General features: G+C 37.3%; 7 protein-coding genes across 9 annotated transcripts; 2 read left to right on the forward strand and 5 right to left on the reverse strand.

Moving 5' to 3' along the window:
• The first annotated feature begins 1,382 nt into the window (after nt 1-1,382).
• LOC137740025 (uncharacterized) lies at nt 1,383-7,164 on the forward strand. Of its 2 annotated transcripts, XM_068479812.1 has the most exons (13): nt 1,383-1,549; nt 1,873-2,032; nt 2,134-2,236; nt 2,911-3,000; nt 3,526-3,639; nt 3,992-4,177; nt 4,542-4,676; nt 4,812-5,317; nt 5,632-5,731; nt 5,833-5,892; nt 6,030-6,122; nt 6,220-6,339; nt 6,445-7,164. In XM_068479812.1, the coding sequence occupies exons 2-13, from the start codon at nt 1,953-1,955 to the stop codon at nt 6,760-6,762; spliced, it is 1,905 nt and encodes a 634-aa protein (XP_068335913.1). In that variant the 5' UTR covers nt 1,383-1,549; nt 1,873-1,952; the 3' UTR covers nt 6,763-7,164. The 2 variants fall into 2 exon arrangements, with proteins under 2 accessions (XP_068335913.1, XP_068335912.1); XM_068479811.1 differs by lacking the exon at nt 1,383-1,549 and having other exon boundaries at nt 1,768-2,032.
• A 4,957-nt stretch (nt 7,165-12,121) lies between these two features.
• On the reverse strand, nt 12,122-14,997 carry LOC137741070 (coniferyl alcohol acyltransferase-like). Its single transcript, XM_068480875.1, has 2 exons — nt 14,558-14,997; nt 12,122-13,125 (listed from the first exon to the last, which is right to left on the reverse strand). Exons 1-2 carry the CDS (start codon nt 14,963-14,965, stop codon nt 12,157-12,159), a joined length of 1,377 nt encoding a protein of 458 aa, XP_068336976.1. The 5' UTR covers nt 14,966-14,997; the 3' UTR covers nt 12,122-12,156.
• Nucleotides 14,998-25,098: 10,101 nt separating this feature from the next.
• On the forward strand, nt 25,099-26,243 carry LOC137740536 (uncharacterized). Its single transcript, XM_068480380.1, has 2 exons — nt 25,099-25,572; nt 26,088-26,243. Exons 1-2 carry the CDS (start codon nt 25,099-25,101, stop codon nt 26,241-26,243), a joined length of 630 nt encoding a protein of 209 aa, XP_068336481.1.
• On the reverse strand, nt 26,179-27,543 carry LOC137741143 (uncharacterized). The gene is made up of 3 exons (XM_068480946.1): nt 26,979-27,543; nt 26,636-26,680; nt 26,179-26,426 (listed from the first exon to the last, which is right to left on the reverse strand). The coding sequence occupies exons 1-3, from the start codon at nt 27,440-27,442 to the stop codon at nt 26,369-26,371; spliced, it is 567 nt and encodes a 188-aa protein (XP_068337047.1). The 5' UTR covers nt 27,443-27,543; the 3' UTR covers nt 26,179-26,368.
• A 568-nt stretch (nt 27,544-28,111) lies between these two features.
• On the reverse strand, nt 28,112-32,532 carry LOC137739009 (protein HIGH CHLOROPHYLL FLUORESCENCE PHENOTYPE 173, chloroplastic). The gene is made up of 13 exons (XM_068478483.1): nt 31,752-32,532; nt 31,314-31,526; nt 30,948-31,152; nt 30,785-30,860; nt 30,521-30,656; nt 30,329-30,433; nt 30,087-30,170; nt 29,155-29,244; nt 28,993-29,058; nt 28,849-28,905; nt 28,616-28,693; nt 28,491-28,538; nt 28,112-28,384 (listed from the first exon to the last, which is right to left on the reverse strand). Exons 1-13 carry the CDS (start codon nt 32,367-32,369, stop codon nt 28,313-28,315), a joined length of 1,848 nt encoding a protein of 615 aa, XP_068334584.1. The 5' UTR covers nt 32,370-32,532; the 3' UTR covers nt 28,112-28,312.
• Nucleotides 32,533-33,171: 639 nt separating this feature from the next.
• On the reverse strand, nt 33,172-43,989 carry LOC137738683 (histone acetyltransferase HAC1). Of its 2 annotated transcripts, none has more exons than XM_068478160.1 (17): nt 43,560-43,989; nt 42,575-42,795; nt 42,077-42,185; nt 41,469-41,763; nt 40,904-41,386; nt 38,894-40,749; nt 38,510-38,806; nt 38,140-38,418; nt 36,716-36,844; nt 36,410-36,610; nt 36,159-36,301; nt 35,752-36,064; nt 35,331-35,470; nt 34,855-34,933; nt 34,354-34,746; nt 34,022-34,239; nt 33,172-33,895 (listed from the first exon to the last, which is right to left on the reverse strand). In XM_068478160.1, the coding sequence occupies exons 2-17, from the start codon at nt 42,769-42,771 to the stop codon at nt 33,781-33,783; spliced, it is 5,247 nt and encodes a 1,748-aa protein (XP_068334261.1). In that variant the 5' UTR covers nt 42,772-42,795; nt 43,560-43,989; the 3' UTR covers nt 33,172-33,780. The 2 variants fall into 2 exon arrangements, with proteins under 2 accessions (XP_068334261.1, XP_068334260.1); XM_068478159.1 differs by having other exon boundaries at nt 42,575-42,886.
• A 9,112-nt stretch (nt 43,990-53,101) lies between these two features.
• On the reverse strand, nt 53,102-57,472 carry LOC137739872 (uncharacterized). Its single transcript, XM_068479602.1, has 11 exons — nt 56,909-57,472; nt 56,721-56,823; nt 56,294-56,417; nt 55,866-55,931; nt 55,576-55,614; nt 55,377-55,457; nt 55,206-55,253; nt 55,051-55,101; nt 54,877-54,945; nt 54,100-54,345; nt 53,102-53,897 (listed from the first exon to the last, which is right to left on the reverse strand). The coding sequence occupies exons 1-11, from the start codon at nt 57,198-57,200 to the stop codon at nt 53,664-53,666; spliced, it is 1,353 nt and encodes a 450-aa protein (XP_068335703.1). The 5' UTR covers nt 57,201-57,472; the 3' UTR covers nt 53,102-53,663.
• Between the last annotated feature and the right edge of the window lie 12,873 nt (nt 57,473-70,345).

A 70,345-nucleotide genomic window follows, 5' to 3' on the forward strand; every position in this document is an offset into this window, starting at 1 on the left:
GCCTTTCCTTTATTATATTCTTGGTGCCGTGAAAACTGTGACTCTGAGTCTGTTACTGCAATAAGTATCAAATAAATGCTTGTACTTCACACATCTCCAGATACATGGAGGATGCGATTTCACTCAACACAAACAGCCCACGTACCCATATAACATAATCAGCATGGTTTTCTGGCAACTGGGTTTCTCCTCGTAATTTCAAATTTCAAAAGCACTTATGAGAAAAGCAATTTTTCGCAAGATCAAATTTAAACACAGTATCAATCTTTGGCCTCACTAAGCACAGTGCATAAGCAGACAGAAGAACAAGAACAAACAAGAGACAAGAAGCCCATTTCCCCATTTATTTAATTGAAGTATTGTCACCGTTTAGTCAAAGGGTAGGTACTATTTTAATGTTTTGCTGTTTGGAAGTATTGTTCTGTGTTCTCCAAACATTTTGTTTTTATACTTGCACAAAATCCTTGTTACTTATCAAGTCTTAATCTGCCCAGCCGCATCTTTGTCACTTTTGAGGTGGACAAAGATTTGAATTTCAGGAGGGAGAATTGGTTAAAGTTCGAGAGAGAGAGAGAGAGAACAAGGAGAAGAATTTTGAGTTGAAAGTTGGGGTCTTTTCAGCAGCAGGAAGTTTGGGTCAATTGTTGACATCTTGCTCTAGCTAATATGTATGCATCTTTCTGCTTTTCTACTTATTTGTTGAGCTAACAAGTAACAACCAACAACCCCCTTTAATTTCTGGTTCTATTTTTTGGTTTTTGATTTCAATTTTGCACCTGCATGTTCTTGTTTTGTTGTGCTTATAATCTTTCTGAGCACTCAGAAAAGTAGGGATCTTTTAATTTTTTATGGGTCGGATTGTGATCAGTGTGAAAAATTGAAAGGAAGGGTCTTTTGGGCAAATGGGGGACCACTGAGATCCGTCCTCTGGAATTGTATCTTCCGTTACTTGTTTCTTTGAGTAATTTAGTTCATCATGTCGCTTAGATTGGAAGCTTTTTCAGTGCAAATAAAACCCCTTTGCCTTCTTTTGACCTGCACTTTTGAATCTCAGTCGGATTATTGTTTAAGTGAAGTCTCATTGAGGTTCTTGCGGATGTCACACTGAAATTTATTCTCCCATTAGAGGGCATCTATCAAAAATAAGTTTTTTTGTTTACTTTTATGGAAAGGAATGTAATATGGGGCAAAAAGCAACCATTTTCTCTCTCCAAAGGACCATTGGAAGACTTTGAGAGGGTAGGTTTGATGATTGCTGTCCTATTAACTCACAATGTAACTACTTTTGACTCCCACTACCACGAGGGTTTAGGAAGTGCCCCCACTTTTGTTCTTTAGCAATTTTGTGTTTTTGCATTTGGTGTCCTACCTCCTTGTGTGCAAAAAACCCTTTACTCTAATGATCGAACCGAATCATTCTGCCTTTTGCTTTTTGTAGAATATCATATCCTCATGATTTTCCAAATTTACTGCTTTTTTTGGAAGCCCTGAATTTCGTGGGATGTGAACTGTAAATTTGTAATTGATTGCTGTAATGGAAGTGCACAAGGTGGTTTGCCAGATTTCCCTTTTTATTATTACAATGATTTGAGGTTGTCGTGTCTTAATTCGAAACCGAATTTCGGGTTAACGATTCTGGTCATGATAATGTTTGTATGGTTGTGTTGAAAATGACTGGTAGCTGTGGCATTCATGAGTTTATTTGTCCCCATATGGCTCACAGGTGCACAGTACCATGTGTTTCTAGTTATACATCTCACTTAGGCTTGGTTCTGAGATATACTCAGATTTTCTTCCCGAAAACATCCTACAACTGTTCATTGAACATTGGAAAAAAAGACAGGTGTTTTACATTTGAAGTGGGATTTGCAGGATGTTGTGATGCTTGTTTGTATGTGTGGGAAGGCATAGCTTCTAGTACCGGAAGCCGAGCTGTTTTGGGTGATCGCTGGATGTGTGTTTATGCGGTGAAAGCCAAACTCCATGATCGCAAGATGTGTGACTCACCGTTTCTGCAAACTGCCTTGAGCCAGTGAGTGTGCATTCATGTTCTTTGATATTTCATTGTGGAGTGGATATTATAAGATATTTCATTGATAATGATTTCTTGTTTTGTTCGATTGCAAATTACAGAAACGTTTCACTTTGTAAGTATTCGCATTCTGGCATCACTAGTAATTCGGAAATTCAGTCGTATGCTGCAAAACAACTTCAGAGTGAGAGCTCATTTTCACAGGTAAGAGCTTGTGGGCATAAACTTGATTTGTGTTTCGGCAAATTCAGGCCTTCTCGAAAACGAATTTGTGCTGTTAGATTAGATTCCCCCTCCTTCTTCCATTCTCTCCTTCTGCTCCATGGTCGATGTCAGTTGCTTCATAATCATGGTCGAAATCTGTGAATTAAAAGTTAAAAATTATGTTAGTAACGAAAGTACATTGGAACCATTCTGACAGTCAAGATTTAGACTAGGAGATGTTTGATTATGCAAGGAAAATAAATTGAGTCTCTTATTTTCATTTTCGAAGCGAGTTTAATTACAAATTCCTTCAGATTTTATTGTTTTTCCTGGTCCGCTATATCTTATGATGTTAGGTACAAAGTTCATTATTTCCTACATGACAGTTCCCATTCTTTAAGATTGATAACGGTCTCGGGTTAGCTTTGTAATATTTCAAATCCTGACTTTTAGGATTTTGGTATAATCGCAATCTTTACAATTTAGGAATTCATTCGGGTCAAAGATCAGTCTAGGTGTTCGTTGTTTGGAATTCTGGTTAATGTGGTTCAAATTAATAACTACATAGCATTTTATTGGACATTATTTGTTATCGAGATTACTGTCTGTTGCTTATGTGGTTTTAAGTCACACTTCCTACTGATGCTAATTTTGATAATTTGTTTAACGTTTAGGTGACCAGTCTCGATGAAGGTATTGGAAGATTTGGGTCGTGCACTAAAAGCAGTGATACTTCCCCTTACAGATTCCAGCTTGAACAGGATGTAAGTTTCCTTCCTACCTGAAAGCAACAAGCAACTATTTGCGTCTGTAATACTATTCGTATGCATCTTCTCTTAGTCCAAAAGTTCTGGGCTGATTTTGGAGTGGTGGGGATTCGCCACTTAAAGTTATATATTATACCAATAAATTTGCTTTTCACTTTCTATATGACTTGTGACTTGGCAGCCAATTGTATAACATTATCAACCAGAGAGCATGCTGTAAATTTGCTCGTCATTTCATGGATGCTACGTCATCCCTTCTCAATGTCTGTTTTGGTCTCAAGGGATTTTTAATTTTACTGCAGTAGATAGCATCTGTTCAAATCTTGCTAAATTCCTAGTTTGGGTTAAGCTAGATAACATGTTATAGTTCCAGTAAATTTCTGAACGCATTACACCCGGGACATGCTAGGCGGCATCGCATTGTTCGATTCTCTTCCAACAGTGTCATATGTTTGCTTATTTAAGGATATCTTTGTTATAGTCACAAATTATAATTAACCTATGGAAGTGCTTCTACTATAGGTACAACAGTTGCAACTGCAGCTGCGAGAAGAACTAGAGCTACATGCTATTCTGCAAAATGCAATTGAGAAAAACACTGTTAAATTTTCCAGTGCGTCGTGCCTCCCTAACTATGTATGTTTCCTTTATCCTACATACTATAGATTTGTCTGCTGCCTAGTCATGGCTCTGAAACGTTATATAAGGTCCCCAAGTTTGTCCCAAAAGCAGTGTATTGGAAAGAGGCAACATCAAACTCATATTCCATACAATGGCACAGATTTTGAGCATGTATGATTTTACACCAAATCTTTGAAAGATTTTAATCCATTAAGTTGAACCTTGTGTTTGTTTTACCTTGAGTTTGAACACTTTCCTTAACTATTCTTTTCCATATTCCATCCCTGCTACCATATTGACGGATCATCCAGGTTTCAGATTGGGATTTTAGGTAGTGAACTAGTCTTCTTCTGTCCCATTTGAACAGGCTCAAGAGCTGCTAAGCAATATTTCTGCACTGGAGGTTACAGTGTCAAAACTCGAACAGGAGTTGGTTGCTTTGCAATTCCAACTTAGTCAAGAAAGAAATGAACGAAGGCTTGCAGAATATCGTCTGAGACATCCATCTCCTCAGTCAACGTCTCCTCACTCCTCTGACATTGTGAAACTACCGGTATGTTGTCTGTTATCATTCTTCCATGCCTTCGTTTTCTTTTGATGTCTTCTAAATTGTTCTAGTATTTTTTTAGTGTCTTGAAAGAAGTAGAGTGAAAACTGAAAATGTTGCTGATGTCAATGCATTGAAAGAGTTTTTATTTTATAGATTTTGTTCTAAATGATATCAAATAGTAAAAGGTAGAGTTATTTTAAGCATCAGAAATTTTTTTTCATCTATAAAATATTTCTGGGTGATCGAAGACCCGTTAGCAGCTCTTTGTTTCAGGCAGCTGATAACCAGCAGTAAGACGTGATGTCATAACATATCGTCTTTACCAAATTCCTTGTAGTGTATTTTAACTTATTTTAACTTCAACCAGATTTCATCTTCTTTGAGGACTTCAGAGCAGTCCAATCGTAAAATACATCATTCCTCTGAAGACGACTCATGTGAAGAGCCGAAGGATCAACAATCAGAACCTAGTGGCAAAACATCTTTACAGTCGGTAACTGAGGTATCTGTTAGTTTTTCATGCTTGGATATTGCTCTCTTTCTCTCTCTCTCTCTCGATAGATTATGTTTTGAGTAATGTTCAGCAAGTTTAAGTGGTAACCCATGGGATAAGTCTTTTTGTGATTCTTATTATCAGAATGTGGTGGACTCCATTGCAAATTGCCATGATATGAAAATGTCGAGGAAGATGGATTCTGAATCTTTTCAACCTGCTGAGCTCAGGAGGCTTCCTAAGGGGATGCGCCCCAAGGGCCTCTGGGATCATCCAAATCAACTGTCAGAGGAGATGGTGAGATGCATGAAAAATATATTCATATCTTTGGCTGATTCAGCTACAACGTCAAAATCTTCAGTGCAAGAGAGCCAATGCTCGTCTATGTCACCACGCGGACATCTTTCCAATTCCTCTTGGTGGTCATCATCTGAACGGTCGGTGATTTCATCATGGGTGCAGAGCCCACAGGTTGACATACATAGTAACTCTGAAGTATTAGCCTCAGAGAATGCCTGTGATCCCTACAAAGTTCGAGGAAAACTGAGTTGGGCGGAGATTGGGAACTATGGATTAGCGACTGAAGTTTCTTGGATGTCAGTTGGGAAGAAGCAATTAGAATATGCTGCAGGTGCGTTGAGGAGATTCAGGTAATACTTTTGTTTTGAATTCTTCTTGTCTTGTTTAGGCAAACATTAATTGATGTTATGCATCAAGAAATTATAGTGTGGAAAAACATGAAATATACTTCAAATGGTCCTGAATTGAAAAATACTTCCAGGAAATTTGCTGGTTCTACCTTTAACTCATCATGCCTTTTACTTTATTGTTTCCCTTCGATTGGGTCAAGTCTTAATGAGGAAACTTTATGAATTCTTAACTTTATCTTGGAATGGCTCAAATTGTTGTTTGAATATAAAGCTAATCAGAAAGGTTTATGCTTTTCTTTCCAAACTTGTAACAGAGTACTTGTGGAGCAATTGGCGAAAGTAAACCCTATCCATTTGAGTTACAATGAGAAGCTTGCTTTCTGGATTAACTTGTACAATGCACTGATCATGCATGTAAGTTTCCTTCATTTACCGTGTATTATATGTCGCATTGGTGAACTTTGCAAAGCATGCATATAGAAGTTATGGAGTTTAATATCTCTTACTGTGAACAGGCTTACTTGGCTTATGGAGTCCCTAGAAGTGACTTGAAGCTCTTCTCTTTGATGCAAAAGGTCTGATTTCTCTGATAATTCTCTCTATAATATGCATTTCTAACGACATTGGAAAAACAATGCCAATTTGGCGATGCCACTGGATTTGCTACTCAACAAAGAATTATTATGTATTGATTGGTGTTGTACTTTCGCAGGCGGCTTACACAGTTGGCGAACATTCTTTCAGTGCAGCTGCTATTGAGTATGTAATTCTGAAGATGAAACCGCCACTCCATAGACCACAAATTGTATGAACTTTGCCTAATGTTTGCTATCAATTAATTTTAACTCTAGTCCTTTAATATACTTCATTCCCTGACTGACAATTGTAGTGAAAAATATCAGGCTTTGCTTCTTGCCCTTCACAAACTGAAGGTCTCAGATGAGCAACGGAAGTCTGCAATTGATACATATGAACCACTTGCAACCTTTGCTTTAAGCTGTGGAATGTACTCTTCACCAGCGGTAATCCCTACAGTTCTTCTATGTGCTCAAGGACAGCTTAATTTTTATTTCCTTTTAGAAGTTGAGCTATATTTTCATGTTTTGACATGAAGTACATAAATGCAGGTAAGAACCTACACTGCTAAAAATGTGAGGGAAGAGCTTCAGGAAGCCCAGCGTGATTTCATTCGAGCTTCAGTTGGGGTGAGCAGCAAGGGGAGGTTGTTGGTGCCAAAAATGCTGCACTGCTTTGCCAAGGGCCTTGTGGATGATTCAAATTTGGCTGTGTGGATATCACATTACCTTCCAACCCACCAAGCTGCCTTTGTTGAACAATGCATGTCACAGAGGCGACAGAGTCTTCTTGGTTCGCGCAACTGTGGGATTCTGCCATTCGACTCACGCTTCCGGTACCTCTTCCTGCCTGACAAAATTCCTTTATGAATGATACCTGGTTTATACTACACTGCCAAATACCTCAGATTAGTCTCTGACATCGAGCTAAAGTTAGCTTGCCCTAAATAACGTGGTGATACAAAAGATCGGACTCGTTGACAATGCAAGTGTAAGCATGCGTGAAGAAAAACCATTCGGTGGCAGTTAGGGTCTTTCACCTCGTAGACCTCATACCCCTCACGGGGTGTTCTACATGTTCATGGATAAGTTAACAGGAGTTGAGACAGAGTGCTTGAAGGTGACTGATATGTATTTGCTTGTATTCTAGAATCGTAAAATAAGAGTTGGCAATAATCGCGGCTGTAAGATTGTTCATTGCTTAAGTTAAACGTAATACGTCTGGTAACTTCACAAATTAATTACTCAGGTCGCACAAGGGCAGGTTAATTACTGTCTAAATGATCGTATTTTTATTTGTCGAAATAACGTGGTTCGTTTGCATAGGAAAAACCAATTAAGGGCGACGTTGTCACCGAGTTGATAAGTTGCATCAGTCATGGTTCTAGTAGTTAACCGGAGTGCTGATGAGTTGAGTAAAATGTAGTCTTCATTTTTTAGACCAAACTGAAGTAGTGAAGTTGGTCTAAGCCTTCGATAAAAACTATGATACATTATCAAGGAACGTGGAAAACTTGTTTAATTCCTAACAAATAAAATAGTAGAAAACCATACACAAACTACGTGAAATTGGGTAAGGGTAAGATGGTCCACTTGTGTTTGTGAACAAACCAGCATAATTTATTTATTTATTTATTTGAAATTATTATTCTATAGTCATAGTGTAGTTGTTCCATCACCACCATAATTTTTAAGACCATATTATTAAGTGAAAGTTTCTTCTATTTGGCATCACACAACCATTAGCAAATCATGATGAGCATGCATGGAATAGTACCAGTGAAAGCTACTTAATTTCTTCTCCAAATATTCTAATCAAAATGTAAGTTTCGTTTAGTTATTACGTTCAATCATCACTAGCTAGTTATTCACTTAATTCAGTAATACTAACTTTTTTATTAGTACTCACAAAGAATAATGCACCAGTTTCAGTTAAACTGTGAAGTATATAAATATATATAGTGAACGGTCAGGAGTTGTTAACCATATTACGGTACTGTTTATTTTAACGAAAAACCACATTTCTACACTAAAAAGTCAATCTTGTTACTATTCACTTTACCCTTTATTTTGTCGTTATCATTAAAACTCAAAGTTTTCAAGCATTTTTCATTAGTTTTCTTTATTATATATGTTTATTTCACCCTTCTGTGTTGGCCTCCCTCAACCACATTAGCAACCAAACCCTCAATCACCACCTTACAAAACTTTAGGGTTTTTTTATTTTTATTTTTTTTATTTTATTTTTTTATTTACCCTAGCTGGAAATGTTGCTTCATCTTCCGAGACAAATTGGGAGAGATGGTGTTGTAAGTGTAGGGTTTTTTGGGTGATTTAGTTTCTAATGTCACAAATGTCATACCAACTGTGATAGGTGAACTACTTCAGTAGCCCCTCCACAAAGTCCCATTTATCTTATTTGGTTTTAGTACTTAAATTAATTAAACTCGATCGGTACTTATTTCTTGAATGATTTCTTAATGATAAGGTAAAGGTTGAACTACTTTATGTCATTCAAATCCCATAAATTAATCAATAAGAAAAAGGGGGTACGTTGATATGATGCTATTCTAATAACCTTTCTTGAGTGCATGAATAATATACCCTAAGTTATACCAACGTACAGCTTCGGGCACCTTCATGTAGCTCAGATTCCTCTTTCAATCAATCCATATAGGTTGTGATGGCCAAACTAAAACCTATAAAATGAAATAAAAATCACTTTTCCAAGATTTTCGTATCCTTAACTTTCTTGATAAACCATATATTTAGACACGCATGCATGATATTATCTGTTAAGTGTGTTTATGACAACTTCGCTCGTCATACCGCCCTGACTACTGAACGATAACATGAACAAAACTATGTACATAATAAGGTGATGCCGTGATGGTATTGGTATAAAAGTGTGTGTCGGCAAGTTTTGCCTTGAAAGTGATAGGATAAGTAGTCTAAGTCATAACCATTTATCTCATTTGCTGCTAATTCGTACGTACAAACTCTCCATGCAGTTGCTAAAAACTAGTAAGACGTACGAAAGTGGCTCACCCGATCCCTCCCAACAGATTTCTTCACTAGCTTATTCTGTGTACAAGCTGGTTTCTCTTTAGATTTTCTGTCTAGTTACCCCTCTATATTTTTTCCCCAATAAAGCAATCTTGTGCTTGTAGTCAAAGAAAAAAAAAAAAAATCATATTAACTTTGAGAGAAATTATGACAAAGATCACTTGGAACCAAAAAAACATAGTTGTATAATTTATAGTCTGGCAACATACCTGATTGACTTTTGCATGAAGCAGTGTGGTACGAATTAGTATCACAATATAAACATTTATTTGACAAATATGTACGTTCAAACTAAGATTTATTTATTTATTTTTAATACAGTGATTTATTTACACTAAGAATAAAAAAATAAATTGGTATCATGTCATCGATTAATAGAACCTACAACATCTCATTTACAAGTAAAAAAAAAAATGGGAGACTTTGGATGCAGTCCCTAACTATCAATATTCTTTTACTGAAGCATTGTTGGTTTTCAATTTTTGATTGAAGTCCTTGAAATTAATGTAATAAATTATTTCTATGTATGTTACTATATTTTTTAAATTAAAAATTGAAATTTATAGTTGTTTATATTAATGAAATTTTAAATAAAAATCCATAATTTGTGGGGTTAAAAATATTAAAATATAAAATTATACTATCGTGTGTATGTGTATGTATGTATGTATATGTATATATATATACACACACATATATAAACATGGGTACATTCATCAAAATCAACAAAAAAAAATTGTACCAAAACATGGGTACATTCTTCAAAACCACACAAAAAAAGTAATAGATATTAGGCTTAATAACATTAGTAAATTTCTTCGATTAAACTTGATATAGATACATTCTCAAATCAAAAGAAAAGAATGTGCCCATATAAGTTTAAAAATGGATTAGAAAAAAATTGAATAGGTTTTATATATAAAAAAAAAGGGTACATTTTACATAGAACAAATTGGTATATTTAAGAATGGGTACATTTTATTTCACGCCCCGATCCCGACATACGGCCAGGATCGATACGTGACGTCAACAAGTATCTATATATATCTAACATACCTCATCTCCTGAATATGTACCAAGCGCAACTCAAGATTCAGATTGCATAGAAATCTTTGTAAACTTTATGGCTGCATCTAACCTCCTCGTTAGATTGCCTACATACCCTAAAAAGGGATCAAGTCATTCATAGTTTACTATTCACTACAATTGTCATATATCACAATCCGTTTAAACTGTAAGGCCTAACATTTTCTCATTCAATCGTTAGAACTTGACAAGCATGAAATTCCTAGACTTAGGGCTACAAAACAAACCCACATGAAAATCATGATTTCCCTTCCATCCATCATATAAGTCATTATGTCTCAACATGATACCGCAATTCACAACATATATCATATCAAAGAACCAACGAAGCACAATACCGTTCTCTACTAATTTGACCAAAATAATAACAATCATATCCATATCTTCTAAATTCATACTTTATGAAATCATAATCGAATCGTAAAAAATCCCGAAGGAGTCACCCAGACATCCACCAGCTTATACAACGGATAATTACTTATACAAAACAACAACAAAGCCTTTTCTCATTAAGTGGGGTCGGCTATATGAATCCTAGAACGACGGATAATTGCTTATACTCTTCTATAATTTAGAAGTAATATTTTTACCTTGATTAAATAGAGGGGATCTTTAATGTAGGTAGACAAATTAATTAACAATTTGATGGAAAATTGGACTGCAAAGAGAAGTGGAATGAGATTAATATCAACCATAGATGACTAATATTGATATTAACCATACATATCTGTTTGGACCCAAAATTACACCATCGGCTCAAATAATCAAGGCCATTGGATGATTAGAGATTTTTCTTAACATTAGTATTGTTTTTTTTATCATAGTAATTATCTTGAAAATATGTACAGAGTTGTGATACGCGTAAAGCTCTATGCATAAGAGGTTATGTGAAATGCCGTGCAGCATTAGAGTCATATCTTACATGCAAAACCACATGGAACAATACCACAAGGATGCAATTAATATTGGATGATCAGCATGTGGATATGCCTTTTGGATTAGTCAAAATGAGGTGATTTGATGGGATCAGGGTGGTTTTGCAGATAATGCAAAACTATCAACCATGGTATTTTAATTATCATGCATGCATGGTTACACTTGGACCAATATAGTGGAGAAAGAGAGGTTTCGGTTGGAATATGATGCATTCATTTGGTTAGCCACGTATGTGGGAAGATATATTTAATCTTTTCAAGGAAAATTAAGAGATAGCCTTTATCATATCTTGGAGATATTGGACGGCTAAGGTGATGGGACACAAGTTTGAGTTAAGTGATGTTCTACAAAGTTAGAGCGACAATTGGACTCTACAAAGCTATCAAGCCGTGCCAAGCAAAAGATAGCTACTATAAATACAGAGTCGTAGACAACATTTGGGGGCCCCTCCAATTCAACACACAAATTGCCCTGCGTAAACCTCTCAAACATCTTGAGATTTTTATTTTCTTTTTTCGCTAACACACCTTTAGTTTGGATAAACAGCACTGCGAAGGCAACCGGTGACATCTTCAGTTTGGATAAACAGCACTGTTGTTGTAGAATCAGCCGTTCCCGGAGCACCTTTAGTTTGGATAAACAGCACTGCGTCAAGGCCGACTGGTTATCTATCCAAGTCTCGGTCAAGAAGGATTTTCGAATCCTTATTGGTAGAGGTTATATCATTAACCATCTCGGAGAAGTGAGGTGTTACAGGTTACTACATTCGGCACATTGAAAGCCGAATTTGATATTGAACTTCATAGAACTAGCAGCCTTGTATTTAGGCTCGAGAACCCGAAGGCCGAGACGTGTTTCTTCCTTGACCGCAGTTGCAAGATCTAGAAGTCAGTAACGCGTTCAACGCAGCATCAACAAATTTTACTCCTCGGCTGAGCTTGGCCGACGAGTTGGCACGCCCCGCATCAACCGAAGGACATAGTTAACTCATTAGTTACTCGGCCTGCGCGCCACTTAGGCTTAGTAGTTTTTAGGGTCAACAACATCCAAGCAAACCAAAAGTCTCTTGCATGATTTTGATAAAAAGAAGATACAATATATTGCAGCAAGAGCTAGATTACTGGTAAGGAATAATGAAATAGCCAGGCAACACTACTTGATTATATCTAAATTTACCTAATTAAGATAATCAAAAGTCAAGGGCCTTAACACATGAGCAGCCTCTTTCTCCATCAACTCCACCTGCCCCTTCATCATGTGCATGTACACAATCCAGTCACCATTAGCAACTGGACTTGGCATTGGCATGACATACCCAGCACTGCCTCCCCACGGGAAATGGTACGACCCGAAAACAGGCGAGCCCCACCCGAAATCCACCTTGGAGCTGGGGAACCGTTGGCCGGACGACACAAGAAATGCTGGCCCCTCATTGCTCCCACTGTCGTATATTTTGGTCAAGCATGGCACTGGTCTATGAGCCTCAACCCAATCTATCAACCCCAAAAAATGTTCCTTGGTCACAGCACATTCCAAAAAATCATGGACTTCCTCAGCTACCCAACTCAGTGGCTTCTCTGTTAGGTCTTCAATATTTTCCCCACCAAATGGAATAGACAGCACATTTCCAAAGTATGCAGCCATTAGAGTTGCATGGTCGTTTTGGTAATTTCCCTCACTTAATCTTGTCCGTCCATCAACAACAATGCCCATTTTACATAATTTTTGGGCACGATCATTACTAGTGTCACATTTTGCTACCATTTTCCACAAGAATGCACAGAAGGACTCGAGCTTGGTCCTTTTGTAGCCATTGGAGGTAGCTAGGGCTTGGAGATTTTCAAGCTGCTCGGATGTGATATAGTATATGCGGCTGATGAGATGGTCATGATCATCAGTAGTACGGCCTTTACTGGGAGGCGGCAACGCCGTGATGGGCATGTACATGTCGTTTAGGGAGGGGTCGATGTGACCAGGACGACGAGGGTTAAGCAAGGAACGACGAAAAGTTGGTTGGATGGTGAGGGATTTGGACTGAGCCATCTCAGCCCATGAGACCAGAAACATGTTGGTTGAGTAGGCATCTGCTATGCGATGATCAAATGTGCATGCCACCACCACACCACCACAGTTGAGCTCAGTTACCTGTAATTTAACAATAATGCTATTCTTACCATCTTATTATACCACATTTAGTATACCACATGATGTGGAAGCTTAGGTGTCAACCTAGGTGGAATTTCTATTTATTTTATTTTTGCTTAAACCCTACCCGTTCAACTTCCCTGTTAGATACGTTTCATCTCTCCACCTGATTTGAGTCCAACAGATGATAATTCCAATGAAAATTCAAGCCAAAACCTTCGACATCGGGATATAACATGGAATGAAATTTTCATTCCTATAGAGGATTAGGAAAAGATTTTGGTGCTAACCAAAGGTCCATGAAGAAAGAGTAAAAGAGGTTGTCTTCCAAATCTTCTTCCATTCGGAAAATCCTCAACAGTAGAACAGAAAGGAAAATATCGTATCCAATCCTTTTCAGATTTTTGTTCAATGTTACTGGAATTAAAAACCTATGAAATCCAATGTTTGGCTAGAAGGCATAAACCATTAAAATTGCAAACTTGATTTGGTGGCAGAGCAAAACAATCACTGGGAGCACCATTAGGATATTCGGTCAATTGGCAGTGATTAAGGGGGTCGAGCACCATCAATCATCAGGTGAAGGAAGGTGAAATTGGAGAGCGAAGAGGGAGGAGGCCCCATCGGTGAGGCTTGAAAACGGGAGCAAGTAGGTTTCATTATTATTTTTTAATTATTTTATTAATAAAAATCATTGAGTAAAATCGTAAATATCCACCTTAGTTGACATGGGATTTTTTTAACTGATGTGGATGTCCATCTCAATTGCCACATAAGATGATATAAAATTATGGTATATTTAGATGGTAAGAATAACATTACTCGCAATTTAATTTGTTTCCACAATGTTAGGAATTTCTTTTTTAAATAAAATAAAATATAATTATTTTTAACTGAAAATTGTTTATTTTTTGGGTTTTTTTTTGGGGGGGGGGGGGGAGCGCGGGGTGGGTGTTCAATTCTCGGAGTATTTTATAACCCAAAGCACCATAGAGTTTTTTATGGTAAGTATATAGAAAAAGAAGTCGTAGTATTCACACACATTTTTTATTTTTCATACACTTTTGTTAATTTTTGTCTATTGGTATTCTTCAATTCATTCGATTCAATGGCCGAAAACTGAAAGAGGTGTGTGAGAGGTAAAAATAGGTGTGTTGATTGCACCATTCTTAAAAAAATTGTCCTTCTCGCATGGTGTTGGAAATATTTTGTCAAAGCGAATCATCCGTGGTTAGGAAAAAATAAAAATTTGGTGAGTTAAAAACTTGGTGAGTGCATTGTAGATCAAGTGACAGGTACTGTTCCTTTAAAATATGTTACGTGTTAGAAGTTCATATTCATAATTACATTCCATAATACATGCACATTTCAACTACACAGTAGAAACGTTCGAAACATGTAACAGGAAATGACATGATAGTTAGGTACAAACCTGGACAGCCAAGACGCCATGCTTCTTCTTGGGCACCAGCTTGCCCTCAATGCTATGATCAGGGTCATAAAAGTTGAGCTCCTTAAGCTCAATATCTGCAAACGCTTCGGTGAAATCAACGCCACGGTTGTTGCATAGAATCTCAGGCTCCCCGTCAGAGTTAGGTACCACCTCACCGGAGAAGGCGTAGAAAGTCACAAGAGCTTGAGCCATGGCCTTCTTCAGAACCCCAACCATGGACCCAAAGCTCATGCTTTGCTTATTTTTGTAGCAAAAGAAAACTCCCACGTCCAAAGGTGGCAAAAGCAAGTCAAGGTTGGAGAGTGGTAGCCAATACTCTTGCAGTGGCAAGGCACCTGCCACCACTTCTTGGTTGCTCGTCGTCACCTTGAACTCTCCTCTCTCCATGTTTTTAAGTGATTATTTAACTGCTATATGGTTAATTTAGTTTTTGTGAGCAAAAGAGTAGAAGAGAAGGACTGAATTTATAAGGAGGAATTGGAGAGTGAAGTGACGTTATAGCCAATAGGATCTTAAGGGGACGTTTGGAAGGGGGAAAAGGAAGAGCTAGCTAGCTAGGTAGCCAAGCCGACAACCCTCCACATTTTTTCTTACTTTTCTTAAGGGTAGTATAAAGAGAAAAAAACCCCTGAAATACGTAAAATATTTTGGAGTAATGTATGTGGCGTAAATGGTTCAAGTCTCAGATATGAGTCAACATCTACTACTAGAAAATATCATTTTACCGACAAAAATCGATGGTAAGATCTATAATCCTACGTAACTCATTCTGGAAGATCCGCACTTCGGATTTCGGATCCGTAACTTCTAAAGATCCACATTATGCTTCTAGAATAACATACTAAAATCTTACCACAATCCGACGGTCGGATCTCCGCCACTCACAAATTCATGTGGCAGTCAATTAGCCGATTAACTATGAAACTACATTAAAACATTAAATTTCACTAAACGGATGTCAAAAATGGTTTCAGAACGTCGAATTATCCTAAGTTAGATCCTGGGTCAAAACCCGAAAAGAATCAACAAAAATCAACGGTCAATGCAAGGAATATTCTGAATATTCCTCTTCTTCAACCTCTCCGGTCGCCGAATTTTGCAGATTTTGCAGATTTTCTGGCAATCTTTAGAACTCCATATCTTACTCATTTCTCAACCAAATTCAACCCATAATATACCAAAATGAAGTTAGAGAAGTTTAGAACAATATTATATCTGCTTGGAGTCCAAAAGGTGGCCGAAAAATGGTGTGAAAGACGGCTGTCGCAGAAAAAAAACTGGGTTCTCGCCAGAATTTCTGGTCAACCTTTAAAGATCCATAACTTTGTCAATGCTCAACGAAATTGAGTGATTCAAAAACGAAAATCATAGTTTGGAACGAGACGAACAGATTGGCACCTTTTTCAACGGCTAAATAGCCGTATTTTGGCCAGAAAATAGTCTGGAAGGTCACGGGTTCGCCGAAAACTGGGCAAACCTTAAATTGTTATAACTTTCTCATTTTTCAACCAAATCACACGATCCAAACATGAAAATTTATATAATCAATCACAGGAATCGATTTATACCTGTTTTAAGTTCAAAAGATGGCTGAAAATTGTCTGAATCATGCCCAGAAGTCTCGGCCCAAAACCTTGTTCTTCGAACTCGTGTTTCGGGTTCGTTTTCAATGAAACAAAAATCACAACGGAGTTTATGGTGGTGAGGACATGCAGATAATGGTGGTTTTGGTGTTCAACAAGCCAAAATTTTGGTGGTGGTGGTGGTTTGTTCCACGGGAAGAAAGGGAGAGCCGAGAAAGAGTGAGAGAACTTTCTAGAGAAAGAGAACGGGAGGGAAAAGGAAGGAGGGAGAGAGTTCCAGAATTTTTGGGTGCCCACGTGGCACTCACCCAATAGTTAGACAAAAATATCACATGTCTAATTAATTATCAACTTACCAAAATATCTTAAACGTTCAAAACCTCATAAAATCTTTGTTATAATTCCGAATCACATTCTGCTTGTACCCACGCGTTCGTAGCGATGAGTACTACAAGGATACGCTAAGAAAATAGATCTTACATGACATGACAAGGTGGTCAAACAAAGTCAACGCATTTGCCTCAAAGGGTATTTTCATAAATTCACTTATTAAAATTATAAAGACAGTAAAATTGGGAACGGACCGTTACATTTTACATCACATGTTTAACACTTTTATTTTGTTTTAAATTTAAAATAAATTCATAAGATTTTTAAAAAATATTTTGTAAAGTACTATGGAGTTGTAATTATTTAATCATTCATCTCATTCTATAAAAATTTGCATGTGTCATCAGAGCATTGCAGTGACCTGCCATAGAACCCAAGAGCTTTGAGCTCTAACTCTCAATCTCAGGTGTGATGGAAATGAATGTTATGTTGAGTTTAAACTTGAATCCGTGTGTTTTTAGCCCTGTTATCCTCTGCAAATGCATGCATGTCTTCCTCGACGACAAACTCTGGCGACCTCTGTGGCTTTCCCCGACCAAACCACGGTGAGTTAGCCATCAAGAAAGGAACCATTCTCTTCTTCTCGTTGAGAAGTATGATTTTTGTTTTTGAATCACTCGATTTCGTTTGAATATGGAAGAAGTTATGAACGTCTAAAGTTTACCCAGTTTCGGGCGACCTCCAAGGCTTTCGAGCCATTTTTCGAACAAATAAAAGTGAGTTAGCCATCTAGCAGGTACCATTCTCTTCGCCTCGTTGAGAAGTACAATTTTCATTTTTGAATCACTCAATTTCGTTGAGTTTTGACAAAGTTATGGAAGTTTAAAGTTTGTCCAGTTTTCCGGCTAGTTACCCAATTTCCAACGGACCAGTTGCATTTCAGGCCATTTTCCGGCCATCTTCGGCCACTTTTTGAACTCCAAATATGTACAATCTTGTTCTACATTCTCCTAGCTTCGTTTTGATATATTATGGGCAAAATTTGGTTAAGAAATGAACCCGTTATGACCATTTGAAGTCCCAGCCATCCCTTTCCAAATTCCGGTGGTTTACATTCAGAAATAGTGTGCATTATTACATTGTAGTTCCATAAATGATGTGAGTTATTTTGGTTCACTTTTATAAATAGTGTGGGTTATTTTGTTGTAGTTCAGGAAATAGTGGTTCACTTCATAAATAGTATTGGTTATTTTGTTGTAGTTGAATAAATAATATTTGTTTTTGGCCAAATTTTTTTTGTGGTCCCGTGGTGACACACCACTTTCAATGTTATCCTTGTGATGAAAAGGTTGTTAATTAAACTCCCTGGTGAGCCCTGTTAGCAATTGAGGTCCAAATCCAAACTTCCATTAGTCTTTCGTTAAAAACACTCATGTGACTCTCACATGGATTGGTCAAATACATCATTTCAATCCAAATTATATCTTATTCCATAGACATCTAGTATGACTTAGGTATACGCTTGTTCTTTCTGGGTGAGTTATGACATACACTTGTTTTTCTTGTGAGTTAAAAAGTTGGCATCTGATTCCAGTGCACAAAGCAAATTGAAACAAGTGAAAATGAGAGATAATTTACAAGAATAACTTAAAGAATTAAAGACAATAGGTGAACGACATTTCAGTTATGCATTCAGACGAGTGAAAGGCATTGCAGAATTAAAGAATTGAAGACAATGGGTGAAAGGCAATGCAGAAAATTCAATTTTCACGTCTGCCCTCTGCAATATGAACTTCAAGAGCATAAGAAACTTAAATAATTAAAATTCAAAGAAGATTAAGAAAAAAAATTGAAAGGTTGTGTACTAGCCAACTATAGCGTGCATCAAACCACACTACTAATTAAAGACAAAATTGAAGGGCATATATGCATTCGGACTGGTACAAATTGATACAAGAATGAAAATTCAACTAAGACTAAGACTCTAACTCATGATCAAAGACGTGTTGGCATTGAAAAAAAAAAACAATGGTTTATTAGAAGTATTATGATTTCCAAAAGAAATTAAATCATACCTAAGAAATTATACACGGCTTCACTTTCACCTCTTCTCCTAGCCATTGACGTGGTTTTACAGGTTTAGTTTCACTCTTGATATTCAAGCTTTTTTCTATGAAATCTAATTTCTGTTAAACCCTAACTCATATTAGATGTCCATGGAATATGATGTAATTTGAATTGAAATGGCGAATTTGACCCTCCATTGATACTCATGTGAGTTTATTTAACGGAAGACTAATGAAAGTTTAGATTTGGACCTCAATTACTAATAAGGCTCACCACGAGGGTTTAATTAAAAGCTTTTTCATCACAAGGGGCACATTGAAAATGTCGTGTCACAAGGACCATGAAAAAAAATTGGCCTTTGTTTTTCTCTCTTCCATAAACATTATGGGTTATTTTGGTTCGGTTTCATAAATATTTTTTATATTGATTACATAGTATTCTACCATCATTGTTAATCACACTCCATATTATCATTAATCATAATTTGCTCACATAAATTGTTAAGGACTTGTAGCGTAAGTGGTTTGATTCTCAACATTCCCTCTATGTAAACCTCTTGCATTTGTTATACAAAAGTAAAATATGGTTGCTTCTTTTAAAATTGAATGAATGAGTTTAAAATAAAGGAAAAGAAGAAACAACAAAATTGGACATTGCTGATGACAAAAAAGTTATGGATCTATTGAATTTACAATTAGAACATATTGTTTCAAGAAAATAAAACAATAATAATAATTAAGCATCTTGATCTTAATCAACAAGCACATTGTGATAATAATTGATCATATTGTAAGGCCTAGTTTGGTACTGAGGTGATTCTGAAAAAAGGTAGGAGCTGTTATTGTGTTTGGTAAACATTCAGCTTCAGCTTTTTTTCATAGTTTTGGATGAAAAAAAAGTCAAAAACAAAAAGCTGCAAAACCCAGCTTTGAAAAATCGGTTTTTTTCACATCTGTTTTATATAAAAGTTTACCAAACACTATAATACTGCTTTTTTTTTCAAAAGCACTTTTACAAAAAAAGTTTACCAAACACTCTGCTGCTTTATTTCACAGTTGTTTATTTTTACAGCACAGCAGAAGTAGTTTTTTTCATAACACAGCAATACCAAACCAACCCTAAGTAGGGTCAACATAATCAAGAAATGACTTTACAGGGACCCTCGTTCCATTCAGCTCTACGTTCATTGTCTTTCCAAGGCAACGTTTTCGCATCGACCTGATTTCAATCCGGCTGAAAGTACTCCCGGTGCTGTTGAATTCGCAACTGCATCATAGTGGGTTGTAGCACCTCTAATCTACTGACACAGTCGATAAATTAGCTTTCATGGAGACAATGTATTATTTTATGAGGATAAACAAAATGTATGAAAGTATTACATGATAAAAAGTGCCACTGGGAAACGAAGGCCCTGAGTTTTGGTGACGGAACTTAATAAAAAATGCATACATTTCTAACCTCGTCCAAAAGTCCAAAAACAAAACTTAATAACAAAATAATTAACCAACTATAGATGACGTTATTCTTTATTATGAATTTATAAATGGAGAATGCATCAATATAATGGGAAGCCTAAGCCTGAGCCTTCGGTATCTACAAAAATATGCGGCAATGTCCAAATCTTGGTAATCCGTGAAATTTCAAGATTGTGCTTTAGTCTCCTTCATCCTCCTTTTATGCTTGTAAACTTTACGATTGTGTTCAAGAGGTCTAAGGTAATCAATTAAATGGTTAAGATGATATGATGGGAGTATAGACGAACCTAATTCGGAGTGCGTGAGGTTACATCTTGGGTTGTTGAGCACTTTGACCATTAGCCCCATCAAATTCACCAATCTTTTGTGCCTAACCTTCGCAACCATAGCCGCCTGCGCCTACTTCCAGAAACAATACAAACAACTCCATCAGCTCAGAAACTCACAATTTCCCCTAATTATAAAATCAAGAATTGAAACGAAAAGAAAGGGGAAAAAAAAAAGAAAAAAAAAGAAGAATGTGGAGTGTATAAGATTTGAGAAATGTGGAGTGTATAGGGTGTATATAGAAAATGTAAGGTGTATATTGAGAATGTGGGGTGTGAGGGTATTATGAGAAAGTATACGTTAAGATAATTTTTAATTGAAAAAGCAAATATGAAGTGTATTAAGTAGGTAGAGTTTATTCAAGAATTTATGGAGTGTTAATATAATAAGCTAAAATATTTTGTTTACGCCGGATATAAGACTTTATTTTCCAACATATAAAATCTCATCTCTACATTAATACGCGTACGTGTGTCATATCTATGTAAAAGCAGCTCTAGCGGGAGCTGGAGCCCAATGGACCAGCGACTTTGATGACCCAAAAGCCCCAACTTCTTGCTCCAGCCCATGCGGACGATTGGGCAGGGGGGCCCAAGTGAGAGGCTTGGCTCGAATTGGTGGCCGAAGGGCCAGGTGATGCCACGCTGACATCAACCATGATTTAATTCATTTCGTGTTAGGCGTGTGCATAACACGCGCTTGTGGGGGCACATCCCCGATAATTTTCAGGCGCTGGGGCCAACGGTGCAGAAGGCAGAAAAGTTACCGTTGGTGGCCACGTGGCACGTTCTCGTCCATTGGATTTCAACGGTTACTTTTTCTGGACCGTTGGATTTCCAACTGTCAAAAAAAATTTGAAACTTTCCGCAATATCAACCGTTGGATTTGAGATCAACAGTCTACATTATTCACCTTTAAAAATTATGAAATGTTACCGTTGTGCCACATGGCACAATCTGGAGGGTTGGATTTCAAATTTTTTTAATCCAACGGCAAAAATTAATTAAGTTAATAAAAAAATGTTAACAATTAAAAAAAAAATCAGAAAAAAAATTTAAAAAAAAAATTGATTTTACTTTTCTATAAATACCTTCTCATTAAATTCTACATTACACCACAATTTCATATTTTCTCATATACTTTCAACCACATTCCAATCTTTCTCTCAAAGTTTCAATCCAATTGGTTTCCAAAAAAATGACTAATGATGCAGGTATGAATTGGATGCTTATTGAAGATGTTACGTTGTGTTCTAGCTAGGTTGAAGTTACTCATGATTCGATTACGGGTAATGAAATGCAGTTGCAAGAAATGTGGAGTCTTATTCATACCAATTATCTTGAGAAAATTGGTGGGAAAAGAACCAAAGAATCGATGTCCAGTCGTTGGAGAATACTCAGCCAATCGTTTAGTCTTTGGAGAGACGCCTTGGCACAAGCTAGCACTAATCTTCGAAGTGGGGAAAATTCAGCGAATCAAGTAACAATATATTATTTGTTTGTTTGTACTATACCCAAATTTACATTAGCTCTTCAATTATAATTATTTCTTCTCCCGCATTGTATAGACACTTCAAGCACAAGCTTGGTTTAATGATAAAACCAAAAACAAAAACAAATCATTCACCCGATGGGAATGTTGGAATATTGTCAAAGATTGTCCTAAATTCAAAGTTATGCATGTCGGTCCAAAAGTTGTCCTAAATAATTCACCCGGTGGGAATGTCGTATGTTCATGAAACCGACACAGAGGAAGTGCCGAAAACGCCCCCTGAACAAGCATTGGGGTCGACCCGTTATCCAATTAGGCCTCAAGGTAAGAAGGCTTCAAAGAGAAAGGGGAGTGCTTCCAAGAATGATAATGCAAAATATATGGAAGAACTTGCTTGCCAAGGTGAATTGATTTTGGCGAGGGAAATGGCTAAATTTGAGGCTAATAAGGCTAGAGATGAGGCAAAAGATGCAGCTGCTGAGAGATTATTTCAAGGTAATGAAAGAGAAAGAGAGCTACTTAGGCAAGAAAGGAAAAAGTTTAAAGGAGAAAGAAGGGCTCAACAAGATCGTGACATTATGAAAGAGCTTATAGAGGCGATGTCTCCAAATTCTAAATATTTTTGGAATTTGGAGAAAGCGGACGTGGTGCGAAGGAGGCTTGCAAGGGAAGCAAGAGCAAGAGGAGATGGTCCTAGCACCACAAGAGGAGATGATCCTAGCACCACAAATTGGTTAGGTGATGATTTTCCATTCACGAGGGACTAGGGAATTTGTTTTTAATCGAAGCCCATAATTTTCCAATCACTTTGGGTTGTAATTTCTTATTTATTGAATAGAGTACTTTATGTTGTTTCCAATTTATTGAAGTTATTACTTTATTTAAACTAAGAGTATATTTATTTAATTTGGTAATTTATTTAAACTAAGAGAATCTTTATTCAAAGGACATAAACACACCAAATAAAAAATACATAAACATACCAAATAAAATTACAAACACACCAAATAAAATAAAAAAACTCACTAAATGAACTTAAAAAACACACCAAATAAAATTAAATAAACACACTAAATGAACTTAAGTTTCTTGAGCTTGTTTCAATTCTCACTGGTGCTCTATCAAGTCAATTTGTCGGGCATTGTGCATATATGGGTCCTGAAGTGTAGTATATCGTTGAATGAGCCTTTCATTGTAACGTCCATCCCTTTGTAATGGCTTGTGTTGCACGGGTTCTTTGGTGGCGTCATGACCACAATATATTTGTGTTCTGGAATTGTTCATCATGTCTGGCTCATATTCATCAGCGGCATAATAATCGTACTCATCTCCCACAATCATATTGTGAAGAATGATGCATGTCATCATGATGGATCAAAGCGACTCTATATCAAACATTATGGCAACACCCCTGATAATCGCCCAACAACCTTAGATGATACCAAAACAATGCTCCACATCCTTCCTACACCGATTTTGATAGCTTGCAAAGTGTTTTTCCTTTGCACTTTGCAGATGTGGCACTATTTTGACAAACGATGACCACTTTGGGTAAATGCCATATGGTAGGTAGTATGGCCCGTGGTACTTATGTTCGTTGACCTAGTACGTGACTCTTGGTGCTTTTCCTTGTAGGACATCGTTGAACACTGGGGATTGGGTAAGGACATTGAGGTCATTTTGAGCTCCTAGAACACCGAAAAAAACGTGCCAAATTCATGTATCAAATGATGCCACCGCCTCCAAAACAATACTTTTTGCTCTTTTTATGTCCCCATAAGCTCATTACCATGCATTTGGACAGTTTTTTTCAGGTCCAGTGCATACAGTCGATGCTTCCAATCATCCCAAGAAAACCTTACATCTCGCTCTTCTTCAGAAGCCTTTGCAAGTCCCTCTCAGTAGGTCTCCGGAGGTACTCTGTGGTGTAGAAAAATTCGATTGTGGAGCAAAACCTCATCAGGGACTCAAAAATGGTTGATTTTTCCCATCCTCACTATCTCATCCACTTGGTCTGCAGATGCTCTATATGCAAGCACCCGCAAAGACAGCAGTAATTTTTTGCTCAGGAAGGAGACCCATAACACCAAAAGCATCATTCTTTTGCACAAAGTAAGAATCATGGTTGCAAACAGCAATCAGGATTTTGTTGAACAAATGTCGTTCCATTCTAAAACAACGTCTAAAGTACGTATCAGGAAATGCACTGTTACGAACAAAATAATCGTCCAAGAGATCTGTACCTCGTCGTTGTCTGCTTCTATCAATGTATGCGGAATGGCTGGGCTTGGAGATCTAAGCCACAGCTTGGATGACTCAATGGGAATGTGAGACTCTTTGGCTTCTTGTTTCGTCATCTCTCATTCTATGCTCTTCATCCTCTTCCTCTTCCATCTCATTTTCGCCCCACCTGGAGATTGAACATTTCTTCCCCTTGCTTAAACAATTCTTTCTCTTGCTCATTGATTTCCCACAACTTCCTTGAAGAAGATATTGTAAGAAGGAAGCAGAAACTATGAATAATGGATTTTGATTTTGGTGTGTGATTTCTTAGGATGGATGGTGGGTTATATGGAGGAAAAAGAAAGGATTAGGTTGTAGATAATGCCACGTGGCATGTCGTCATTCGTTAAAAATTTGATCGAAATCTATCCTTAAAGATTGTAAACAGATTGTGACACGTGTCAGAAATCTATCCTTAACGATTTTGAAAAGGTAACAACACATGGCACGACGACATTGGATAAAAATATTATCGAAATCCATAACAAAAAATTGTCTTTTCGAATAATGAAACGTGGAGCAACAAAAACGATTAAAAATCTTATATGAAATTACAAATAAAATTATTTTGTATTATTTTATAAAATAAAAAATACTAATATTTTATTGCCCATTGCCATGGCTATTCAATTTAGGAGTGGAGATGCAGAAGGCAGTTACTGTTTATTAAAGACAATTACTATTCACTAAGGGGATTCAATACTAAATTGTTTTAGGAGGCCTTATCAACGCTGGAATTGCTCTAATGCCACATGCCAGAATATAATAGGAGTTAAGGGACAGGTGTTAAGCATCAAGGGAAAGCAAACATGCAACCTCATCATCTTAGAGTCTCTCAGCCTTCTCTTCTCTCTAAACACACAGAGTATAATAAGGTGGCACTTTTGCAAAGACAACTCAGTCGCCACCAACACTCAAACCCATAAAAGTAAATATTGACATAGAAAAGCCCTAAACCTAATTCATGGAAGAGAGTAGAAACAGAAGCAAAGATGGGTCAAAGGGATTAAGTGACGATGATGATGTGGATCAAGGAGAACTGTACTCTCCTGCTTATTCCATCAACGAGAGAAACAACAAAGCAAACCTTGATGCTAATGTGGGTCAAGGAGAATTGTACTCTCCTTCCCATGCCATCAAAGTGAGCAATAACAAACCAAACCAAGAACCGTCGTCGCTGCTGCCATCGTCAATGGGATTGGGTGTGGCTGCAGACTATATAAGGTGGAACTTGGAGGCCATCAAGGACAGACTGTTGGAGAAGCTGGCAGCTGCTGCTGTTCCTGCTGATGCTTTGGACAGTGCGCGCCACTGCTTAGAGAGTGTCGTCAAAGATGTCACTGGGGCTGCGCATGGAATCACCAAGGATGCCTTGCACCGGATCAGAACTCATCTTGTTGACATTCTACCCTCCCTGTCTCCTGAAACCACTAACAAGGTCTCTCTATCTCTCATCTCTTTGATACTTTAATTACTTACGAGTGTTTTGTCATACCAGCGATGGTGGGAGGGTGAATGAAATCGAAACTAGGACCTCTCTCGAGTTAGAATCATGCCTTGTGAATGTTATGGTTACTCTTCATAACAAGAGACTCACGACTTCAAACAAATTTTCTCTTGCCAAGAACAAATACACATATCGTCGATGGTAATAAATATGAACTGAACTACATATTCAGATAAAAATAATATAATCTTAACCCATAGTCTAGATTTACAATCTAGTAATACATCATATATATTGCTAAAGAAAATATTTTTTTTCTTTCAAATGAATAGTACTCTTATTTGAACCGTAACACCATCAAGCTATATAATTGAGATCTAATTTGTGCTAATTTGTTTAAACTGTTTGCATGATAATGTTGAGGAGAAAGATCAGAGAAATATGTGTGTGTGTGTGTGTATTGCAAGTATAATAAAGATAATCTCATTTACTTTAAATTATGACAGATGGTGGATGAGGCAGAAAGGGAAGCTAATAATGTTGGTGGAGGTCGTGGGAGAGAAGATGAGAGGAAGAACGAGGAAGGACGCCATAGAAGTAGATGCCTCGCCCACTTCCTCTGTGTTTTCTACATCAAGGCTTTGATGCCTCTTTGTATCTAAATAATACAATGTCTGAGTAAACATGCATAAACTCTCATCCCCAAAAAATAAAGAATTTTTCCTTTCTTCCTTGACAAGGAATGAAACTGAAAGCTTTACAGTTTTCTGGTTTTCGAAAACTAAATTTAAGGCCCGTCGTCACCATCTTTAATTAAATTGCAAATATCTGAGCACTCCACCAAACTGCAAAATATCAAATTTTACAGAAAAGAACTTTAGAATGGGGTATTTACAGATACAGATGTTAGATCGAATACATGAAACAAATGTTGATGAGGATATGATGAACCTTTAACGCCTTCTGTACAAATGTTTAAAGAACATAAAAATAAAATAAAAATGGTGACCGTTAATTCTCGGTTGCAGAGTTTAAATTGAAGAGGAAAATGTACCAATATTGCCGGCTTCTAAATCCTTGCTTGAAAACAACTATAGGCCTGCGGCATGACAAGAACATCAAACACCAAACGTAACGGCATACGATCTAAGAAAGGCAGGGAAAAAAACACATATATAGCTGATCAAGCAAGAAAGCAAAATACTCGAATTCCGAAGTCATTCCTCTTTGCAGACAAACTGCAGTTGAATACGAGGAAAAAAAAAATTGTTTTTGTGATTTTAGTGTTAAGCGCGCATAAATTGTAAGATTGCAATTTTCATGTGGAATGACTCTTTACAGTTACGGCCGAGCATGCCTACTAAGAAACATAATTTAAAAAAGAAAAATATTTGTACCTCCTGACATTGAAGGGGCCTTCACCAGGTGAGCCCTCACCACCTCTAATGCAGGTGGTGACGCACTTAATTGTGCAAGACTCTGCCTTTCTCGACTTTGGTCTTTGAATCCTTGGTTTCTTGCAATCCTTGGGCAAAGCACACTCTCCAGACAGTGTCTGGGGAATATTTTCTAGAGTCTCAGATTGCTCAGGAGACTCAACTGCACCGGCAGAAGCTAAAACTGCAGCAGCTGCAAGAAACCCTGCAGTTGCTAAGAGAAAGCTTCTGCTTCTGCTTCTTCTGCTGCTGCTGCTGGTGGCTTGGGAAGTGCTTCTGCTGCTGCTGCTGCTGGTGGCTTGGGAAGTGCTTCTGATGCTAATACCATTGGCATTGTTAATCTTGTTGGCGATGTTGATTTTTTCAAGTTGTGGTGGGATTTTATTGAGAAGGAATGGAGAAGTTGGGACATAATAAATTAGCATGTTCTTGTACAATTCTGGAAGCGGTATTTCTTTGAGGTAGCAGGTTCATTTCAAGCCAAAAGAGACCAACTGCATGCGATGAAAGGATTCTCAGATTTTTCTTATCCATTCAACTTGTGTGTGTGAATCTGTGATATGGGGTCCTTGGCCAAGAGTTGCTTTCCTCTGCTGGCTATACGTGTCAACTATTCTAACCTCAAGATATGTGTTTATGTGGGTAAATCTTGTGTGTGACCAGAATATAACTTTATACTCGTAATTCGTTCACGTGGTCAGACAGATGAAGAGGTTTATATTTTCGATTGTATAGCAGAATCTCTTGTTTACCATGTGAGAAAGTTGCAGACTCACTGCCGCATTGGGATGTTGTGCTTTTGGGATTATATTACCGTTGAAATTTAAACTCTTCCACCTAGACCCTAACCTTGTTTTTACAGTTTTCACGTATAAAGGCATTGTTTTTTTTTAGTTTTAACAAAAAGCCCACGATACTGTTTACTTTAACGAAAAACCATATTTTTACACTAAAAAATCAATCATAGTACTATTCACTCTACCCTTTATTTTGTCCTTATCGTTAAAACTCAAAGTTTTCAAACCTTTTTCATTAGTTTTCCTTTATTTTTTTACCTTCCATTGAAAGGAGGGTATCAAGAAATTCCTCCTGTGTTAATCAGAAACTGAGCTTTGTAATTAAGCATGTAATTGTAGTGCTTGTTATATACACGTTCGACCCGATTCATGACAACGAACAATTCAAACCCATCTGGGCATCTACACATGAATTTCAGCACGAAAATGTTGGCATGTATGCAGCTTTACAAATGTACTCTTATCTTAGGAACATTAGATCATCCCTGCTCCCCGCGATCAGGTATTCTTCTCTAGAGCGGACAACGCCGGTGTTAGATAGTTATTCGCTTTGTCAGGCAAATGCGCCACCTGCAGAGGGAGTTCGTAGAATCGAAGTGGTTACAAGCTTATATTTGTGATACATATTTTGTTTCAATATACAGAATCTAATGAATCGATTTTACTTGGTCCTTACCAGCTCGTAAAGTTCCTTTCCTTGATCGGCAACGTATTCATAACATACCTGGAAAAGTTTCAACATCTGCTTAGCATTATGTCAGTTGAGAGTAATATAGTAACAGCAAAAAGATTTTCACCCACATCAAAGCTTTTGTTCCTTGCAGTCGAATCATGCAACGCCTTCACGCAGATATCAGCTACATCGGCACAGCTGATCCCCTGATTCACAGATGCTAGTTTAGGTTAGATGTTCAATGAAGTCATATAGAAACCAAAAGATAATCTCTGTTTTAATCTAGTGAAAAGGGATCGAGGTGATTTCAATTAGTACTTAGTAGATGTAGCAAAACTATTAATACATCGATCATTCTAACCTGAGAAATCCTGTTTCCTTGATCGAATATGAGAGCGCGTTGTCCACCTGGTTCTTCCTGTATAAACCAAACCGATTCTCATCAGATAGGGGGAAGACCAAAATGTAGGGGGGGGAGTCGTGAATTGTAGAGTAAGAACTCCACCTTCAGGGGACCAGGACGAATGATTGTGTATCCAAGCCCTGATTTTCGCAATGACTCTTCCCCAGCCTGGAGAAATTTCAACAGTAAAAGAATTAGCGAAGTTACAAACGAAAAAAAGGTAACCTGTTCACTGAGTGACAAAGAGAAAGATAAAGGGCTAACCCTTTTGGCTTTAAGAACCTGCTCCCTTCTATTAGGTTCTATTCCTGATCCGGTACAAGAAACTAAAACGAAGTCCGTTTCTTGCCCAGTCTGCAAAACGTGTCCCATTATCACATTCGGTTTAAGACTGTAAAATATTATGCAATCCTAGTCTCTGTATACAACTCATACAAATAATCATGCATGACCATTACTCTACATATGTCATCACTAACTAAACCGTCCATTCCATCTCATTAACCACACTTAATGGATAGTTACATAGCTTCTCATTGCGAAAATCCAGAAGAAAACATCAGTATTATTTTTAAGCAAACCATTGATGAAAAAGGATTTATAAAAACGGTTATTTAACTTCGAGGTCAGAGTGGTAATTGTTAATTAAACGATTCACCGAAAAATTTCTTCAAACTCGGACCGTCAGAAAATGGGTTCATTCGTAGAATGATCAGTTTTGAAAGGGTTTGACTTTTGGTTTATAACTCATTGATGAAAACATTGGCTCTCATGGTAGAATTGTGAAAACGGGGAACCATTAGCAAGAATCGCAAGCATACTCAAGGGACTATGAGTTCTATGTAGATATTCACTCTGTTATGGTTAAAGCCTGAAAGCGTTGAGCAAATTTTTCAGCATTTAGATTTTCAAGTGGTGTTGTAGGAGCTCACAGAAGACTTGGAACAAAACTGAGAGTAGCAGCGTTCTAAGATTCATACAGCCGACCTTACTTAGTGGGATAAGGCTTTGTAGTTGTTTTTTTGAGATTTTCGAGTGAAAATGCATAAACGTTTAGAAAATACATGTATGGGAGGGAGTCTATCTGGTCACCAAGAGTGAGAGAAATTCTTGGTAACAGAACGTGACCTAAAATAACCAGAAATATAGAACATAAACTGATATAACAATCAGCACAACTCAAATTAACGACTTACTGGCAAAGCTTTTATGTATTCTAGTATAAGCGTAAAACTTCTTGGGTCTTGCTGCTGCACTCCCGTACGTCCTTCAACAGCTTTCTGTGCGAAGAAATATTAAGTAGATTCAGCAAAGATGCAAAGAAATGTATTCATCAAACAGACAGAAAAAATAATTTACGTTGTTTTTGGATTTGAGGAAAACATATGAAACAGATTCGTCGACTTATCTCACACACAGAAAGCAGAAACGTACAAACCTGTCTTCTGGGCTCAAAACGCAGGGTTAATGTATGTACAAGGAATGGGTCTAGTGGTGGATCATCTGGTTTCACAGGGCGGAATGATGAAAACGGTACTCTGACCTGCCAATTACAGAGTAATAGAATTAGTGACAGCATATATTGCAACCATTCCACAAAAGAAACAGAGATGAGAAAAGAGATCCTTACCCTACAAAATCCTGCTTTTGTGTTGAATCTAGAAAAGTATAATTTACTTTGAGATGTATCCGACAAAGGACCAGCTTCAAGAATTAATATGTAAGATCTTCCATTCCCACCAACAGAAAGAACTAGACCTTCATACCTGTACATTGAAAATATAGATTACATAAGCAAATAAGCCTTCACAGTTTAGGCAATGGATGTTCCAATAAAGAATCTATCATAACCAGGTCTTAAGAAACTCTATTTGAGAATGCAAATATTGCTTACCTGTCAAGGGTTCGACCCAAAGGAAGCGAAAGCTTTTTAGAAAGTTCAACATACCCTCCTCTGGTGAAAACATATCCTACATGCAGCAAGAAATAGAGTGAAAAAGGACTAATTAATGCTTCCCATTTAGAATCTCAAAACCCCACTATAGTAGTTTCCTTACCGGAGAAAACAGCATCTCCGGTGAAAGTGAATTCGAACTTGGCATCCATTCCTCCATCATACTTAGACGCAACCACATCCTGAAAGTAAGTCCCCTGACGAACTTCCCATCCATCCACTGACTCTGGAGTCTTGAACTTTACAAGAGTAAGTTTGCTCTTGCTACTCTTTCCTGCTCGTAACTGTGCCATTTTGTTGTTATAGTCCTGCAATGCAAACAGTCAAAAGATTCACACAAGCAACTCTCGGAGGGCTAAATTCAAATCCAACATTGAACCAACACAAGAACTTAAGGGCATCAAAACCGAAACAGATTACTAAATGTCAAAAAGGAGCATTCCAAAGATATGGACAATAAGGATCATACCTGGAATGCTTTGGTGAGGTTGTAGACCCCTCTTTGATCAACTCTGTAGAGGTCTCCACTGATAGTAGAGCGTGCAGTAGCACAATAGATAATCTTGTTACAGCCCTGTACCGCCGCGTATAGGGTAGCAGGATCACCCACATCCCCGGTCACAATCTCAACCGATCTTGGCAACATCTCCACCACTTCCTGATCAGCATTCCTCACCAGCGCCTAATTCACCATCACACAACACATTACATACAACAAAACCTAAATCGCTCGTAGCTAAGTTTGTTAAGAGCATTAAACCCATTAACAGAAGTTCCGAGTTTGATTCCCCCTTCCCCAATATCGCTTGTATCAAAACAACAACACAAAACAAAACCAAACCCGAAAACCAAATGAAAAAACACACAAAAAGGTCGAGAATGTAAAAAATTGGACAGAAAGAAGCACCTTAACAGTGTACCCTCGGAGCATGAGCTTGCGGACCACTATCCGGCCGATACTCGAGGTGGCGCCGACGACCAAGACGGTGGTGTTCTGGGCGCCGGGGATGACGAACTCGCACATGGGTCCTTCCCTGATGAGCAGAGCGTCAAGCGCGTCTCTTTCGTCGGGAAGACTGGTTCTTGAGATCTGCCCGAGGCCAGAAAACTTGCGCCACACTTCATCGAACAGCTGGCGCGACCTCCTACCGAGCCCGACCGGGTTCACGTCCTCCAAATCCAATCCCAGCTGCTTCTGATTCTGCTTCTGCTCCTGCTGTTCTTGGATTTGATTAATTGGGGAATCACTTTTCTCCTCAGTAGAAACAGGATCAACTGTTTTGTTCTTGGTTTTGGTTTTGGTTTTTCTTCCGCCGCCATTGTTGGTGGGCTCGGAGGAAGGTCCGGCGGCCCTGGGAATTAACAACGAGCGGTTTCCGGCGGCGATTGTGAAGTTTTGGGAGTTGGGTTTTGGGATTGGGAGAGAAATGGGCCTCCGCCATTGGTAATAGTGAGTGATATTATTTTTACCGCCGCCGCCGCCATTGCTCAAGCTGGTGCTGCTGATGGCTTTAGTGACGGCCATGGTGGTTTTAGCGCCAACGACAGAGCCTTTCGCGAATATTCAGATTCTGGTTTTTGCTGTTAATTTTATTCTATTTTGTTGTTGGATAATTGCTTTTATTTTTCTAATTTGGTGAGAAAATAATGGAATAAAATTAAATAGTTGGAAAATGGGAAAATGAATGGTGGGAGTTTTGAGTTGGACATATCGGAAGAAGGTGTGACAACTGACAAGGATTGAGATTTCCAGCACATACCACATATCCACACACACACACATAATTTGAGGTTTGAAAAGAGAGAGCTGCTCATGAGACAAAACGTGCCACGTTGAGGACCCTTTTCCCTTTCATTTTGGTACTGCATACTTGCCCTTGGGTTCACCGGAGTAAACACACTGTCACACGTTTTAATTTTTTTGATCCGATAATATCGATATTGTGTTTTAATTGTCACGCGATTTAACTTTTGCATTCAACACTATCTTCATTGCGTTTTACGTTTCTCACATATCAACGTGTGATTGACTTGAAACACGATGATATTTGTAGCACACAACGTAATAGGCTTCAAGAAATTCTTGAGAAGCCAAAACGACAAAGCAAACCCTATTTACTGCAAATCTTCTTGTTTATGTCCATTGATTCACCGTTGAGTTGCTCAATCATTTGGCTGAAAACAAGAGAGGGAGCGCAAGGGAACAAATATATCGTTGATTAATTCAATCATCTAGCGGAAAACAAGAGAGAGTGCAGGAGAAGGGGGAGAGAACCAACTGAATTCCGGTTTTTGGAGAGAGAGAGAGAGAGAGGGCAATGTGAGTATATCGTATGAGTACGACTAAAGAGACCAAATTTATAAACTAAATTATAAAAAGAGAGTATTATTCCTTCCATGGATAAGAAGACAATCTACAAACAGAAGACCAACATAACAAAGGGAGAGAAGGGGCAAAAAACCAAGGATCTGAAACTATCTTCCCTCCCACATTTCTTCCTAACAAACCATTTTAGATAAGATTATACTACACTAGCCACTTAAATAATTGCATTCCACAGTTTTACACCAGGATAAAATCAAAGAATCACCAAATCGAGCCGCACTGAGACACGCATCACTATCTGCTTCACTCGCACGGGGACCATAGTTGGCAGCTGTCGAATAGAGCGCGGGCACTGGTTGACAAACTCCAACTTTCTTCCTCTTAGGGAGACTTAAGTTGTGAAGATCAGAGCCAAAAAATTGTTCCCTAAAAAGAGAAAACAAACAACATGCTGTACTGCAAAATGCTTATTCCCTTCTAACCATCTAGCCCCACTTTTGCTGTCACCGCCTGGTTCCCACTAGTGTGTTAGCTGAGCAGAAGAAAACTATTGTCCCCGTCGGTATTTTCTTTGTTCTCCAAAACATCTGTTTCTATATGTACAATTTGGTCACCCAGAACTGTTGTGTAGCTCAGCAGCTCTCTGTCTCATCATCTCCATCACAGCGGCTCTTCTTCTTGAATCAGACTGCTGCTGCAGTCTCCTCAAATGCTCCTTCAAATCTCTGAAAACATACATTTATATAATAGAATCAACGATATTATCCTTAAGAGGGAGGGAGGAAGGAGAGGAAATTAAGAGAGAGGAGAGAGAGTCGAATGTCATAATAGAAGACAATTAAATCACGAACCTGCAACGCGGCACATGGCACTCGGATACTTTGCAAGCTCGAGCATGAAGTTGAAGAAGATACCACATTTTCTTACAGAGAACACATCCTCCAGATGCACGGACTTTGCATTGAATTCCATGGCGGAAAAGTCCCTTCACCTTACGGCAATTGGGGTACTGACATTGTGCAGAACGACACTGTGATGCATGCACCAAAAGATCAAGCATTTTCCGAAGCTGCAAAATTGAAAACAGTGTTATAAGAACCACATTGGCATCCTAGCCTTTGCTCCACTAATACATCCATGTTCAACACAAATCTTCAATTATGTAAACACAAATATAAAGCACCTGTACAACTCGCATTTGCCTAGCTTCTTTGTTTTGTGCATCGCGATCAGCGATCGATGGATGATTTGTCAATTTATGATGATGATCTACACCGCCTTCCTTCTGATAACAGTTATTGCATACATCGTACTCAGGGCAAACTTCACAACGCCAACCTTGACCTGTTTCAATGTCAAGATGACATATATTGCATGTTGTCACAAACGCAGGAGCAGTCGGGTTATGAAGATGGTAAAGGACCATCATAGAGGAATGTTTAGCCCGCCGTAAAGTATCATACTGATAGTGATTCCCTTGACAAAGACTGAGAAATGCCTGTCTGGTGTCAAAGAATTCACTCTCAAGAATTTCATCTTTGTCCTTTGTATCCACAGGTACATCAGTAATTTGAAACTGCAACATATAAATGATGTCAGTACTAAGTAGAGTTTTTCTGAAAAAAGTACGAAGATCTTGCATAGCCATGAGAACTGAAGCTAGAACTAAGGACAATTCACATACAGGACGCAATTCATGCTTTTCCCTCTGATTGATAGGGTGCCTCTCTCTTTCTTCCCGTTTTTGCTCTGCTTCATGACACCTGCGGTCCCATGTAAAGTAATTAGAACAAAATCAATTGGCAAACCTTATTCCAAAAAAAGCTAAACTTTGATGTTAAATATTCAGTGAGAAGTATAAAACAATATATTCAGTAAGAAACTTCTAGTGTAGAAAAATGCAGAAAAAATTCAACTTTCTGAACTGAGAAGGTATAACGGTCAAACTGTCTGCGAATTCTAACAAAACCCTGAGCAACAATACCAGAACCTTCATCCATTCTTCTCCAAACAAATTATAAGCACAATTTAGTCATATACGAACGAGCAATAAAGCATTATACATGGTAAAATAGGTAATAAAAACAAAATTTAATACAGTATTAGGAAGCTCTGCAGGGGAGGGAAGTAACAGCAGAATGCAGGAGTTCAGAATCTTACTTATCACAAAGCTGAAAATTTCTGCATTGAGTGCAGGACCAACGGTTTCCTGATACCATTAGTATACAACAGTGAGAGCATGCGTACTGCAAATGAACCATGATGAAATCCTCCTTCATTGGCGAAATGGTTTCACCAAGCTGAGGGAACATAAATATAAAAGTCAGCAAAAAAGATAAAAAATTATCTCGAATTCTTTTTTATCAGTTGTACAAAGTGCAATTAATCTAATAAAAATCTCATCCTAGTGAACAGCTTTCATATATTAATTTACAAGAAGACTTCAAACATTATTCTTTTACGAAGACTGATAAATACTAAAATAAATTGAAAACCCTGAACTCATTAGTGCAAAAAACTCTATCTAGCCAAAAATCCACAAAGGGTGAAAACAATAATGCAGTTGAAAGAATAAAATTACTTTGTGCATTAGTAGCAGATCCTTTGACGCATTAGCCGAAAGATCAGTTTGACCAGATGCTTTTAGAGCCCTTTTTGTTATAGTCTTTTTGGTCGATCCTTTCTTATTCTGTTTTCTCCCGTCCTCTTCTTGACGCATCTGATAAATCAGATCCTCGGCTGCACCAGGCCAGTAGTCACCATCAAAATAGGGCAGCCTAGCTGCAGTGACTTTGGCCTTGCATTCAGCTGTGGTTACAAAGAAATGGTCATATAGATTAGTGAGTTCAGCAACAATGCCTTCCTTGGCAGCTTTCCTAAGCATTGCCAAATACCTGAAACAAAACAGAGAGATAATAAAATGTAAGAAACAGGATAATTGATTCTAGAAATAACTGCAACACAATTCACAAAATTCTATAAGCTCACCATTCACGAAGCTTATCAGATTTTGGTGTTTTCTGAATCTCCGGATGACAATATAGAATATAATCTTCACCCTTCAACGGAGGGCAAGCCCATATATAGCAGCTTGTAAACCCTCGTAGCTTGCAATATTCAAGGTACCCAATCTGAAAAAGGGAATGCTAAACTAAGGCCAATAGTTCCAAGAGAACATATCAAACAAAAGAAAACACAGATAACATGAAGAACAAGATCACTGAAAGCCTAAGCCTCACCAGAATTTCATGATAAACATAAGTGCGGAGAGCCTCTCCCGTCACCGCTTTAACCTCGGGCCTGAAATACTTAACAGAATCCAAGTACGATAGATACACACGCCGCTGATTCGGAAACTGGCTTTCAGCTCCAAATTCTTGAACATACATGCCAAATAGGCATACTTCTACACCTTCAATTTTCTGAAACAACAATACAACCTAGAGGAAAATATGTAATTAGCATATTGGAACCTTTCCCTGTTACTCTAAAGCAATACAGTTTAAACCTTTTCATTATCAGTTAAACATTGACCATCTTCCTACCTTAGATTTATATGGGAACTCTGTTGGATAATTTTCTTCCTGAAAAATTTCAAGAAACCGCTGCTTTACTTCCAATTTTTTGTCAACCGATGAAACAACCCTGATTACAAGAGATTCTGCCCCAGGAACCTTGTAGCACAAAGGAAAGAAAAAAAAAATCAGCCAATCACATTCAAAGAAAAAACCTTTCCAGTTTTTCACTTTCAAAAGTCACAATACTTGTTTCAAAAAACCATAAACAAACATTAATTCATAAATCAAAGTTTCTTTCAATTCTATGGTAACTTTTCCTAGAAGTACATTATCAAATATATGTTTCTATTTTTTTGGTAAGAAACATAAGTTTATTAGAAGTAACAGAAAAAGACAGGGACAAGGTGTCCACTGCTCTAGCTAGAGAAAGTTAGCCAAAGATTTTAACAAAGACTGAAAAGCGAAGCAACCGAGATACATGGTAGCATAGTAGCATACCAACAAAAGCTAATGAGCAGCTAAATTTCAATCATACAATATACAATAGGCTGAAAAGAACTATCCCTAAATTATGGAGCTGCCGATGCCCAAAAATGAGAGACTGTCCTATAGAAGATAAAACTCAAGACCACAAACAATGCAATTATATACTTCTATTAGGATTAGACGTCGTAACTGGTCCTGCCTCCAAGTCCTTAAGGGGAGCGGCCTCCTGTAAAAGTTTACAAAAGGCATGGAAACAAGGCTTCAAACGCAAGCCCTAATTTGGCATATGGATCATGTTTGGTCTACTTGGAATCTTGGGTAATTGGGTTCAGTCTCAGTCGGCCATTACAGAGGCCCTTGTTTCTGTTCAATATATTATGACAGAAACTAATTTTGGTTGGTTAATCCAATCAGTTCATCAATGGTCGGCAAGTATGATGGTCCAAATGATGATCCTTTCACTAATAATGAAAGGCAGTTCGTGGCAGCAGCTAAGACGCTTATGTCCAGGATTCATGTATTGGGAAAATACAGCCATATAGTGAATTATGTTGGTAAAAGATAATCTGATACTGGTGATTCCTGCATGGATAAATCCATGGTCACTAAAGAAAGATTTATGTAGGTTCATGTAATTGCGTTCTCCAAAAAACGTGCTTTTCCATAGCATTGTGTGATGCACCTCAACTCTAGGTGTGATATGGTGATACCTAAGGCCGCCAGAAATGATTCTTAGAAGCTTCGTAGTTATACTGGTAGTTTCTATGCTCTTCCTTTAGTTTTCACCTTCACTTACCTTCTACAATCTAGACCAATCAAAAGACAAAACTAAACAGTAGACTTTCTATCTATTATTCCTTCATCTCCTGAACCAGAATACTAACAGCATAAGAGAAAAAAGCAAAAGCATCATGCAGTACTCTATCCCTCATAGCACTTCAAATACATAGTACTATATAAATCACCTCATCATAACTCTTTCCTTGTTGCCGCGCCCTCTCTTGTCTTTCCACCTTCAGTTTCTTAAATAACCGTTGCTCTATGTGGTCACTTAGTATTGTCTTCGGCAAATCTTTGGCCCCGAGAACAGCACTCTGTGGTAAAGGTTTACGCTCTCCCCTTTCAACCTCTTGTATATAACAATTAGGGCAAGTGTATTCAGCTTGCCCACCATCATTCCTTCGGCCATTAAACAAAGCACAAATTTGATGTTGCCAAGCTTCGCATTTGTCACATTGGACCCACTGCATATAAGGAGGTGAACAGCATAAGATTCACTGTCTAGAACAATCAAACTATCTAACAAAAAAAATTGTTCCAGCAAAAAGAACGTACCCATTCTTCAGTCTCCTCGTCATTTTTCTTCTTCTCTAGCCTTGCCTTTGGAATGTTAGTCCCATCAACAACTATCATGTCTCCACGAGCCTCGTTATAGCATGGAATACAGAAATAATGTCGTGTGTCACCAGCCCCCATTGTATAGTACGTTGCATTGCGCTTGATACGAGCACCACAAGGTGTGCAATATATTGGCGGTGGCTCAAATGTAAGCTTCTCAACTGCACACAACTGACAGGAGTTCTCACTCATGGCATGCTCCATTGCTTGATTCTTCTCTGCCTTTGCTTTGCTCTGTGAAAATAAATAAATTAAATATAATAGTGAAACCAATAGAACAAAGAGAGAAAGGTGGGAAGGAGTGCCAATCCATTGACTAACCTGGCCAACCCACTGCCTAAGACCTGTAATGTGGGCCCTAACTTGCTCCGGAGTGAACAGTTCAGTCATTGATACCCCTTTTATTTTAGGCTTCCCAGACTTGGTTCCAGCTGCATTTTCCACAGTATGCGTAGCATTTTCATGTTTAGCTGGATCAGTTTCTTTCTCATGTTTGATGTTTTCTTGCTTAGCTAAACCAGCGGACTCATTATATGAGACAGATTCACCATCATGCCTTGGATTGCCCTTATCCTCAACACTATCCTTCATCTCATCAACACTCCCTTGTCCAGAACTTGAAGGAACTTCCATTTTCACTTCTGCAATCTCAGACTTGAGTGGCATAGAAATCTCTCCATGTTGGTAATCCTGGATCTGTAAATCCTGGGGTACATGGGGTTCAATAACCACAGAAGCTTTTACTGCAGAACTAACACTATCAGGATGAACAGGTTGAGAGGACTGCTCTATCTTCATGCGTTTTATAGAAGGTTGCCTGTCTTCAGAAGTTTCAACAGCCGTATTAGTCTTCAAAACCAATCTAGCTGAAGTGTCTTCTCTATCATAGGCTTTACACGATCCGTTTGTTGAATTCTGCAAACCAGAATCAGAAACTTGACGATTCTGTGCCTTATTCGGATGTGTCAGCAGAAAATTCCTAACAGGAGGGCAAACAGGGCAAGCTGGGTCCTTGCATTTCTTGTTATGATCAACCAATTTCTTGGTAACATGACAACGAGGATGTGGGCATTGAGGTAAATTGCATGTTACCATGTGCTTCAACAGTTTTTGAACAGTTACACAATTAAGTTCGCGACATTTTCCTTCACGGGCTGAACAACAACGAGCATGGCGCAAGAACAAAAGCCATCTCTGTTGATTTTTGAACTGTTTCTCCCGATTGCCATTAGAAGATCCAAAAACAGCACTCGATGAATTGGGGGGACGAGATGTGCTTCTAGATGAAATTGTTTGAACAGCATTTGGTCCTTCTGAAGACAAATTATTACATTGGGCTTCATCTTTCCCAGATATCCTCTGATGGAAATCTTCCTGGAGATGCTGCTCATGGGAAATGTTGACCTGTCTGTGAGTCCCATCTTGTGACTGAGGATGCCATTGATCCTGCAGTACTGGTTCTGATTGAGCTCCAGCAGAATGAGAGCTGAAATCATTTTGAGACTCTGCAACCAATTGGTGAGGATGCAATATCTGTTGCATTTGCTGGGAAGTTTGAGACAACGAGGAGGAGATACCATGTTGACCGGATGGGACATGCTGAGCATTCCTCAACCGATCATCAGCAGGGTGCTGATGGAATTGGTTATGCATCTCTGATAATTGGAACTGCTCTGTACCTTGTTGGTGCATAACTTCACTATGGTGGTCCACACCACGGTTTGCTTGACTACTTACATCAGGTGTGATCTGAGAATGACCAAATGCATCATTGTTTAACATATGCTGGGACTGCTGATTTTGCTGCTTCTGTTGACGTTGTTGATGACCTAATTGCTGCTGCTGTTGATACTGGTTAGGTTGCTGTTGATACTGATTAGGTTGCTGTTGAAATTGTTGCTGTTGGTGAGACTGGAACATATTATCTCTTGAAGATAGTGTAGTTTGGAAATTCATCTTTTCCAATTGATCAAGTTGTTGAGGCTTTGCATGGACACTTTGCTGGGCACCATGTATATTTGACTGACTATTTATAAGGGGAGAGATGGCCTTGGACATGGGTGTCGAGCTGACTGAATTCAAATTCTGAGGATTCAGCATTGACCCAACAGAGGTCGCAGCACCATAGTAGTTTCCAGGCCCAAAAGAATCTGCATTACTCACTCCATAGCTATCACCTGGTAAATACATGATTCATTGGTCAAACATTTACCTATTTTATGATAGACTACTCAAATAAAGTCATAACCTGCAAGTGTATAGACAAACAGTCGACTCATATATGCATCTATACTGTACATGCATGTATGTGCATGCACACAAAGAAAGTACCTTGCATTACCGGCCGCTGATGTTGATCAAAGTGCTGTTGTAATGGTTTGGAAGAGTTAGCATAGGGTGTTGAGGTTAGATAGCCCTCAGAAGTGCCAGGCTCATTAACAACTGGTACACTGTTCGCAAATCCCAACCCACCATTTAGAGCCCCATTTGGCAACCCATATGATTTCTGCTGCATGCCAGACCTTATTCCACTATTCATTTGGCTGCCAAGGCTATGAAGTATACGGCTATTTTGACCACCAATATGCTGCTTTTGCTGTTGTGGTTGTGTTACCATTGAAGAATCAACAGTAGAGAACCCACCTCCATTATTAGAAGAATCCAAATTCATGAAAGACTGATTATTACTGCTATTAAACCCAGGGGTAGGAATCATTTGGCTAGCCATTCTTTGCACACCCATTGATGACATGTTCCCTCCAGTACCAATGGAGAAACTGGCAGGAGACTGCTGATAGCCATTAGACATAGAACCTACAAAAACAAATTTTGTAAGAGTGGTTTGAAGCAGCAGTTTGAGTAATTTGGGGAAAAGATGATACAACTCAGTTTTTACCATCAGATCTATTGAATGAACCGCCATGTATGGCACCAGTGGGCACCAGGTTTCCTGTGTTGACTGTAGTAGGCGTTATGCCAGTACTACCTCTAGCGGTGTTCATAGAAGCATCCATGGAAGAAGTAACCATCATATTTGAATTCCCATTGTGTGACATACCGGGTGTTGGTATCATCGTACCAGCAGGAGAGGAAGAATTAACAGCCTGTTGATACTGTTGGCTTTGATTTGAGGGTCGCTTAATCAAATTGTGCAAACGACTACCTAACGTTTCTGGGTTCATATAGTCATCCTGAAATAGGATTTGCAAACAACAGAATCATAAGCGTACTAAGATGATATCCATTTCATACAGAATAAGAATAAGATCAAGTAAGAACATTATCACTATATACATGTATAGTGAGTTTCAATAGCTGTCAAGAAATCAAAAGGTTAACCAGCATATTTGACTTCAAATTAATATCAAAATAATAATGCTTTAAAAACAAAATATAAAAAATTTAGCTGTTTCAATAACATTGAGAAAAAGAGGTAAAAATATCTGTCTAGATAGGCTAAAGGGGAAGTGAATAGAGAAACAAATAAAAAATAAAATGAGAAACCTTGTCCCGAGCACTTTTCAATAAACACTCATCCAATTTTTTAACAATCTCCTTAAACTTCGTGTCATTCATTGGCTGGGGAAGTGGTCGCTGCTGTATCATTTGGAATCTGAAAAGCACAATGGTAAAATCAGTATTTAGGTAAACAATTGCTCTAACATAAAGAGACGAATGTTATATATGAATTAACAAAAGTGCATGCTAGCACAACTATATCCTGTTAAAAAAATATATATGAAAAAAGAAAACTAAAAAACAAAAAGCAAAAGAATACTTTCTTCATAAAAATAAAAATAAATTATGTCTTTTGATTTTATAACATGTCTTTTGATTTCATACGGAGGTAAGCAATATCAATTATACATGTTAACAATTAATAAGGAATAACATGCTTCGCAAAAAAAGAACAAAGAACAAACAAGTCAGCTGAGACATGCTAACAAGCAACTTGCTGCCCGTATAAATAATGATAGAACACCAAAAGGAAATGCATCTTACATTCTCCCCTGCACAATTTGGCGTGCCTTGATAAGTTCAGGATCCATGTTGGACATAGCATGAGCAGGCCCACCTAAATTTTGCATTTGGGGAGCAAGGGCATTTCCATTATGCTGGGAGAGCACAGGCATCTGAGATCCTGCCTGATTGGGCACTTGCCCCGATATCTGTCCTGACATGTGTGTCTGCACATTCATCGCCTTTATCCTTTACCACGCTGACTGTAACTAGCAGGTAACGCATAACTTAAAAACAAAACCTTTAGAACTGCACCGCCAACTCATGCTTTAACCACAACAAACTCCCTCCATACTGTACATACAGTGACAAAACAATGAATCATGTAATTCGGTCAACTAAAGCACATAATCATGAGTCTACTTAAGTAGGAGAAATAGCACAGACAAAAAACTAGTAGCGGGGAGGAAAAAACAAAATTACCAACATGATGACCACATTTTGTATCAATATAAAACCATTCAAAAATGCAAGTGAATTTAAGGAGAATCGCTTGCATTTTTCACTCAAAGTTTTACCACTTGGGGGTTTTAGTAGCAGAAAACCAAGTAAAATAATTAGGATAGCACAACTATGAATACAATGCAAAACAATTCAGCAAAATGTGAATCAAATTAGTATACCAAATAACAAATCTTTGAAAATGATAAATGACTTTAAGCAAAATCGACCACCATTTTCATATAAACTTTGTAAATTTCGCTTACTACAATTAAACACCATAAAGCAGTCAGATACTGAACTTGTAAGAAATGAATAAGACAATCAATCAGCAAAGGGGCAAAGGGGCAAAATTGGGGACAGGGAAGATCGCAACCTAAACCTATGCAATCAAATGAGCAATTGAGTAATTGAGCAGTCAACAAATACAAGCTGAATTCCCAATTTCACAATAATCAACCCAAGCATACTCAAATCAAATCGAATCGAATCAAAAATCGAAGCAAACCCTAGGTGGCACACGAACCTGATAGATAAGCGATCGGAGCTCAAAATTGATAGAGGGCTTTGATAAAGCACGACCAGTCCAGTCGACGACGATCGGCGATTGCGAGATACAGAGAGAGAGCGAGTGAGAATAGAGATTCGGATTCAGAGAGAGGGAAAGTCGGTTCGCACCGCCGTCCCCAAATGATACACCGCACGTGCGAATTGACACGGAGCAGAAAAGGGGGTCGAAACTGAACACGAAATTACGACGAAAGAGGGAGAAGGAGGGAGGTGGAGTAGGAGAAGAAGAAGAAGAAAAGCGAGAGGAAGTCGAAATTTTGAGGCTTTCGGGTTTTTGGGGCTCAAACGAGTCAAATCTCAATTGCTCAATTGGGGGTTAATTTGCTGAGAAATTATACTAATTTAAAATTTGGGAAATTTTTTTTTATATGTTTATGATTTAATTTACCAAAATAATTGAGTTAATGACACAAACAGGACGACATAAGAGACGCAGATGGAGATAGATAGATAAAGAGAGAGGAGCAGATGGGTGTTGTTTCCGAGTCCACTCCATTGAACCAAGCTTTGATTTTACACAAGTGCCCCTGTTTCCATACACATTTTCATCAAAAATGATATGTTATCCTTTCATTTTTTTTTCTCTTTTTATGGTCTTTCGAGGTATATACCGTATAATAATATTTTTCTTCTCAATATTGGATGATGGGTCTTGTTCTTCGTGCTCCTATAACCATGAGCCTAAGAATTTGTCTTTTTTTTAGGAAACAAAACATAAATTCAAAAGTAACAGATAATTTAAAAGACGGTTACGAGCTTAAGCGCATGCTTATGCGTGTGTAACTACGCACTTAAACATGGTTATGCGTGCGTAGGCGCGCATGGTTCATATGTATAACAATAAATAATAAGATTGTATACTTGGAAAGATTTGGATTCATTCACAATAATAGTTCAATCTCACATTCCATCCTCATAAAGAGAAACTCGTTTTACCTGTAACAACAACGGTATGTTTACCTATACAAGAACGAGTATTGATATTATTATTTTTTGAACGAAATATATCATCTATGCTAAGGGAGATGAGGTGGATTAGCCTCACAATGGGTTAGTAATAATGTGGTTCAAATTCGCCTTCGACGAGAATCAAACCTAAAACCTCTCACTTACAAATGAAAATGAATATTATTAGACCGTAGTACTAAGTGACAGTATTAATATTATTATGAATACTTACTTTCATTGTGCTTAATTAATATTATTTTTATAATTATTATGATTTCTGACTTTTTGACTTGGGTCACATTATAATACGCAAATCTACAAGTAAAAAATTCAAAATTTGATTAATTATTGCGAGCTAAATACAAAGGTAGTCATCTTCACTTGTGAGTGAGAAGTTTTAAGTTTGATTCTCATTAAGGGCAAATTTGAACCACATTATTGGTAGCCCATTGTGAGGCTTAGTCCACTCCCCCTCATTTAAATAATATTGTTTGTTAAAAAAATACATAGGTAGAGAGAGAAAATGGGTGTTTCCTTATTCTAGTCCATTAAAACCAAACACAGAAATAATAGAACGTTCTTGATTTTATCCACAATTTCAAAAAAAAAATTTATATTATCCTTTGATCGTATAGTTTTTTAAACTCTTCCAAGCTTGGTTTAGTGATCTTTTTTTCCTTAAAAATTGAAAGATATTTTAAAGTCTAATTTTTATTTTAACTGGGGTAAAGAAATTCAAATCACATAATAAAATTGACGTAAGGATATAGATCTAATGGTAATTGACACACCACGACCTACAATGTCAACTAGGACTCCGAATCGAGCTGTGCTGGCCACTCGACTCCACCATAGCACGATATTGTCCACTTTGCGAGCTCACTGGCTTCGGGTTCAGTAGGAACTCCGAAGTTAAGTGAGTAGCGTGCTAGAGCAATCCCATGATGGGTGACCTATTGGGAAGTTCTCGTTTGAGTTTCTAGAAACAAAACTGTGAGGGCGTGGTCGGGGCCCAAAGCAGACAATATCGTGCTACGATGGAGTCAAGCATGGGATGTGATGGGGGCCTGGACGGGGATGTGACAGTAATCAACAAGAGATTGCAAGTACGTATGTTGCACTTGAGGGCTTACGTTTGATTCCCTTTCCCTCTCTCTTTCTCTCTCAATATTTCTTGTATGAAAAAGAAAATAATTCTACTACCACTACCACTAGAGTCCTAAGCTCCACAATATTTGACATATTTTGTATTTTTCCAGTCATTTAAAATTCTACCCATCTCACTTCTATTAAATATTCTTATAACTCTTTAGGTAGTTATGACTGTTTGGGTGGAAAGACTAAGGTGATTTAGAGCAATTTCACACATGTTAAATTGACATGGCTAGATCCCAAATCCAACTCAAAACACTCATCCACCCATTTTTGGGTCAGCATGGCTCACTAACCATGCCACCAGCCATATTGATGAAGAGTTTATGTCTAAATGCTTGATGCTACGTTAGCGAAGTCTTTTACTCTTTTATTTTTTTTTTTTTGGCGCTAGGCATGTGTGCCACGCATACCTAGCTATGAGAGTGATGCAACAAATTTTGTCGCATGGCCCTACCACAACGACTACTTACAATGTACTCAAGGAAAGGGATCCTCTCCAGATCCCTTCCTCCTAATTCACCAAATTAGAGAATCCAGGCCATTAATATTTGATCCAACGGTTACAAACAGGGGCCTGCTTTAAAAGTTATAATAACTTTAGCCGTTGGATCAATTTTCAATGGTCTATATCCCTTGATTTGGTGGATTAGGAGGAAGGAATCCAAAGATGATCCCTTTCCTATACTTAACATATGGCCAAATCTAAAACGTCCATTTCAAATTCCTGCTCAATTCACGGTTCTTATTATTTTTCATAATAATAATTTTTTTTAAATCCAGAAAAGTTCAGAAAAAATTAAGGAAAAAATCACTTAAAAAATAAAAAAAAATTACAACGGTTACATGTAATTATTATGTTATCTTATTAGGTTTTTAAGATGTACCAAAATTCATTTATCACAAGCTAAACAATATTTGAGATAGACATGGTGTGACAACCCATCCCTAATTTTACGATTTTATAAAATTTAAAATAGTGATTTGACAAAAATGTCCCTAGAGACAAGATCGTTGACTTTCGTTGACTATCATTTCGTGACGCATATGGGCTCTTATTTTATCGTATTCTCGAAGTACTTGATAGTACAAACACATAAGCGCAAGCGAAATTGAATTTGGAGTTACGACAAACGTTTTGGTAAATTCACGTTGCAGGAAATATTTTTCTGTATTTTCATTGGTGACTTTGAGTTGTGTCAAGTGGAACCCACACCACTCCTCCCCTCACTCTCGTGTCTCCTCTCAGTTCCTCTTCAACTCTCTCGGACCTCTATCTCCCTAACTCTTACCTTTCTTCACTATTTCTTTCACCTAACATTCTCTTTTCACTCTATCTTACTCAAACTCTCTCTTTTCCTCTACACACCCTGAGAGACCGTGCACCACACGACACACTCACTTCCCCTCCATCGAACTCCACTTGAACCACCGCCGACATCTCACTGCCTGGACGAGTTCCACGAAACCAAGAAGTATGAGGAAAACCCCAAGCTTTCTCGTCCCTCTCTTTTGTGCAAATCGTGACCACCATTACCATTCTCGTGACTAGACACGATCACCACCATTCTACTGTGATGGACCATCATCTCCTCTCTTTTGCCGTTTTACTCAGGACACCCTAGTTCGAGATAGGGCTGCACAGTGGCTTTGGCCATTGTTCATCATTTCCTTCGACGAAACTTCATTTTTCTGACAAAGGTGAACCTTGAAAACCCCTAAAATCTTCGTAAATCGTATTTAGGAGTACGTTTAGGATGTTTTTGAGATGTTTTAATGTTGTTTGGATGCAGAAATACCCTAAGAATTACAAATCCAGTTCTCCGACAGAGATCTAACGACTTTCGAGCCATTTTCTGGCCAACTCCGGCCACGGCTGAGGAAACCAAATGTATATTATGATTCCTTGTCTTCTGAGCTTCGATTTGATATATTGGAAGGCTAGGTTTAGTGAAGATTTTCGATGGTCGGAGCTGGGATTATCCCAACGGTTATAGTGGCAATCGGCCTGAGAAGAAAAAGGAAAAATAAAATAAAATAAAATGAAAGGGCCCAAGCCCAAACCTGGATCCACTTAGGTTGAAGAGGAATATTATGTTAACCGTTAGTTGACTTTTTGGAATTTTCTCGGAAACCCTCTTAGGTTAATTTCGACATCCCGAGTCCCTTTTTGGCATCTATTTAGTGAAATTCTAAAGTCTTAATGTAGTTGATCACCAAGGCGTCTCGGTTGACTTTTTAGGGTTGACTGTTGACTTTTTCATTGACTTTTTAACAAAATTTGCCGGGGACCCTCCTGAGCGTATTTCGACGTCCTGATTTCAAATCCGCACTTCATTCCTCAAAATTTAATCGTCTTAGTTAAGTTTTACTAATGGTTCCCAATATTATGCTTAGGTGCGATTACTATTGGAGACTTCGGCTTCTCACGTCCAAACAACTACGACTTCGCAAGTACGTGTGAGTGAGTCTTTTCTTTTATATAGTGTGTGTGTATATATATGTATATAATTGTTAGTTTCCATTTATACATTTCATAAAGAGTTTTCTACAATACGCCTAGATTAACGTGACGTTTAAAAGATTTAGCACATTGATAGAAGTTATGAAGTTATGTTACGTCTTACATGATGCACATGTATGCATATTATTATTGATGCCATAATTATATTTACGGCTATGAATGATATTATGTTGACTCGAATTATCGAATCACTGTGGCATGACTATATTTATGTTATCTGCTCATTGTTTGCTGCACCGATGTTAGTACTTGCCCGGGTTAGGGCTAGTCTTTGACGTGTATATGCACATCGCACCGTACGTGCACTTTGGGTCCATTGTAAGTGCCAGTCATGTCCTAGATTGCTATAGGCAATTAGGACTCATATGTGTTGCGTATAACATCAGTCTTTACGTGATTGTAGTACTATAGCGTATATCATTGTTACACCTAATCCTGTTCATGTCAGAATATCTCTGCATGAACTCGTGTGTCAGCATCTGTCGATGAGTACTCGATATGATATGTTTGCTTATGCGAGATTATGTGATTATGGACGTCACGTGCTTATTTATGAAATATAGTACCATATTGAATTCTTGAGATATTGTAGGTTGCGGTAAGTACTTTCATACCATGCGTAGTATGTATATTTTGGAAACTATACTTGTTTTTATAAAACTTTATTTTTAGGCCCACTCACCATTGTTTTTTGCCCCTCTAGGTTTTAGCAGCTGAGCTTTCGTATTAATAAGGATTCTTGGCAAATCTCGGCATGGGTGATTACCTTCGATGGTATAATTCTCAATCTACTCTACAGTACTTTACTTATGCTCTGATATCACGTGTGAAATGGGTTCATTCTCGCTCACTAGCGCACTCTTATACTTAGGCACTTTTAGGTTTAAATTTATTCACATTTTCGACATTACTACACTTTATATCTACGTCACCCTCTTGGTGTCGGCTAGCACAGATCGATTCGGAGTCCAGGTGGACATTCTGGGTCGGGATGTATCACATGGACATATGGTATACATTAAAAATAAATAAATCTTTGTGAATAGTAAAGATCATGTTAGTTATTATTCACAATAGGTGGAGAGTGATTAGTAACAGTCATGATAGTTCTTTATTTAAGTAAATAATAACTGTCATAAGTCTAGTCCTAGTTCCAAATCAACCAAAATCGGTGGAAATGCTCTGAAATGATTGGTGGTGGCAACGATGAGTGATGGTGAGGGTAATGATGTCAAAGATGAAGGTTAGAGTGGTGATATTAGTAGTAGGGACACTACTTGGCAGCTGAAAGTTCAGCAACAACTCATGCCGATACCCAATCACAAATAAACATGTGTCCAATCAGTGTTTATAATTTCAATTATTTGAATCGTGTCCAAATATGATTGGGTATGAGCAGGAATTGTTGCTAAACTTTTAGCAACCAAGTATTGTCCTAGTAGTAATGGAAATGTTCTTGTAATTGAAATTGTGGTGATAACCAATACACAATGATAATGGCCACAATTAAGTCATGGTATTAGAGATGGTAACAATGGTGGTTTGACTAGATGATTACTTCTAATGATTAAAAAAAATTAAAATTTCACTTCAATCCTTGAAGAAAATTACTTTTATACTAAACCTTATCGAAAATTAAAAACTAGTTCTAGTTTTTTTTTTTGGTTGACAACGGGGTATAAGTTCGAAAGAAAAAGAAGATTGCATAAGAATATCACAAGGCTACGAAACTTAATTATATCTGCAATTAGCAACAGACAACAAGAACGAGGAGTTTGCTTAAAAAGGACTAGACCCAAACTACATGACAAACTCAAACGAAGTAAATCATCAACAACAAAATAATTACACTATAAATACTTCACATGTCCAAGCCAGCATATAGATACTTCATATATCCAAGCCAGCATAGATATTTCACACATGTTAATGCATTTTATCTTTTATTTATTTATTAGGCTATAGTAATTATTGCCACTTCTTTTGCGTTGGTTTTATAAAGAATCCCGCAAACATTTCTTCTTCTAGACTAATATTTATAATATCTTATCTAAGATAAAAATAAAATAAAAACTAACGCCATGTCCAAGTCAAAATACATATTCCACATATGTTAATGCGTTCAGACGAGTAAAAGGCATTGTAGGATTGCAGGTGAAAGACAGTACAAAAAATTCAATTTTCACGTATGCGCATATAAATTTCAAAAGCCTAAGAAACTTAAATAATTAAAATTCAAAGAAGATTAAGAAAAAAATTGAAAGATTGTGTACTAGCCAACTACGGCATGCATCAAACCACACCACCAATTAAAGACAAAATTGAAAGGCATATATGCATTCGGACTAGCACAAATTAATACAAGAATGAAAATTCAACTAAGACTAAGACTCTAACTCATGATCAAAGACGTGTTGACATTGAAAAAAACAATGATTTATTAGAAGTATTATGATTTCCAAATGAAATTAAATCATACTAAGAAATTATACGTGACTTCACTTTTGCCTCTTCTTTTAGCCATTGATGTGGTTTTACAGGTTTAGTTTCACTCTTTACATTCAAGCTTTTTTCTGTGAACTTTAATTTCCGTTATAAACCCTAACTCATAATAGATGTCCATGGAATATGATGTAATTTGAATTAAAATGATGAATTTGACCCTCCATGCGATAGTCATGTGAGTTTATTTAATGGAAGACTAACAAAAGTTAGGATTTGGACCTCAATTGCTAATAAGGCTTAGCAAGAGAGTTTAATTAAAAGCATTTTCACCACAAGGCTCACATTGAAAATGTTGTGTCCCCACAAGGACCACGAAAAAAATTTTGCCTAAATTTTTTATTATTAGTTAGGCTAGAGTAATTATTGGTTTATTTTTTGTGTTGGGTTTATGAAGAATCCTATAAACACTTTTATTTTTTGAACAAACGATATTATCTACATTAAAAATGAGGGGTGGACTAAGCCTCACAATGAGCTAACAATAATATAGTTCGAACCTAAAACATCTTACTTACAAGTAAAGAGGAATACCACTAGACTGTTTTAGACTAATCGTAGTCATTTAATGCCATATCCAAGTTATCTACATATTCTACATACTAGCCTTTCTGCACACTCTAATGAGCGTGCAAAAGACTCTTTTTACATCACGGCGTGCTACGTGCAACTGGTGGAACTTTTTTTAATTATAAAGACATTTTTATATTTATAGCATATTATGCCCGACGTACAATGTTTAATATTATTTTTTACATTTATACTTGTGAAGAGACATATTTTATTTATTTTTTTGGTTAACAAATAGTATGAACTTTTGCACCGGTAATGTTTTAAAAGAAAACTAACGAAAAGTTCAAAAAAATTTCCTTTTTAATGAAAAGCTATTTTTAAAGGTATATTGAATAGTACCATGGAAAGATGTAAATGTGATTTTTGGTTAAAAATGAACAGTATCGGAAGTGTTATGTTAAACTCCCATGTTTTAAAGGATGCTAAAAGAAACCACAAATGTTATTAACTTATTGTTCAATCGTCGTTCTTCCTTTGTTGATAATCCGAAAGGTCTCGTTTGAAGTTTTTCTCAATGAAACCATCTATCATTATTCTTTCGTGGCGTATAGAATTTTTTCATTATATAAAGATGTCTATACCATATATTAAGAAAACCCTCATTGTCAAAATTTTGCCACTTTTTTTTCCAATTATGCCCTCACTTTTGATACACACTTTTGACAAAAAAGAAGGGCAAAATAGTAATTTTGTACATTTTGACCCCATTTTCCTATTTTACCCTAACTTTTGATACACAATATTTACATCAAGAGGGCAAAAAGGTAATTATGTAATATTAAGAATATCCCCCTTTTTCCTATTTTACCCTCACTTTTGATACATAATATTTACATAAAGAGGGCAAAATGATAATAATGTAATATTAAGAAAAATATGCCCTTATTAAGAGATCCCATCATCATTGTCTCATACTCTTCTTAAAAATTTTAAGAACTAATCACACTCCTTAATAAAAAAGAATAAAAAAATTGTTCACACACAAAGTGTGTACGCTCATCTTCTAGTTTTTATAATTATAGCCTACCATGCAGAACGTACAATGTTTACATTTGTACTTTACCAAGTATTTCGGAGCAAACTCAAATAATATAGTATGGCATGGTAAGCAACAATATTAAGCAACCCCAACTTGAAATTCAAAGGAAATATTAAGTCCACTAACCATCCAATACAAAATCGAAAATAAAATGGATGGCATTGCAAATTTGCAATGGAATAGGCAAGCACGACATACCGTCCAATTATGAGTATTGTAAGTGAAAAGTTTTAGGTCGATATTACGTTATTATGACAGTCTCATTATATGAACAAACCCAAATCTCTCGCCTTAATGTAATAAATATTTGGTTGCATTCAAAGAAGTGCAACCATTCATTAATTTCCCGTTTTTAATAAAACCATAAGATTTGCTAGCATATTCTCAATCGGAGAGAATTGTTCCTTGAAAACGTCAATTTACACAAAAGAATGTTGAGAATAATTAAAATGAACTGTTATTGACACTCCAAAAATCTCATTCTATACTTTTCACAAACGTATTTTTTTTTTCTAAATATAGAAAATTTAAAGTGCAAAATGAGAATTTTAGAATGCCAATAACAATGCCCTAACTAAACCATGTCAACAATTTCAACATTTCCAAATTTGTCAATTTTTTCTTTTTTCCTTTCCCAAAATAGAAAACCAAGATAATTCTATTATTTTATTTCTTCTTTTCCTGAAAAAACCAAACCAGTCAGCCACAAGGGCAAAGGGGAAAGAAAAAAAGCAAAGAAAACTATAACCAAAGATGGGGACACCGAAAGCCAAAAGAGACTACTTTCACAAAAGGGTCAAAGAAACTAAGCTAAGATCCAAGTACGGACAGCAACTTCCGGGACACGAGTACAATGTCATCACAGCGTAACCTGCCATGTGTAAGTTTCTCTACGCTCGAGCATCAAAGAGCAGAATACCACAGTGAGCCTACACGATTTTGAGACAGTAACTAAATGGCTGTATTAATAGAGAAGTTGCCGTCATTTGGTGATTGCCAAATGACTTTGGTCATTTTATTTACATAGGAAGGGGATGGGCAGATGAATACAATTTTAACAAACATGAACACAAGGAAAATACATTACACCCCCACCCCCCTACCCTTCCATAAATACCCTTAATCGCGAATCAAGATTCCAAGAATGGCATGCTCCCATAGATATCCAATACCCGGGCATGACAGAAGGTTAATGCAACCATAGTTTTACCAAATCTCCCGTCGTGTGATCTGAATAGTTTACTGCACCTCTTTCCAATGAGTTGTCTGCCACAACTGTAAGACGAAACATGAGGGGCAAGAAATCAATAGTATATTGCAGGTCAGGGTTTAGGCGGTATATAAAAAGAATTCCCACAGTCGATTGGCGTATGCATCAATGGATTCCATCTATCAAATATCAATCGTCCTCCTCGACCAATTCTTCCTCGGAATTTAATAGGTGGTGTGGATGCTCCATTTGTTACTGAAGAATCTGATGGGGGTACAATGCCTGCTGCTGCCAACTTTTCTGGAACTAGAGGTCTTGTAAATAACAAAACTGGCTCAAGGGGATCCTACATGAAGCCCAGCCAACAGTTCAAATTCACTTCTGAATCTCGTATTCAAATTAAATTCAAATGAATTTTGCTGAAACTCCCTAACAGATTACATGGTAGCTTACCAGATATTGAATTAATGACAATGACAAACTTCTGCAATTACTTATTGATAGGGTAGGGTAGGGTAGTCTGATTCACAAGAACACAAACAACGTACCATTTTATGAAGCCACCCTTGTGGTGCATGCCGCCGCCTGAACTCTTGCTTCATGGTTCCTGTAGGAACCATAACTAAATTTGAATCTGTTAAAGGTGGATTAGGTATTGCAGGAGGTCGCATACGGGGCTGGCTGTTTGAAACATCATCCGAATCAACAAATTCATCCTCACTTGAACCAAATTTGCAAGATACAGGTTGAAATCCAGGAAGGGCCAAACTATCTTCCAGGAGCTCAGTTTCATGCTGAAAAAACCATAAGTCATGCAACAATCAGCAACACATTAAATTAAACCATTATGAATTACATAGCCCAGAAGGTTTACTGAATTATATGCCTGACGGAAGGCATAATTAAAGGTAAACAGCAACAAAACTTTCCTTTTCCTTCACCTTTTTCTACCTTCTTTTCTTTCACCAACTTTTTTCTTTTGAGAAGAAATAATATTTGATAAGGAAAAATAAAAGGGAAAAACTTTGAGTTTCAGAGTACCAAGTTACTCTTTCCAGTATCAACTACTAATTACATCGTCCTCACTTACAAGAAAAGAAAAAGGTACAAGGTATACAAATGTCCAGAATAGGACAAAAAAAAAATAATATCTAACAGCATAAACCATCAATTGAAACATCAATCACCCCCAAAAGATAGACCAATCCCACCAATCCCAACTAAAGATTAAGATAAAAAGTCAAACAGAACGAAGAGATTGTCAAGGCCAATATTAAAAAGAAACAGTTAAAGCAAAAAAAGAGAGGAATATGCACTATACATACCTTGTATTTCATTTGGATTATTTGAAGACTAACTTCATTATCCATGACTTCCCTCTTTTTCTCTTCTCTCTGCATACAAATTATATGGAAGCAATCAGCAGCAGTGAGGACAAATTCTTCGCAAGATGAATATAATGCCACTCAAGGGAAGTTTAAACACTTCAATAAAAGCACCTTGATTAAAGCCTCTATTATGGTCTTGGCTTGCTCCAGGTTGCGCCTAACCTGAGAATAGTCAATTCCAAAAGAAAAGCTTGTGACTGTTATTGTCAAATACAATATGTACTGACTGAAAAAAATGAAGAAATTATTGAAAAAGTAATACAAACCTGGCGAAGCTTTTCAAATGACTGCACATTATTTTCCCTTCTTTGCATCTAATAAAAAAGACAAACAATAAGAAAGAGATATTTAAGAAATGTGTATAGGCAAAAACATTTAACTAACTAAAAGGCTTCGCCTTGAGGAAAAAGGAAAAGACAATTAAGTTTGTAATGTACCCTTCTTGTGTGCAGTCTGTGGGTTTTCTCCCTTGGTCTAAAGACATTGTACGGGTTGGTGTCATTAACTGGTGGAGGAGGCTGTAACACAAATGTAGATGAGAATCAAGATGCTAAAGTTTATCAACGATGAATAAATGATATGCAAGCGCATACAGGCAGTGACAACATAAGCACATAATCAAGTTATTAAACTAACCTGCAAACGCCGCAAAACAGGCTTCTGCCAACGTTCACGCTGCCAAAATTGAGTGAAAAGAATAAATATCATCAGAAATATTTAAAAAGAACAATAATTAAACTGCACTGCAAATTATTGTGTATATCATGAAAATCAGTGAATAACAGTTGTTTGTTCAATAATTTTAATTATTCTCCAACCCACAAGGAACGCAACTTACTGGAGATTCAACAGTTCTAGTTGACTAATTCATTTCCAAACAATGTCATATATCCTTTAACCTCTAAAGCTTGTAAGATAATACACACCTTCTCTTTCCAATAATTATAAACAGACTGGATAACAGCATATCTGAGAGACTGAGCTTGTAAAGCCTACAGCAAAAGGAAACAAAATTCTATTAACTTCGAGAAATGATTCAACACGGCCCAAAATTAGAAAAAATATGCATCAAAAGCAACCATAAAAGATCTCTTGTAAACAGAGAAATGATTCAAGACGACCAAATACTATTTTTTAGCATCTTCATAAATAGAGAACGGCAACCTTTTCTGTTAAGGAACATGATACTATGTACCTCAGTCTCATTTAGTAAGACCTAACAAGAACCAAATTAACAAATATAAATAAAAGATGCCACCATTTGGATATAGCCAATGAATGAAAAAATAACTTTTAACAACAAGCATCGATATTGGTCAATTCATCAGGAAAAAGAAATCAAAACGCACATCACCTCACTAGCAACATCAAGTTGTAGAAGTACAGGGATTGGTGAAGCAAGAGTAGGAGTTATAACTCCTGCTCTTTCTCGTGCCTTATGATCCAAAACCTCCAACTTAAAAAGAAGACTCTCAAGCCTGTATGTGTGAGAATACCTTACTGATTAGAATACCAAATTCGACTGAAGAATAGAGAAAATTAGATTAAAGCATCAGGCAGCTACTATTTTTGAAAACCGGACACGACAAAATTCAAACTTGAATGCTTGATTGTCTACATATTGCTCAAAATCAAATTCTTCTGCATTTATCAAGTTACATTCTAATTAGAAATGAAAAGTTAGATTGTGATTATATTGCTGCTGCTTTCGTACAAGCTATTTCTATTGTCATTAATTACTTGATAAAAATGTGGACGTAAAGGGTAGGCAAAATGATTACTTTTCAGGTGCAAGAATCTTCCTCTCTTTGTTGAACTCATACAGCCAGTCCTCATCCTCATTGTCTAGGTCATACTCCACAAACTCTCCGAGCTCGGCCCGAGCTGCAAAACGATAAAAAAAAAAGTGTCAGCAACACAATACGAACACGAAAATGGCGGTAACAAACGAGTGTGAATTCAACAAAACCTCCTCTAGCGCGAAGGTACGAATTGGGCTGGCCAAAAGTGCGAGAATAGTCCCTCTCATAAGTGTCCACAACAACAAACTGAGGAGTGGGTATTTCAGGAACATATTTCTTGGGAGTGGCGGGGGTCGGGGGTGCCTCCAGTTCAACGGTGGCGTCGGAGGCGAGGCGGATGAGCTGAGAATTGCGGGTGGAAGTTGGGGTATCATCGTCTTCGAAGTCCTTGACGGATTTGACAATGGGGAGCTTCTTGTGGATATCAACAGGGCGAGGCCTGAATGAAAGTCTACTCATTTCGACCTCTGTTCATATCTCTTCAACCCCTTTAAGGTTCAAGGAAAGAGGGAACCAGACAGTGGGGGTTATTAGGGCAAAATTAGGGTTTCGAATTGAGCATGGAATTGGTTGTGATAATTGGAGTTTCGAATTGGGGATGAAGGTTTATGTTCTGGTTGCTAGAGAATGAAGAATTGGGATCGATCAAAACCCTAATTGTGTGCCCTGAAAGAGGAGACGGAGACGAAGCCGGAGAGAGGGAAAAGGGGGTTTGTTCTCGTGTGGGAGACGAACACCTCTGCAGAGAAACCAGCTCGGATTGGATTGGATTGGGTTCAAATGTTTTGGGCCCCCCTTTGACTTGAAACTCCCTACATTAAGGCCCAATCACAGCTTGTAGATTAGTAAAATCTTTTGTGGGCCCATTATTGGCATTTACTCATTTGCCCCTCATATTATTTTCAATATTTTTTTATGCAACGATATAAATACATTAAGGGGTTGAAAAATAAATGGGTTGCAAAGTCAAAATTCTTGAGATTAGAATGTAAGATTTGTTGGAACATATTTTCCATCTCTCTAGAATAATGGTTCAGTTTGGTTCTCATCTCTGCATGAGTCCTACTTATTTCAACGATCATTCCATAATGAGTAAGGCAACTCGGACTATACAACAATCCACTCCAACTATGGATCGTTACCGAAAGAGGTCCTAAATGAACGCAATGACCGGAGTCCTAAGAGTATGTGGTATGTCACCCCACAAGGTCCAACTAGAGTCCTAAGGAGAGAATAGGTCTACTACCCCAAGGACTCTAACCGGAGTGCATATTGTATATTCTCCACTTCATATGCAACCACTCTTCACTCAAATCCCATCAGGTCCTAGTCAGATGCCAACTACTGATCTAATTGGTTATACTGTAGCACTACAACTGATTTGAGCCATACATCTAACTCCAAAGCTCTAACACTTCAGACAGTTGGCTGAAGGCTCTGAAGAAAGTTCTAGACATGCGTATGGTTTGACTGCTCTGAGCCATGCTTCTGACTCTAGCTGCTTTGACACTTTAGATAGCTGGTGGTGGGCTCTAGAGATAGGTTCTCACATGGTCCATCTGCTCTGAGCCATGCTTCTGACTCCAACTGCTTTGACCTGTATGATAGTTGGTAGAGTGGCATAGTGTGCACACTAGATAGACTTTGGGCGTCTATAAGAGCAACTCCACCCCTATCCACTTTGTGCCAGCACCCAACCCATTTATCCACTTAATTGAACAGTAACAGACTCAATGAACAGTAATAGGCCAAAGCATCTCCACCCCAAAAAAAAATGTGCTGGCACCTAGTCTAAAAATGCGCTGGCACAAACGATCTCTACCCCTACAAAATGCGCTGGCACCCAGTCCATTTAAAATATTAAATAATTTTTTTATAAAATAATAAAAAAAAAATAGTTTTAATAATAATTTTTTTACTCCACATTTCTCGCTTATCCATCTCATTACCCGTAATCGGGTCATGAGTAGTGCGAACCCAACATTCACACAACGTAACATCTTCACTGAGCTTCCTCGGGACCGTTGGATTTGAAAAATAATCAAATCCAACAGCACTCATTACGCCACGTGGCCAACGGTCAAATTTCTGACCGTTGGGCCTTTTTTTTTTTTTTAAAATTTTTGGTGAAATAAACGTGGACCGTTGATCTGTGATCGGACGGTCCAATTTAAAATTGAAATTCAAATTTTTTTTACCGTTGGAAATCCAACGGCCTCAAAAACTAGCCGTTGGAAATCCAACGGCCTCAAAAACTAGCCGTTGGAAATCCAACGGCTCTGAGGAGGCCACGTATCCTTCACCCCGGACGACTGCAAGTTGCCCTGCCGCGCGGGCCCCACCGCCTGCAAAGCTGTCGGCTACTCGCCTGGCCTCCCGCGTGTTGTGCACGCGCCAGAAACAGACCGGGGAATGGGTCTGTCCATTTTGGGCTGGGCTCTTGACTGGCACGGGCTGGGTGCCAGGCAAGTTGGCGGGCTGGAGCACTTTCCCTGCATGCCGGGCTGTTATTTGGACTTGGTGCTGGGCAAAAAAGGCTCCGGTGGAGCTGCTCTAAATAGGCAACTTAACGCTTCACAAAGTGTTGGACAGTTCTTTCAACTTACGCTGAATTCCCACACCCACACCCCCCCCCCCCAAAAAAAAAAAAAAAACCCACCGGACATTTGGTTTCACGACCATTTCTTTGTCTTTGCTCTTGTAGACTCACCCGACTACTGGAATCATTCACTCCGCCCAAAGAAATAGACAAGAACACAACTTACAAATAACTAACTCAACAGGTGAACAGGTGAAAGACAAATAACTGTTTTCTGAACTCATTTGGTTTTAACTGCTGACTAACATTTATATACATTAAATGGTTCGGTAATAACAAATCTACAAGTAAAAATATGAAGAGGACTTTCCCAAATCAGCAAGTGGAAAACTAACCTATATCTCTATACTGTACAATTTTTTCTGTGGAAGTTGCCTATCTGCCACAAGAAAGGAAATTCCATCTTTTCATTGCGTAACACATCACTATAAGGGGAAACGGGTTTCGGGCATTTTAATGCTGTTTTTCCTGTTGGGATAGTTCAAAAGCAATATGCATCGAACAAGTGACTCGTTTCTCACTCCATTCGAAATTCAATCCCTTCAAAACTACGGTAAAGAAGCTCGACTCTGTACCTATTGGCCGTACTCCATCGTAAAACATCTTCTGATCTGTAACAAGTCTTCTGTCTTCTGTCTCCATACAAGTTCAAAAGCAATTTCTCAAAATTTGTGGGGAATGTTGCACGGCTTCAAAGGTCAAGTACCAATAACTTGCAAGTGGTTCATCTTTTCAGTCTCCATAGGTAGATGTAACATGTACAAATATTTTCTACAGTATATGAACAAGCCCATAATTAGTTCCCTTCCAATGTGAGCATTTAGTAGTGCAATTAATGGAAATGTGATTTACATTCAAGGTATATGAACCAAACAGGTGCTCTGTTCAGGTTCCTCAACAATACCCAATGTTTTAAAAGGCGAAGGTGAAGCCAAGGTATTTCATGGATAGCCCTGCCTAGGCAAAAGCCTTGAGGTATCGCCTCATGGGACCTAAAATTATTAATACATAGTCTAGTTGGAGGGTATCGATTTTAAGCTTAATCCCGCTGGCCAGAGGCGTTTTCATCACCGCCCCGCCTCCAAAGCTGCCCACGGGCAAGGCTTGTTTTTCAAAACATTGATAACACCCTTGAGAAGATTCATGAGACTTTTAGTTGAGATTAACTGAAATTTAAAGATCTAAAAGTCAAAGGAATTGAGTGGGAAAAAAAAAGGGATTGAGTGGAGTTCACGCCTCTATAAGGGATTCAGTGAAGTTCAGATTAAGGTGCGCAGTTGATCTGAGATTGACATCTGTCAAACTTCCAAGGCCCAACAAAAGGCTCCCAGAAGACCTTTATCCATTATAAGCAGGAAGTTATTAGGATATCATTCCTGGTGAAGTAGAAGTGAAAGTAATGGTCTGTGAAGGAATACCTTGTGAATGTTATTGCAGTTCACTTGAAGGTCACCACTGACTGAACCTTCGAGGCTGTTTTGAGTCACATTACCACGAAAGAGGATGTTACCCATAAGAATTTGAAACAGTGGTCCACTACATCGTTCATTTATATTTGTCAATAACAAATACACAGCAGAACTCCCATCCACATCAGATGCTGCAGCAATAGATGTGGATTCTAATGATGTGGCACTAAAATATTTAGATATCTTCTTTGTGTACTGGTGATTCTGCTGTCCCTCAAAGTGAAATATTTTCTCCACTGATGACTGGCATAAAGTAAAGAGCTTTCAAGGCTACCAAGGGAACCAGAATTGTAGAGTGTAACAAAGGAAAACGATCTACAGGAATGCTTGCATGCTCAGAGGACCCACTTTCCAAGTAGTTAGAGAAACCAAACCTTTCAAACCCAAAACCACCAACCTTGTTGGATTCCCAGCATTGACAGATGATGGCTCTCACTTTCACCATTCAAAGGCAGAGTGGTAATACTCATTGCTTTCATAGAGATCCAGCACTCCTCAAGCTCTGTAAGAGCATAACTGCATGTTGAACAACCAAGTGTCAATCTCAATCTCAAGCAAGGTGTTAGTGATCCAATTTAGGACAAACAAATATGTAAATTCCTGCCCAAATACAAGGGCCAGTAAACGTTAACCTGTTTCAACTATAAGGTTATAAATAGTTTGAATTGAGGTGTACAAGCAAGCAACACTAGACACCCCCCAACCCCAACATTTAGTTCATATTAATTCACTCCCACTCACATGTATACCTCTTCCTACCATTTGAGAGAACAGGGATGCAAAAGCTTAAATTGTTAGAAGGTGAACTCAGAATTATTTTACATTCTACCAAAAATGCCAATGCTTATGCCAACTGTTGTCCAATTGAAAAAACTTCTATGGCATGAGCATGAGCATGGCATGCATAACAGATGCCATAAGCTAGCTGATTCTATTCAATATTTATATAAACCAGAAGTTCAAGCTCGTACTACAACAGATTCCACTGTTAAAGCACTATAAGGTTCGTGGCAGTTCAGCTATATCTTAATCAAGACAGAATGACTATGATCAATTATTAGAAAAGAATCTATTTACAACTATACATGCCTCCAACGATTCATCTTGGATCAAGCAACGTTCCAAAGAGATAGAAGTGCTAAGTTTCTCCAAAATAGAGATTGGAGAAGAATGAGACGGCATAATCATCTTCATCTGCACAATATCAGTGTTATCACTAATATGATCCTCAAAAATATGTTAGAGAAACAAACAAGTACAGAGTACCTGACTAGAACCTTACCTCGAGATCATTTAACTAGACCTCGAAGTGATCGTATAGATCTTTAAGTTCAAAGCTCGAAGGAATAGACTTGAAAGCTGAAGATAAGTTCTTTAAAGTATGTGATTGTCCATAATCTGATGGATGAGATCCCATATCACATCTAGTCATAAGAATTAGGGAGCCTACTTCAATTGCCTGTCAAAAATTGCATTTAGTTAATTCAATCCTGCATTAAGCGATGAATTTACTTTTTTCTCAACTTAGTTAAATTAATAGCATCAACCGTGGAACATTCTTTCCACAAAGCACATACGCCAAACGAACCAGTCGCCAAAAACTTGGACCTTATGGGCTGACATACCACATACTCTTAGGATCGTGGATGAATACTTCCATTTGCCACAATGCTGCATCATGTGCATGATGCACGTGGAATGCTGAGTGATCTCGCTTGTTTTAAGTTTATTATAGTTCATTTATGAATTTTTCAGCTGGGTTCCCTCAGCAGGGTTCTCATTTTGAAATGAAAATTTATCTGGCGTTTGAAGAAAGGATGAAGACCAAAGTCCTATGGGGGTGCACTGTTTTTTCTGTGGTATATGTCGACTGGATGGAAAGGAATCTTCAAAGATCATAAGGGGGGGTGGGGGGTTTAGAAACGACTTGGGGCTAAAGTAAGGTTTTGGGCTTCGTCGTGGGCATCAATATCAGAAGAATTGAGAGGCTGCTTCAAGAGATGTTTTTGCTATGAATGTGGATCTCTTTTGTAATTCTAATGTCCTCTGCATCTAGTGTACCTTTTGAGTTGACCAATTGAAATTGTTTGTCTTCAAAAAACAGATACAAGAAGCATTAATAAAGTCAAAAGGCGAAAACAAAAATTTTCTGTGGCACATTGATCAGTGGAATTACCGAGTTATGCTGCTCTGATATGGCATCTCTCCACGGAACATTTATGATAATATTGAAGATACTAAAATCCCACACCAGTTTCCTAAGATGAGATAAAATGTATCTGCAAGTAATAACATTGATAACTGATCAATCTGTATATCGACAAGAACATGGGATGGGCGTCAAAAATCTGTAAAGGGTAGAGGCTAGCAATGGAACATAACAGTGGCAACAAGAAGACTTACTCAGCTTCTGATAACAATCGACCATTTACATTTTCTATCCCATTTAGTGATAACAGAACCTGCGGCAGGTCACATTTCGGGCATCATGGGTCAAAACACGAAAACCCATAGTCAAGAAGGCCATCCAAAAGCTTAATAATAGGGGAAGGAAAGCAATTCTGAACAAAACATGTCATTCTTAAACCATGTTTCCTTGAGCAAAGAAAATCAGAGAACACTCTTAAAATGATATCACATTGCCATTCTGTGCTGTAGTCAGGAGACAGTTGATTTCTTTCTTCTTATTTTTTTTTAGGGGTGTGATATCCACACACCCCATTTTACTTCTCACACACCTTTTTAATTTTCAGCCGTTAGACTGGATGAATTGAAGAAGATCAATGGACAGAAATTATCAAGGGGTGTGTGGATAGCACACCCCTTTTTTTATACAAGAGGTCAAAAGATTGTTATCAAAACATATATCTAGTAATAATAAGTTGATAACAGTAAAAACATAATAAAGCAGGGCATAATAGAGACCTCCATATGTCAACAATGGAAATGAAAAATAAGGGAACTTTAAAAAGCTCCAATCTGCAAATGGACCTCTCAGTCTATAGAAATTTTCAAAATCAACTACGAAAAGGGAAAGAAACAACCATTATGTTTTTTCCCCAACAAAATTTTCAACAAATAATAATGTGCTAACGTATAAACCTTTATTAAAGAGAATTTATGATGCGCAACACTGTAACTTTTTTCTTACATATGCCTTGCAACTTTCTGCTAATTCCATCTCTTAGAAAATTGAGAAACTTGAATCCAAGGAGCTCTTAAATGTAAAACAGCAAAACCAAAAATATATGAATCTAAAGACAATAGCAGCAACTAACAATCAATTTGAGACCAAAAAGATAGACAATGCAAACGAGAGAGAGAGATGCGTGACCAAAAAAAAAAAAAAAAAAAAAAACAGAAACTTGTAGTAACATGTGTATCAATTCTTAACCTTCCATGTTGACCTTCAAAGGATTGTAAAACTCCAAAAAAAGTTCATCAACTTTAGGAAAAATTCTGCATCAAAGTTAACTTCCAATGATTGAAGCATTCCCTGAGTACAAGGGTTTGGGATGAAGCAATTGTCAATAAATGACATCCAGACAAAATAATAATTGCTGAAACATATATAGCTATCCAAGAGAGGTTTCTTAACTAACGATATCTCAGAGCAATAGATGGTAATGGTAATGGTATGGTACCTTAATGCACAATTCAATCTCAAGGTTTGTTGATAAATCCACTTGCAATCTACAGGAAGGATGGTCATTGTCTAATACTTCTTATCAATAGTAGGCCGAAAAGAAAATGGTCAATCACTGAAATTGTCCTCTATAAGATTGCTTACCAGAAAGTAATTTTCACAAAGAACGACAATGAGCGTCAATGGAGATGCCATAAAGATGCTATTTAAACTACCTAATATAGCAAGTAAAAAGCATTGTTTCTTATAAAAAATTGGAAACAAAAAATGAGTAATGTCCATAACCACAAGTCGTACAGTCCAACAAAAGATACTGTCCGTAGAATTTCCCAAAAAGTAAGAAAAACAATCAATTCCTAGAAAAGGAAACAAATAAATTAATTACGAACCCGTCTCGTCTGCAGAATGACTTTCTTGCTACAAGGATAAACCGTCTGGCCTGAGTGGACAATGGAAAAAATAGTCGCAGATTCTTCCCAAAACTTGCACTCAATAATCACCCCATTCAACATTAACTCAGAAATTTCTTGACCATATTTCCTGAAAAGTGTGGGTTACAATCAAGAGAGAGAGAGAGAGAGAGAGAGAGAGAGAGAAGCAACACCACTACATGAATCTTTTGTTTGGAGAAGAATAGATCACTTATTGAGACATGTTCGGGTGCTTTGCTTGACCACCCTTTTTGTTGTTACTGCATATTTCCTCTTTTAATATAATTGTTTCTTTATCAAAAGATAAACACACACACACACACATCAAATACGAAAAAACTGAGTGAGCAGAAACCAAGCGGAACAGACTTGTACTTTTTAATGTTGCACTTGGTATAGAAGAGGGTAAAATCAAAACAGAAATGGACTTACAGTCTCTGTCCAAAATATCTCCATGAGGTTTCTTTAATCTCTTATGAACATCTGATAGAACAGATTCTAGCGCATAATGCCACCATCGTAATTGCCAACCCTTCATTTTTGTTGGTAACGGACTACACCAGGGATGATAACGCCCATACCTTCAAAATCCAATCACACACAAATTCAGTTATCAACTCAATGATCGTAAATAGAATAACTAAAAATAGGATGAACAAAAAACTTACTTATTTCTCAATTCACATGTGCCTAAAAAATCCCAAAGAAATAAGATTTGTTGCAACTGAACCTCATTTAAAGACATCACCTGACATGCACATCAAGAAAAGAGATGAGAAGATAGTAAACCAATTACATTTAATTTATATACATTACAGAAAATTTACCAACCAAGTCAGTTATCTCAGCGCTGATAGAGTACTGTGGAGTATTGTTATCAAGCTCTCCTGATGTGTTGACCTGGCATTCAAGAACATGTATATTACTCAACCTCAGTATACAGGGGTAAAAAGTTTACAACTTAAAACCTGTATTATACAAACTACCAATTTATTTTTTGAGTGAAGAAGGAGAAATGCAGAGCTATCTGGGTTATGAACTCCAGCGAAGAAGACAAGAGGAAGAATTCTCACTCCACATAACAACTATCAGGTCTTAGTGTTTCATATTTAATATATTTTGAATTGCCGCCCAATTAAAATTAGACACCTAGCAATCCTATTAACTGATATGTATAAAGAAGGGGACATCTGGCATGATCGTGCCCCACATCCTTCCCTTGTACGCATCTTAGCTTCCCTCCCTTCCTTTTTTTTTATTTAATTGTTTTTGATTTTTGATTAAATATTTTATTATTTTTGGTCAAAAAACTTTGTTTTCAAGGATTAAATGATTTCTAACCATATATTTGGCACCTTTATTTCTCTTTAAATGCACTATAAATTCATATCATCTTGGATAAATATATCCTAAAATACTACGATTTGTATTATTTGAACTTTTATCTCATTCTATCAAAATAACCAAAGTATTAATATTTATTGTAAATTTACTCAAATCTGCATAGGCGCTAGGCCTATACCGCCGCTTGACTAGCGCCTAACCTCTTGTGTAATGAAATATACTGTGCTCCCCCTCTAGTAGGGAAGAAAATCGGGGAATGAATTAGGCGGGCGACTTAATGGCCTAGGCGGTTTGACCGTTTCTATTCCTTTTTCTATTTTTCAAGTGAAGAAGGAGAAATGCAGAGCTATTTGGGTTATGAACTCCAGCGAAGAAGACGAGAGGAAGAATTCTCACTCCATGTGACCACTATCAGGTCTCAGTGTTCCATATTTAATATATTTTGAACTGCCGCCCAATTAAAATTAGACACCTAGCAATCTTATTAACTAATATGTATAAAGAAGGGGACATCTGACATGAATGGGCCTCACATTTCTCCTTTCAATGCATCTTAGCTTTCCTCCCTTCCTTTTTTATTTATTTAAATGTTTTGATTTTTGATTAAATATTTTATTTTTGTGGTAAAAAAACTTTGTTTTCAAGGATTAAATGATTTCTAACCATATATTTGGCACCTTTATTTATGCTTAAATGCACTATAAATTCATATGATCTTGGATAAATATATCCTAAAATACTAAGATTTGTATTATTTGAACTTTTATCTCATTCCATCAAAATAACCAAAGTATTAATATTTATTGTAAATTTACTCAAATCCACCTAGGCGCTAGGCCCATACTGCCTCCTGACTAGTGCCTAACCTCTTGTGTAATGACATATACTGTGCTCCCCCTCTAGTCGGAAAGAAAATTGGGGAATGAATTAGGCGGGCAACTTGATGGCCTAGGCAGTTTGACCATTTCGATTCCTTTTTCTATTACATATACATGCACACATCAGGCAACCAAAAAGAAGTTGCCTACCATGACAACGTTTATCTCAGTATTACTGTTTATCAGATTTGACACCAAAGTATAGAGTGAAAGCAGAGGTGAAGCAAAAGTGGAACTGCAGGTTGTGTTATCCAAGCTTCTTAACAGTCAAAATATATACATAAGAAACACAGTTTATTCGTCAGAATATGGAGTTTCATCTATTATTATTTACGAAATCAAATTTTCATTACTAGAAATGAAAATGTACAATACAGTGGACAAGATATCCACCGAGCTTGAAAAACTAACCCTGCTTACACCAACTAACTATACCAAGATACAACATCAGAAATAAACAGTCATACAACCTTTGTAATTGCCCAGTGTACTTTCAAGGTTTTTAAATTGAAATCTTGCCAAAAACCATAAACAAACCTCTGAACGAAACAAGACAATCATTCCACAACAAACAGAGGGAGAGACAAGAGATGCAACAACAACTCAAATGACAAAGAAAGAAGAAAAGAATTTGGCTTTAATACCAAAAGTGACATGGAAACATCACAAGGAGATAGTATTGAGTCATATTTCTCCCCATCAGGTCTTCTATCATGCCATAGTTTGGAGTCCCCACCATTGTTCATGGTCATCAATTCAACCTCTCCACAAAATGTGCCGCAGTAAAATTCCTAACCAGTAATCTCCACAACCTTATTAACTTGGCCCCCTCTTCTGCCTGATGACCTGAGATATTAAAGACAGACAAAATTAAAATCCATTTGGAATATATCATAAGAACATTACAGGTCCACGCTTCGCAGTCACATCTGTTGTTTTATAAAGGGCAACTAAGAGTTACCCAACAATTTTATTAACTTCCCCTCTATCCTTTTTCAGTTGATGGTACTATGGTTTGAATGCGGTCGTCTTCTGTTTTTTATCTGATGTTTCGGATGTTTATTTCCTGCTAGTGTCATGTTCTGTTGGATAAGGGTAGGTTCTTTTGTGAACTAATTGTCCACTAGAGACTGTACTCTTTGAATTTCCTAATTCAGGTATCTCGTTTCTTATTAACAGTGTTATCAAACCAAGTAAGAGACAAATGGCAATCCACAAACAGTAAATCAGGCTTTTATTTTTATTTTTATTTCTTTGTACTTTTATTTTAACTAACAAAATCATTCAAGCATTAAAATGGGGATGCACTGCAATTTGAAATTCTAGCTAACATTCTTGTAGTTGAAATAATGTGGGCCCATATAGACGAAAAACTCTATATGCCTAATAATCAAAGACTCTCTTGAGTTTGAACCAATGTAAAAAGATAAAAGATAAGAATAAAAAGAAAGAACTTGGCAAAAAAACAATCGTAACTGCCAATATAACCAGAAGAAACTGTGAATTACCCTAAGGGAGTTTGCTTCATTGTTCTCAAACTGGATGCAAAACAATAAATAGGAATAAAAAATTACGCTATGTTATTCAAGAAAATGTCATGCAAATAGGATAGTAACTTCAATTACTAAATAATATCCACCTCATAGAAAACAACAAATAAAATGAAGGTTTTTTTATAGTTCTTTTACTTGTAAAAGAAGAAAAATAAATTACAAATGAAAAGTTTGGTAAATATAATTAATAAGTTAGTATTAATAGGAAGCATAACGCATAAATAAAAATAAAACCAACCCCTCTTTCAAATAAAAAAAAAAAAACTATAAAAAAATCAGTGTACCTGTATCATTGGAAATGTAATGCAAATAGGATAGTAACTTCAAATACTAAATAAAAAGTTTGATAAATTATCAGGTATATTAGCCACAGTTATAATAAAAAGTTTGATAAATTAGCCACAGTTATAAATTACGCTATGTTATCATTGGAAATGTAAATTAGCCACAGTTATAAAAAAAAAAAAACTATCCTATTTGTATTAAATTTCCAATGAAAAAAAAAAAAAACTATAAAAAAATCAGGTATATTAGCCACAGTTATAATTTATCAAACTATAAAAAAAAACCTTCATTTGTAATTTATTGTTCTTTTACTTTTTAAATAAATTATTTAAAAATAATAATATATCCTTCATTTATAATTTCTATGCTTAATTTATGGGTTGACTACTATTTTTAAAACTGTGGCTAATGCCCTGGTAATTTGAATGTATTACATAGAATAACTACATTTCCAATGATACAGGTATATTATCTTGCCATGAAAAAGTAAAGATGTTGCACTTGTATAATGGTAAAGGTACACTGATTTGGTTTCCTACATAACTTTACTTGTATTATGCATACAGATACTGGCCAATGTTTATCCCACTTGGAAGGCAAAGTATTACATTTGCAGTGTGTACACAAAGATACTAAAACCAATCAGAAGTGTTTATGCCTCGAATTCGGGGTGACTCAAATATTCTAAGAATCGCATTCCTCAACAAATAGAAATATTTAAAAAATGAAAAACAGAATAGGGGAAAATTAAACTGAAACTTCAGAATCTTATTCAAAAAGCAAAACTCTCTGTTAAGACAGTAATGTCCAAGGCCCCAATTTAAATTTCTAGAAGGGACCTTTCATTTTCTTGGTAAACTCTACCCATGGCTAGTAACTTTAAAATCAATATATAGTGCACTTTATAAAATTTCCAAAAAGAAAAGAGAAGGGCAAAAATATTAGAGCTGTTCATTATTTGCCTTCACAGAGTGGAATTTAAGAAGCTTACCAGAAACACGTTTTGATAGTTTTCCCAACTCTGCTGCAGCAAGTTTGGCCTTTTTCCAAGCAAGCTCTCTTCTTTCAACTTCATCCAAACTCCACTAAAACAGACAAAATAACTTAACAACAACGTTTCTAATGAAATCATCCCTTTTCAGATACTTTCTTAATTTCCCTCCTTTCTGATATTTACATGATATAGGATACCTTAAGATCATCAGCAAAACCCTTTTTTCCTTTTTTCATTGTTTTAGTTAAGTCTTGTGATTTAATATCTCTATACCATCTCCAAATAATTCTCCTTGTCAATTCCAAAAATATTTTCTTTAAAAACCAACGTATCTGAGACTGAAAACTACCTCTTGATCATCCCGTTGGGATGCACAAAGAAAGACATCTTCTAAAATAATTTCAA

The sequence above is a fragment of the Pyrus communis genome, chromosome 7 (assembly GCF_963583255.1).
Source record: "Pyrus communis chromosome 7, drPyrComm1.1, whole genome shotgun sequence".
Classification (NCBI taxonomy): domain Eukaryota; kingdom Viridiplantae; phylum Streptophyta; class Magnoliopsida; order Rosales; family Rosaceae; genus Pyrus; species Pyrus communis.

Bases quoted from the DNA above. Each gene is read 5' to 3' on its own strand.
- LOC137740025 (XM_068479812.1), top strand. From the start codon at position 1,953: ATGTGTGTTTATGCGGTGAAAGCCAAACTCCATGATCGCAAGATGTGT. The intron at 4,178-4,541 runs GTATGTTGTCTG...AACTTCAACCAG, and splicing joins CTGACATTGTGAAACTACCG to ATTTCATCTTCTTTGAGGAC. The intron at 5,732-5,832 runs GTAAGTTTCCTT...TACTGTGAACAG, and splicing joins ACAATGCACTGATCATGCAT to GCTTACTTGGCTTATGGAGT.
- LOC137741070 (XM_068480875.1), bottom strand. From the start codon at position 14,965: ATGGAGAGAGGAGAGTTCAAGGTGACGACGAGCAACCAAGAAGTGGTG. The intron at 13,126-14,557 runs GTTTGTACCTAA...GTTAAATTACAG, and splicing joins ATGGCGTCTTGGCTGTCCAG to GTAACTGAGCTCAACTGTGG.
- LOC137740536 (XM_068480380.1), top strand. From the start codon at position 25,099: ATGGAAGAGAGTAGAAACAGAAGCAAAGATGGGTCAAAGGGATTAAGT. The intron at 25,573-26,087 runs GTCTCTCTATCT...AAATTATGACAG, and splicing joins CTCCTGAAACCACTAACAAG to ATGGTGGATGAGGCAGAAAG.
- LOC137741143 (XM_068480946.1), bottom strand. From the start codon at position 27,442: ATGCTAATTTATTATGTCCCAACTTCTCCATTCCTTCTCAATAAAATC. The intron at 26,681-26,978 runs GTACAAATATTT...GTCATGCCGCAG, and splicing joins GGCCCCTTCAATGTCAGGAG to GCCTATAGTTGTTTTCAAGC. The intron at 26,427-26,635 runs GTACATTTTCCT...GATATTTTGCAG, and splicing joins TTTAGAAGCCGGCAATATTG to TTTGGTGGAGTGCTCAGATA.
- LOC137739009 (XM_068478483.1), bottom strand. From the start codon at position 32,369: ATGGCCGTCACTAAAGCCATCAGCAGCACCAGCTTGAGCAATGGCGGC. The intron at 28,694-28,848 runs GTTAGAATGATC...TCTGTGAATCAG, and splicing joins AAGGAAACAGGATTTCTCAG to GGGATCAGCTGTGCCGATGT. The intron at 28,385-28,490 runs GTAAGGACCAAG...CTCCCTCTGCAG, and splicing joins GAAAGGAACTTTACGAGCTG to GTGGCGCATTTGCCTGACAA.
- LOC137738683 (XM_068478160.1), bottom strand. From the start codon at position 42,771: ATGAATGTGCAGACACACATGTCAGGACAGATATCGGGGCAAGTGCCC. The intron at 40,750-40,903 runs GTACTTTCTTTG...TGTATTTACCAG, and splicing joins TCAGCGGCCGGTAATGCAAG to GTGATAGCTATGGAGTGAGT. The intron at 38,807-38,893 runs GTTAGTCAATGG...TTATTTTCACAG, and splicing joins TTAGGCAGTGGGTTGGCCAG to AGCAAAGCAAAGGCAGAGAA.
- LOC137739872 (XM_068479602.1), bottom strand. From the start codon at position 57,200: ATGAGTAGACTTTCATTCAGGCCTCGCCCTGTTGATATCCACAAGAAG. The intron at 55,458-55,575 runs GTTAGTTTAATA...TTTGTGTTACAG, and splicing joins CTGTTTTGCGGCGTTTGCAG to CCTCCTCCACCAGTTAATGA. The intron at 55,102-55,205 runs GTTTGTATTACT...GACTATTCTCAG, and splicing joins CATTTGAAAAGCTTCGCCAG to GTTAGGCGCAACCTGGAGCA.